Source organism: Lineus longissimus, chromosome 6 (genome assembly GCF_910592395.1).
Source record: "Lineus longissimus chromosome 6, tnLinLong1.2, whole genome shotgun sequence".
Lineage (NCBI taxonomy): Eukaryota > Metazoa > Nemertea > Pilidiophora > Heteronemertea > Lineidae > Lineus > Lineus longissimus.
Window position 1 is genome coordinate 8384446 of NC_088313.1, and position 59919 is coordinate 8444364.

The following is a 59919-nucleotide window of genomic DNA, read 5'->3' on the forward strand; positions in this document are numbered from 1 at the left end:
CAGATTTTGCCTTGACTTCGATCAAAGATGTATTAGAACGTGTCTGTCATTTTGGGAATCTCTGCCCCCTATGTAGAGTCGACTGTCCCTGTTGGAAGACGAGGCAAAGAGCTTTTGCACTTCCTGATCTTTTATTGTTTTCGTTGCAATCATTAGTAAGCAAACAATTGATAAGAAAGAACACATCTCCTGATGAAAGAAAGAAAACACAAGAGAAGAGTTACTCTATCCTTCGTTCGGGTTTACAAATAGATCTTGTCGCCTATCGCGCCATGCAAGATATATTCTGTTTCGTGCCAGAGGAAGGGTCTAACTACGTCAAAATCTAACTGAGACAATAGCTAGACGCCTACCATTTACTAAGAATATTTCAAGGATAGCTTACTTTAATCGTGACCAAATGGACGAGCAGGAACAAGATACGTATATCGTGTGCCCCTCAAATACGCCCGTACAAAGGGGAAGTCGGCCCAACACTAGTTCGAATTTTAGGATTCCTTTGGCGAAGCCGCTCGATTTCACGATGTCGCCTTTTGCATACGAATGTGGCATCGCGGAGGTCTACTACGCACATTCTTGGTCGAGCGAGATCAACGTTAAGAGGTGTACTTACCAGATAGCGCTGGCAGATTTAAACGAACCCGACAAAGCGCCCGTATTGCTTGATGCCTGCGCGCAGAGCGAAAAATGGGTCTCGTCAATTGAAGATTTGATAACGGCGCTAAATAGACAGAAACCAGTTCAGTGGAGCGGTGACTTTCTTCTCACGCGGGGCCAACACGTAGCCATAAAACTGAGACACGGCGAAGCCATTTTGATGGACACTTACTTAGCAGAAATGCTCGGTTTTGCGAAGGCGAAATATTTTCACGTCGATGGAAAAATTATTATACCCAAGAGTAATTCTCAGGCTAAGAAAACGACACCAGTACACACTGTTGGCAAAGACAGTATTGGGGGAACATTTGGCCAAGGAAACCCAGTGACGGCGGGCCCTCTTGTGGGCAAAAAAAGTTCCGAAGGAGGGAACACCGATCGCACTTTTACAAGCGATGATTTTGGCAGGTCAGACGAAAGTATGGATGATGATGATGATGATGATGATGATGATACGTCTAGTTTACAAGGAGATCAGGCAGCCGTGAATTTACCCCCTCTGTCGAGGCGTTTTTATCGCGTTGTAGCGGAACGAAAATGTGATTTGATGTCCTCGAAGTATGCACTATTCTTTTACTCGAATTTAGTAAAGCCAACACAAGTGGGAAACGTTTTTGTCCCCTTGCTACGAACGATACCCACACGCCCGGAAGAACACGGCAAATATCTCTCCAACTCGTTTGAAAGAATACGCTACAGACCCCTGAGTGCAAAGTTTTTTTCAATTCATAGAAATTAACATTTGCGACGATATGGGAAATCTAATCGATTTTAAATTCGGTAAATAAAAGTCATTGTGACATTACACATTCGACGCCAGCGGCGCCACTAGATGAAAGGCAGACGAGAGCTAGATTACCCGTTGGCCTTGTAAATAGCACAAATCATAAAAAAACCAGGACAGAATCATTTTTAAGCGACAGATGGAACGTTAGGGCTCTATCACAGAGGGAGAAGAAATTAACGTTTACACGTATCGGTTGAGTGTTCGCGTCACCCTCCGCATATCAGCACCCATCAACGCACGGTTGCAAAAAATATCGCTTATTAACTTCGACGCGGAAAACCGCATCGATCTGACTTCAGAACAAGCCCAAGAGATGCTGTGCATGAGTGAACAGTTAACAGATGCTTTTTTGCGCCAACACCATTCAGACGAAGAATATTACTATTCGCTCCGTGCAGTAGGACTGCTTGTTAATTTCACCAGAAGGAATAGGCTAGAAATACAAAGCTTGGACAAGTGCCGCCGAATTTCACTCAAATTGCGTGAATTTCGAAACTTTTTAAGAGCCTACGGTGAAGTTCAGAGAAAATTGCATTTCGTAGGTGATCATTTGAACCAACAAGAAGCAATCGAATGTCCTTTTTGCACACCAGACGCCTAAATCCATCGGATTTCATCAAAGCTTTATATTCAAACATCATGCGGCGTGTTATTAATATCTCTTCGCTCAATTTAAGTAATATGGGCTTTCGAAATCTCGAAGAGTGGCTGTTAGCATCTCGTCGACACGTGTACATCGGACGAAATTTGACGCATTATCTGGGAGATTCGGAGATATTGCGCTGTGGCACGAATAATGCGAATATGACTGCAGAAGAACAACGCAAATGTCAGAAACGCTTATTTCAAGCCATCAGGGGTGGCAGAATCCTTACATAATTGACGAAAATACCAGCCGAGAACGCTCTTTGAGGTTTTATAACGAGTAAGCTTACATACGGCGGAGAAGTCTTCTCCGTTACATTCACAAATTGTCGCATGCAGTTCTGGGCTGTTGGTGCAAACCAGAGCGCTGCCACGGAGATCTATTGAAAGCATTGCACGAAAACGAATGCCCTATTTGCAGGTCTGTTGCATACTAAGTCAGAAATAGTTGCCCGAAGTGATCACCAGGCCATCTGCAAACACAAAAAGGAATTAAAGTGATAGAGGTTGACGGAGACGATACCCGTTTGCGGCAGGACGGCTTGAAAATTAGTGATTTTCGAGGTCTATTTTAGGACATCTTTCTCTCTCTGATAATGGCGCTCGAAGCAGAATTTCGTTTAAAAAAATCATTCCGAGGCAATCTGGGAACGCAATGGGAACACACAAATATACACGTTGCAAATGATTTGTTGAAGTTTTTGCACAGGGAGGCAAACGGACTTATTCATAAACACATTTCTCAGGAATTTGATAGTCTAACTGACGCGAAGAACGCTCTTAAGTATCACTTTGAGGTTCAAGTTCTATTCAGCAAAGAAGTCGATGTCGTGGCAGATGATGGATCCATTATCGAGGGACAATATGAGAAACGCACATCGGAACCCTGGTTTTGCACCAATACAAAACAAGTTTTCTATAAGAGCCAATTAAAAGACTTGTTACAGACAGATTTTCAAGAAATCATTTCGAAACGCGAGTCCTATCTACACGAAGGTTCGGGCTGGGTTTTTGAACATGTGAACGCGTTGAGATTAACGGTGGCACAGTTTGAGCCCCTGAGGGGTGGCACTTCGCATCCACACCCTTTCTTACCCTCGGCGGTGAGAAATAAACGCGCTTGTATTCAGACGAACATTGATTACGGAAATGACGAAAAATGTTTTTTGTTCTGTATCGCGGCCCACTCAGAACGCCTGGCAGGAGGTCGCATCAGATCGGACAGGCAATTTGACATGAATTCATGGGAAAGACGTACGAAGCTCGATTTGAGTAATATTTCCTATCCAACTAGCATTGGTCAGATTTCCACTTTCGAACGACGGAACAACCTCTCCATTAACGTTTTTCGTTGGCTTTCGAACGAGAGTCATGAAGTCGCTGGCACAGCAGGACGTGCTGTACCGTTGCAAGTACTGCATCTTTCAGCAAACAGGAGATCGATTCCGGAAGAGAAGCATATTGACTTGTTGTACTGGCAAGACCAGTTTTTCTGATCACAAATCTGAGTAGGTTAATCGCCAACGGAGCTAGTGGTCGCCACGGGAAAAAATTCGTTTGCAGATCGTGTTTGACCTGCTATTCCTCAAAGAGTAAAAAACGTGCTCATGAAAGATGTTGTCTAGATACGGGCCAAGTGTACACCTTTCCGAGGAAAGGCCAAATGAAATTCGACAATTTCAAAGCCATGTGCGCGAGACGGCACCTGATAATATATGATTTTGAAACTTGTCTTACGCCATGCGAATCAACTCTGAGTGATGGTTCAAGCCGCCATATGCCCATCGCGGTAGCGGGAAAACGTCTCTGCGTCAATCCCGATTACAAGTCTTCCCTCTTCACCTACGTGGGCTCCGATTGTGTAAAGAAATTTCTCGAATGGCTCAATGAACAGATCGAGGAAGCGCGCATTATCGATTTACATTGTTCAAAAGACAGTCTTGAACATATGTCTTCGCGTGATTGGAAGAAGTTTGTCTCGCAGCAGCATTGCGAGATGTGTGGCATTGAATTCACTATAGGCGTGAAAAAGTGCATCGACCATTGTCACTTGCAAGCGGATCGGATGCGATACGTGCTCTGTAATCGTTGCAACTTGACTTATGCTTCGGAAAGGGAATTACAGATCAGTTGTTTGGCGCATAATGCCACGAGATATGACAATCACCTTTTTGTAGAGGAATTGGCAAAACAAGATTGAGAATCGAATAAGTTTCGAATATTGCCTAAAAACACAGAGCACTACTTGGCCATATATTGTCAAACGTTAGTCTTCCTGGATAGTTTTCAATTCTTGCCCTCGTCTTTAGCAAATCTAGTGGAATTGATGAAAAACAAAACTAGCACTATTGTAGACCCGGAAAGTGGGATGAAGCAGAACCAGAGCGCATTTCCTCTCCTCTCCGAATACGTGAAAGGATCGAGTGAAATGTACGATCTTTTGTTGCGCAAGGGTGTCTTTTGCTACGAATATCTGGACAGACCATCAAAACTTCAAGAGAGGCAGCTTCCGCCGGTCGAGGCATTTTTCGATTCGCTGAAAAAACAACCCATTTCATCGGAGGATTACGAGCATGCAACAAAGGTATGGCGAACAATGAACTGCAAGACCCTTGGTGATTATCTTGTAGTCTATCTCCAAACAGACGTTTTACTACTAGCCGATTGTTTTGAGAAATTTCGTGCCATGTCCATGAAACATTTTCAATTAGATCCAGTAAAATATATATCGGCCCCTCACATGACATTCGATGCCATGCTCAAAATGACAAGAGTTCATATAGACTTGATAGAAGACCTGGAGCAATATCTGTTTGTCAAAAAAGGCATTCGTGGAGGTGTCGCTTCCATTTTCCAACGACGGGCCCACATATCTGTTGACGATGATGATGATGTTGAAGAGAAGGGGGTATTTTCAGGAGAAGCAGACAAGAAGAGTGGCGCGCAGATATTTGCCCTCGACGCAACGAATCTCTACGGCTACTCCCTCAGTCAAGATTTACCGCACGGAAACTATCGCTGGATCGAGGTTGACGACCCAAACGAATTTAATGTTTTGTCTTTGTCAGATGATAGCACTACAGGATACATACTAGAGGTGGACCTCGAATATCCTACTTGTCTACACGATTCGCACAATGACTTTCCTTTAGCGCCAGAGAAACTGTGCATATGCCCTTCGCAGTGGAGTCCGCTAATGCATGTTTTGGCGCGAAAACTAATGGATCCCTCACAAATACGAAGTGCCGCCACCGGAGAAAAACTGATTCCTCATCTTGGACCGAGAACAAATTACATTGTCTATCTGAAAAACCTGCTATATTATCTTCAGCTGGGCATGACGCTGAGCAAAGTGCATAGGATTCTGGCTTTCGATCAGTCGCCTTGGATGAAAGATTTCGTCAGCTTCTGCACGGAGCAGAGGAAGGCCGCGGCAAACAATCCCTTCGAATCTGACTTTTGGAAAAAAGCGATTAATTCTTGCTACGGGAAATTCCTCCAAGACAAAACAAAGCACATCAATATGAGTCTAGTGTCGGACAAGAGAAAATTCCTAACAAAAACGAGCAAACCGAATTTCAAGTCAGTTACCATTTACAATAGGAAACTGGTAGGCATACAAATGAAACCCCGCAGCATACTTCTGGATCGTCCCATCACAGCGGGAATGGTCTGTCTCGAAACAAGCAAAATGAAATTGTACAAAATGCACTATGACTTCATTAAGCCATTGTACGGGGACCGGTGCCACCTGTTGATGACGGACACGGATAGCCTGCTGTATTTCTTGGAAGAATATGAGGGGAACGTGGACGAGGACTTCTTCGCGAACCGACGCTATTTCGATCTGTCTAATTATCCGAAAGACTCGCCCTACTTCTGCGAAACGAACAAAAAAGTTCGAGGTACTTTCAAGCGAGAGGATGCGTGCGATCCCATTGTGGACTTTGTTGGTTTGCGTGCCAAAATGTACAGCACAAGACATCGGTCGGAGGCAGTCACCAGCAAGGCCAAGGGTTTGCCCAGATGCGTTATGCAAAGCATTGGCTTTGAGCAGTACGAAGATGCGCTATACATGAACACATCTTCACAAGCGGCACCCAGTACGTGTAATTTTAAATCGATTAGGTCGAAAAATCTAAAGCTTTATACATTAACGCAAGAGAAAAAAGCTTTGTCACCATTGGACACGAAACGCTGGCTGTGCAAAGATAACATTCACACATTCGCCTTTGGACACTACCGCATCAAAAACGAGTAAAGAAGTCAGGGAATCACATTGTGACAAGGACAAATATCCATAAGTGTATTAGACGCATCTCGCCGCAACATGAGTTCGACAGAAGTACAAAAAACATACGCTGCACCATAGCGGTCGGCAAACGGTGCAACGTTGATGTGACGAGATTTAAAGGTGACACCTGGTTTCACCTCTATTTGAAGAATAATCGTCAAAAGTGCATCAGTTTACTTGGGGAAGACATCGCAGATTTTTTGATGAACGTGGAGAAATTTAAGAAGGCCAGTTACATGGTTTTCAAAGCAGAACAGCAAAACGGAGAAGGCGATGGAAGAGGAAAGGGGCAACAGCAGAGAGCAGAGCTTCGTTGTAGACAAAACGAAGAACAAAATGTTGAGGATGAGTTTTTTCAGGCCGGCGATGCTAAAAAGGCTCCCCAAACGAGAGGAAGAAAAAGAAAATACGAGGAAAGCAGTGAAAGCGAACAGAGCGAAGAGCAGGAATCTCCCCATAGCGAGGGGACTCTCGTTTCGAGTTGGTACTAGTCGGCGCGACACAACGCAAACGATTAGCCCGTTTGTGAAAAGTGACATGGAAGACGTTCACTGCACTCTTATTTGCTGCGCTCGTGTGGAAAGAAAACACGAGCAAGACTTTTTCGACGGGGAAGATAGTGTATCTACGGAGCCACAGGATTTTGTAAAGGAGTTTGAAGCTACACCATCCCCTTGTGAGCCTATTGAAGATTGTGATAAGTAGCATATGACAAGAGAATTTACTAGAAAAACTTTACATTGTACAGCAAAGACTGTCTCTATAGTCCAGCACACGCATTGTAACATATAGTTCATAAAAACATATATTAAGCATATTATTCATATAAGGATGAGTCGTCCTGCCGAAAATGTCTTTATGTTCGCGGTCGAAGGTATAATCGCAGCCGGCAAAACAACCATCATAGATCAAATACAAGAAATGGCGACGATCAACCCTTCAATATTGTTAGCATAAGGGAATGCCTGGACGAGTTCACCTCGTTTCAGGGACACAACCCGCTCAAAATGTGTTACGAGAATCCCTTGATGGAGGCTCCCCTAGCCCACATCCATTTTGTACAGTCGCTCAACAGAGTCGTCCGAGAGACAGTTCCTCAGCTTTTGAACAAGTTAGCGATGGAGAAGAGGGAAAAGAACACTACAATAATCGTAACGGATCGAAGCCTTTTTTCGTCCCTCCCCTTTGTCGAAACCTTATTCGAGCTTGGGAGAATAAGCTGTTTCTCAAGAGATTTCCTCATCGATTTTGCGATGACAGAGGCGGAGAAGACAATGCAAATGCTAGCACTTCAGATGCACGGTATCTACTTGGTGAACACGCCAACAGACATCTGTATGGCACGTCTCGCAATACGTGGTCGAGATTTCGAGTGCAGCGGACCAAATCCGGTAACGTATTCGTATCAAGAAGCCCTGAAAGCCGCTTACCAAAGGCACCTGGCCAAATGGAAAAACCACGAAATTTGCACAGGAGCATGGGGTGAGTGCAACATTGCCCTAAAGGAGAGTGCCAAGGCAAGCCCGAAAGAGCTGCTAGATTTCATACAGGACACTATTGAAAACAGTGAAAAGTAGCATGTGAGAAGAGAAATGATGTCTATAACTGTACAGGATATAACCTCCCTCAGGACCACCTTAGTTTTAAATACTATTACAAGACAAGATGTCCAAAGAACTGCCGAGCAGCGCAAAAACAACGCCACAGGTTGGGAAGCGTAAAGCGAAAGTAAAACACACGGAGACTGATGAGGAACATTTCATTTCCGACACCGATTATGAACACGTAAAAAAGAGGTGTAATTGGTGCTCTTCTTACTCCTTTCTAATGGAGGGCAAACCGTTTTGTTATAAATGTCAGCAGAGATCGTTTCGCGAATGCAAACGCTGTCACCGGCCATACCCGCAAGAAAGTTACTTCGAGTTGGACTCCGAACGTTGCAATTCTTGTCATAAGAAATTGGAAAAAGAACGAGAAACACGCCGCGTTAAGAAACAACAAGATCAGGCGGGCTCCTGCGTTTCAAAGAGCTCCTGCATAACGCCTTTCCCTGCGGAAAAACTGATGACCTGGGAGACAAAAGATAACAAGATGACAAAAATCAACAAAAAACCAACGATTAAGACCAATGGGACCGAAGACAGCCCCGAAGTGATTCCCTCTACTTCCAAAGGAACTAAGAATCAAACTAAGGGAAAGCAAGTACTAGCCAGAAACACACCAACAAGAAAACGGAAGATGTCCATGGTCAAATTGAACCAAGGCGGCGATAAACTATTAATGCAACTCTACATGATGTACGAAGCTGGCGAGGATACGTTAACAAAACCGAAAATGCGGCGGCGTTACTTGGCCTTTCCCGTATTCCCGATCGAGGAAACACCGAGGAAGAAGCTAGGAGCAAAAAAAGGAGCGCAAAAAACATATCCTTTTAAGTCGGAACCTGATTCGGACAGCGTGGCAGACACAAGTGCTTCTAGCGGTAGTGAACACGAGAACAATGAAGATGAGGCGGTCATTATCGTAAGCAGTGACTAGAGATCCATCGATAAGTTTTTTACACTATTTAAAAGAGTGATAATGGGTGAAACGAACAAAGACGAAAAATATCGTATTAATCTTTTCTTGACGGAAATTTACACGGAGCCCGCAAATTCGCCGGCGGCCTTTTCCTCGCTAGAGAGACTTTATAGGGAAGCGAAAAAACGTCGACCCTGGATTACAAGAAATCATGTTAAAGATTGGTCGAGGGGACAAGACACTTATACCTTACATTGAAAGGTGAGATGGCGTTTCCCGCGCAGAAAGACTATTGCAAGGGGAATCGATGATCAGTGGCAATTAGACTTAGTTTCGCTCGATAAAATAGCCGCTCGCAATTCGAATTATAAATATCTGTTGACCGGAATCGATGTATTTTCACGGTTTGCTTTTGCGGCACCCTTGAAAACAAAAACTGGCCGCGAGGTAGCTTCGACCCTGGAGGATATTTTCAGAAGACTAAAACGCCAACCGCGACTTATTCAAGTGGATCAAGGCGGTGAGTTTTACAATGGTGTTGTACAAAGCCTTTTAAAAAAGCGTGGGATTAAACTATTTTCCGTCTACAGTCATCCCAAAGCGGCCCTAGTGGAGAGATTCAATCGAACGTTGAAAGACAGAATGTTTCGTTTGTTCACGCAACGCAAGACACACCGATGGTTGGAGGCACTGCCCGATTTGCTGGCTGCTTACAATGCAAGCGTTCACAGAGTAATCGGTATGAAACCCAAGGATGTGAAGATTGAACACGAAGAGTATTTATGGGACAAACTGTACGGAAAGGAATTTCCGAAAAAAGCCATTTTTCGTTTCCAAATCGGGGACGTAGTTCGTATCGCTCGAATTCCCACCAGCCTGTTTGAGAAAGGATCGACTGTCAAATGGACAGAAGAGAATTTTGTAGTCGCACATCGCAGAGCGACAGAGCCACCCACCTATAAGCTGCATGACTTACAGCAAGAACTGATCAAAGGCTCGTTTTATGAACATCAGATGCAGAAAATTGAGATGCCAACGGATGAGCAAACCTATCACGTCGATATTTTAAAACGCCGGAAACGCAAGGGAAAGCTCCAATTCTTCGTACACTACAGAGGCTGGCCGTCGAGTTTTGACGAATGGGTGGACAAAGGACAAGTGACTTCCCTTACATAACAGAGTAGGGGTCACTCATCGACACGAAGGAAGGAGGCCTGAAGGCGGTGAGAGATTGCCAAGCCATCTTCGATCATCATCAGAGCTTGCTCGCGTTTCATATTAATTTGACTGTGAAAGAAACTTATTGAGACGGATGTCCACATCATCTCATCGTATACTGTTAAAAAAACCAGTTACACGAGATGCCCTCTTTATCATGATGGAAGAAAGGCTAAGTTTCGACGGCAGAATTGCTTTGCCCTTTGGGGCCATAATTCAAGGGGCGCCCTTGAGCGGGAAAACAGAATTTACTATGCGCTTGATCGAAAATGCCAGTCGTATCTTCGATAGACCATTCGACTACATATATCTCTTCTATGGGCAGCGAAGTAAAACCGTGGCTGAAATTGAAAGTGACACGACGAGAAAGCGAATAATGCTAGTTCAAGGACTACCCGAAAATATGGACGATTACATTCACCCGCAACAGCACAACGGAGAGCAGAAGTTCGGATTTGCTTATCTTCGACGATTTAATGGAGGATGTCTCGAAGAGCAAAGCTATTTCCGATATGGCGACAAGAAAATGTCATCATAATTCACTTTCCTGGATAATTCTGATGCAAAATATGTTCTACCAAGGCTCGGAACGCATTACTCTACAACGCTGCGCCCATATTTACGTGCTATTCCATAGTCCATTAGATAAATCTACAGCCCGTCATCTCGGCTCCAGGATTATGCCGGCCAACCAACGGCTTTTCATGGAAATCTATGAAAAGGCAACTTCAAAACCGAACGGATATCTTTTCGTCGACGGCACTCAAAATAGTCCGGAGGAGATTCGCTTCAGGACAGACCTTTTCGGAGACTATCAAAGAATATTTGTACCACGAAAATTGTACAACAATAGTAAGCGAATTTGGCAAAAAAACCGCTAAGAACAATGTGATAGGCTTCGTTTGGATGCGGTGTGTGAGAAGACAACAGAATATATGTATTGTGGTGGTAGGAATCTAGGTATTTTGAAGCTATTTTAACAAAAGCCCTTACAGGCCTTTTTGTCTCAAATTAGCTTAGAAACCCCTAAGAACCAGACACCACAATACATATATTCTATCATTCATGAAATGGTCAGTGAAGCGTTGCAGTGAAATGGTAAGGGAATACTAGAGTTCAATGGGTTAATGTAATCATGACTTACTGTATTCCAACAGAAAGTACACGTCAATAGCTTTCCAAGGATACATCATTGCAAATATCCATTGAGAAATGGCAGAGAAATGAACCCTTGAAGTTCGCACATCTTGACAGTCCCAGCGTATTCCAATAAATGCTGTAGGCCTACAAGACAGCTGTTACAGTGATTAATCATTGTTGCTTGAATCTATTGAAAATAATGTTGACAGTGTCTGCATGTACATGGTAACATATGTTACCAAACAATACTCACGTCCCAAAGTATTACAATGGTCTATTGTTCGTTAATGCGTTTATCCGACAGAATTTCGAGACATTATTTTAACGACGCAAAAATAATTTTCAGCGCTGAAAATATTTTTCGAAAATTCTGTCGGATAAACGCATTAAGACACAATAGGCCTTTTCATGTCTTTTACAAGCAAAAATAATTAATGATTGCAACATCTGATATGGCCATTGTACAACTGAATATCACTATGGTTTAAAGGCAAATGTTATTCTGATGAAATATCTCTCACCAGATTTAAGCGCTGTGTGACACATCATAAGTCTCTAATAATGGAAGGATCCAATTTTTCAAATCCTGGCACATCCCAGCAACAACAGTTTCAGCCGCAAATGCAGCAACAACAGTTTCAACAACATGTCCAGCCGCAAATGCAGCAACAACAGTTTCAACAACATGTTCAGCCGCAAATGCAGCAACAATCACCAATGGAAACGTCCAATTCGCAAGTTCTGCCCGTGACCGATAGATCACAAACATTGGCACACTTTTATGAAAGTTTACTTTCGATTCGAAAGCGTCCAGGCAACTCAAACGACATTTTGAGGGATCTCAGGAAGGACAGAAATCGATTGCTAGACAAGATTAAAAAGAAAAAAGAACGTATGGAAAAACTCTCCTTTGAAATTCTCAAAGACCATCAGGAACTTCAATCGATTGAGAAAGAGATCGATTTGAGGAAATCAGAAATCATGAAGGAAGACTTTTAACACAGGTTAGTGCTTTTTCCAATCTTTTATTTGTAGATTCATGTATGCTCCGCAATTGTACAACCGTAACCACAGATGTAAGCCTCCTGGTATTATTCTTGCACAATGCTGTTATTGATTCCATGGAGACATGATGTTAACGTCACACTTCCTCCATCTGGTGAGATTGTGCGTAACTGAAATCTTCATTCATCTTGCAGACAACCACTGGTAGGCCCCAGTTGACGACGACTGTGTCCATTCACATGTACCCTGGTGTGCCCTGGTGACACTGATTTTGACAGACCACAGCCGTGATGGGAATGCCAATTACATTCAGGAGTGGACCCTACTGATTATCTTTGCAGATAACTCTCTTTAAACCAACATTTGAAAATAGATTTCATGTAAATTGATAGGATGACATGAGGATATCTTTCAAAATCTTTTAGTCTAGAATAAAACAGTCCTCTAGTAAAGAAGTGTGTTGTGTGTTGTTCAGTTCTTCATGAGCTAGGTGATGACGTCATGGGCGGGAATTTTTGAACTACCGGTAGTCAAAGATATATGTAATTCTGCTTAAAGGGATTAGATGCGGTGGTTTATCTGTGTAGTAAGGGGAATGATGTACCAGTTTGACACCATGTGGCGCCACCTGTAGTATTTCTATTTACTGTGGAACCAAGTGGTTTTTAGAGGTCTTAATTTTGCCTGGAAAATGTAACATAATTTTACTAGTAAATAAATAGAAAATGGCAACAGGATATTTATTAAATACCGAAAGGGCACATAAGATTCCACTTGGTTTGAAAGCTGAGAGGCAGCATCATATCATTACTCATAACCCATCATCTGCTAACCCCAAAGAAACACTGTATGTTAGAATACCGGCATTGCGAGAGAATACATTCTTTGTACCTAAATCTCTTTATCTGTCTGCTGATGTAACCATTTCTGGTGATTCTAAAAATAGTGTTGTAAATAATCTTGGTAGAAACCTGATTTCAAAGATGGTGGTTAAGTGGGGAACAGAGCAGATATTTGACCTTGACGAATACAGTCATTATTCTACATTTAAAGATCTGTGGTTTACAGAAGAAGAAAGAAATGATAGAGTTTTTCAGGGTATTCAGTCAAAAAATCTTAGAGAATTAAGATCAGGAGTCGCTGAAGCTGATGTCACTGGAGAAACAGCTAATGAAAAGACTTTAAAGAAAGTGTTTGACAAGAAGTACAAAATACCATTAGATTTTGAACTATTCCATCATCATGCTCCATTTTACAAGTTTCCAATTCAAGAAGATGTTATCATTGAAATAACTTTAGCACCAAAGGAGGAAATCATAGTCACCACAACCACAGCTAGCATGGGCTACAAACTAGAGAATATTTGTTTTGAATATGATACCGTAGCCAACAAAATGATTGCTAGTCAATTGAGTAACAAGTACAATTCTGGATTCTCAATATTTTATGATTGGGTAGACCATTTTAAGACAGTCAATGTTACTGCTAATGAAACACTAATTAATGAGAACATCAACTTTCCAAGAATGTCTATTAAAGGATTATTATTACTATTTGTGTCTGACTATGTAGATGGAGCTAGAGATTCGGAGAAGTTTGAAAACCCTAACATAAGTAAAGTGCAGATCACAATAGAGGGTGTTGCCAATCAGGTGTTCCCAGAAGGAATGAGAATGATGGATCAATGGGAGGAGATCAAGAAACATTTTATGTCTGAAGATTTGAAGAAAACTCATGACTGTAACATGACCATGGAAAAATACTATGGTGATTCTAATCACTATGGTTTATGGTTGGACCTGAGAACTTCTGAGGATAATCGCCTTCACGGATCAGGAAAGAAGCTCCAGAACACAAAAGATGGTATTCAATTATCTATTACAAAGAAATCTGGAAAGGGACCATACAAAATGCACATATTCGTGGTTTCTGATGCCCAGGTAAACATCCAGAATTCTCAGATTGCTTCACTCCAGCACTGAGGTGCTGCAAGAACAAAAGTTCGCTCCAACACTGAATACTAGATAAATGAGTTTTACTAGTGATTTTCTAAGTAATTAAATGGATACACCAGGAAAGAAAGATATCATAAATACACTATATCAAAGTTTACTGTTGGCATCAACAACAATTGGTTACTCTATGTTACTGAAAAGGTTCTTGAGAATCAATATTGGTCCCCCAAGTCAGGCCAACCTAGAGGAAATTCTTAAACTGGGAGGAAATGTAGCTATTAGTAATGGAACATTAGAGTACCTTTACGATCAAGGAATCCTACCCAGAAATATTATGAAGTAAGAATAATTTACTCATTTGATAAAAGGTAAATTTGAAAACGAAAATTTGCTTAAGTAAATGGTTACTGTAATGAACATAGATTCAAGTGACTATCCAGATCAGAGTTCAAATGATTTAACAGTCAATCTCAAGACTGAAATTCAGGATGCATGTAGCATCACTTTAACTTTTGCAGTAATACCTTGTACATTCTACAACATAAGTGCAGCCAGGGAGAATAACCGAATCAAAGTTAAGGGGTTTGATGTGGCAGAGATTACGCTACCAGATGGTCTCTATGACCTACAGAGCTTTTCAAAAGTATTTGCGGATAAGTTGAAAGAAAATAGTATGAGTAGAGGTGCTGTCAGATTTGACCTTGAAGAACCAACAGGTAAGGCCATCTTACACTTCCTAAAGAGAAAAAATGAGGCGCATTATCAGATCTATTTTCTTGGTAAAAGTAATGAATTATTTGGCATGAAATCAGAATGGCCTTACCCTTTAGACAATAAAAGTAAGGATGATGTTGTAAGCGAGAAACCCATCAATTTTAGACCAATTAACCATTTTGTTTTTCACTGTGACATAATCGAATCTAATAGTGTATTAAGTAATGGTGAAGCATCTGATGTGCTAACCACAAGACCAATAAAGGAAGCTAATTTTGGGGATTTAATAGCATACACATTTGAGAAACCAATAGCAATTCCCTGTAAACCAAGATTCAATAAGCTGAATATTCGCTTAACTGATGAAAAAGGTGAAATCATCGATCTTAATGGTCATAATGTACAGTACCAATTGGTATTAACTCGAGCTATGCTCTCAGGGACACAACATTGAAATTAAAATTCGTTGAAATTAAATGGCTGGCATTGGCATGTTATTTGGATCTGCAATAATCAATGGATTAGCATTCACTGGATCCGGTTACCTTTTTAAAAAACTAGACAAGAATGGCTATGAGACTGAAGTGAAAAGACATGATTTGGCTCAGGAGCAATTACAGAAGGCCTCCACAGAATGGGATGAGCATAGGAAAAGTACTATTGACTTTGTTAATCTTGAATTAAAGAGAGAAAGAGACGCTTCTATTGATTTTAACAATACTGATTCAGCACTTACTGCTTACAATCATTTACATCCAGAAAGAACTATTGTACTACCTCAGCGACCACAATTAAGTGATTACTACCAACCTAGTGATGAAATGAAGAAATACGAGTACCTATGGATTATCCTAGGACTTAGTGGTTTAGGGTTAATAATTTATTATTTTACTAGGGTTAGAAAGACTAAGACAACTGATCGGACACAGTCCTGATGATCGGACACAGTCCTGAGAGCATAGCTCGATCAGAAGCGGGACTAAGATTTTTGATGGGAAAGAGTAAATCCAAATGGATGTTGTAGTCTAATGATCAGTTTTGATCCTTTTTTCATCTTAAGTTCTTCTATGTAGTACTGTCTTTTCTGATCAGTTTTGATCCTTTTTTCATCTTAAGTTCTTCTATGTAGTACTGTCTTTTCTCCTTAGGAATAACACTGTTTTCTTCTAAGGCATCTTTCATGGCTGATTCATCCTTATTAAAAAATAATACTAAAATTCTTATGTTCTCTCTGTAGTCCTTAACAACTGAATTGTACTTCTGAACTAGTAACCAAACAGTGAGATTGTAGTGCCTGCCGGAAAAGGCAAGATTACATAACTCGGACACCTTCTTTTTTGTGTCTCTCAAATTAGCACAGTCATCAATGAGGAATAATGTGTTAGAACCAGCAAAGGTCAGAGTAGCAAACTGAAGCACAAGGTCCAAATTACTGGCCACAGCTTCGGGATTAACTATGTAGACGTTCTTGTCTTGGTAAATCCATTTCCTTTCATATGTCTTATTGTTGAAATATGTTGGACAGAAAATTACTATGTTCTGGAACTTGTGCCGATACTCCTTTTCTAAGAGGTCAAGGGCAAAATATGTCTTACCACAATTGGTAACACCAGAAATTAACATATTGTGTGGCTCGTAAATAAATACTTCACTCATTTAAATGAATGTAAAGGATGACACACAGCAGTATCTAAGGGATTTGTACTACAACCCTGAGAGTCCCGTGGCTTACAGTTCTTTGAGTAAAATCTGGAAACAGGTCAAGGAAGATATGACTTCGTCACGAGAGCAGAGCACAACTTCGTTGTTAGGGACAAAGTCCCGCTCAGGAAAACTTATTAAAAAAAAAGAAGTGAAAGAATTTCTAGAAACACTACCAACTCACCAACTACACAAACCGGCCATTAAGAAATTCACCTTCAGGAAGACAATGGTATCGTACATCGATCAACAATGGCAAGCAGATCTGGTTGACATGCAAAAATTTGAGAAACAGAATAAGGGTTTCAGATTCATTTTAACAGTCATAGATCTATTTAGTCGTTTTTCTTGGGCTCTAGCAGTTAAGAGTAAGAGGGGAGAAGAAATCAGAGATGCATTTAAAGTGATATTTGAGGAAGCAAAACCAACGAAAATCCAGTTTGATGACGGTAAAGAATTTTACAACAAACACTTCAAGGAACTCTTAACAGAAAATGACATAGAATGGTTCTCCACAAAATCTGATAAGAAGGCAGCAGTAGTAGAGAGATTCAATAGAACCCTTAAAGAAAAAATGTGGCGTTATTTCACCGCTAAGGAGACTGACAAGTGGATTGACGTTCTGGATGACCTGGTCAGCGGCTACAATAACACATTTCACTCATCAATAGGTATGAAACCTGTAGACGCCAGAAAGATGGAAAACGAAGGAACAGTGTGGTACAATCTTTACGGTCTTCACCTCAAAGAGACATTTGGTGATCCAAAGTACAAAGTAGGTGACAGTGTAAGAATTTCAAAGTACAAGTCCATTTTCGGTAAAGGTTACATGCCCAACTACACTGAGGAGGTGTTCCAAATCAAACAGATCATCTTTACTCACCCTATCGTCTACCAGCTTGAGGATTACCACAAAGAAGAAATTCAAGGATATTTCTATGAAGAGGAATTGAGCTATGTTCCTAATCCTGACCAGCTAGAGTACAAGATCGAGAAAATCCTAAGGTACAAGACCAGTAAAGGCAAGAAATACGGATTAGTGAAGTGGAAGGGTTACAGTGATAAGTTCAATGAATGGTTACCAGTTTCTGATATCAAATCATTGAAATGAAATAAAGTCTCTAAAGTGACTTAAGTCACAAGAACAAGTTCGAAAAACGTAATTAAAAAAAAAAATGTCCTACTAAATAAAGAAAGAAATGGATGGAGCAATATTTAATGCTACTGTCAATGTGTATCAGCAACAACCTATGTATCAGCAGCAACCTATGTTTCAGCAGCAACCTATGTATCAGCAACAACCAGTAATTTCAGGACCTACAATTTATTGTGTTAAGTGCTGTGAAAAGAAACCTGAAATTAATTTTGAAAAGAACAGGCGTAATAAACTACTTGATTACTGTAAAGAATGTGGTTCAAGTAAAATCAAGGGATGTAATAAATGTTATGAAAATAAATTACTAAGTGATGGTGAATTTGGTAAAGACGGAAATAGAGGTAACTGCAGATCATGTTTTAATTCATATTACAAAAAGGATTACCTTGACCAAAATGGTAATAGAGACAGACACAAAATTAGAGTTGGTCTAAACCGCATTTCTAAGGGAGAGTGTACCGGTAATTCATCATTCAATCTAGGATGTACAGACAGTTTCTTCTCACAGTGGTTAGAGTACCAGAGGAGTCTATCTCCAATAGGACAAAGTCCCGAGAACAGAGTTCGAATAGTAGAAGAAGAGTTGGATCATGTCTTACCAATCAAGGAATTCAAAGATAAACCTGAACTGTGCTTTGCTTGGTTTAACATTAGACCAATGTCTAAAACACAAAACAGACAGAAGAGTGCTAAAGTAGACTACACACTATTTAAGGATCAATTGGATAGGTCAATGGATTTCATGGTAAAAATGAGAAGTGAAAACTGGTTTGTCTTTCGAGACCAGGATGTAATACCAAATTGGAAAATAGTGATATCACAGCATTTCGGGGATTATCTTCGTGATGAAAATATGATTCTGCTTGATAGATTATCGAATTTAAATAATAACATGAGAATGAACCAGAACATTAACATATGTAGTCAGACAGAAATCATAAACGAGATGATTAAGTTGAATAATAGACTTGAAAGAAATTTACTCTTTGCAGTGAATTGATTTTATTTTACTTAATTAAATGAATAGAACTTGGGGTTACACAAAACGACCACGTAATTGGAAAGAAAGATTAGAACGATTTCATAGAGAATTAGAGGCAGAAGTAGAGTCAAAGTTGGAGCCTGGTCCCGAAAAACCTTTAAAACCTGCTGTGCCTGCTGGGTCAGAAAAACCTGTTGGGTCAGAAAAACCTTTAAAATTTAATGTACAACAAAAACCTGTAGTGTCTGTAGGATCAACACTAAACACTAGAAATGACAGAACAACTGATTCTAGTTATTCCCACTAATTAAATGGATGGAGACAATAAGGTTTATCCAGATTTAAGTAATTTAAACTCTGAAAGTCATTTGAACTATGAAAGGTCTGAAAAGCATACAGAAAGTAACCCTCAGGCTTTCAGACTACAACAAATATGTGAGGTTAAGAGTTTCTTAGAAAGCGAGATTGAATTTAGAAGAAAGATATTTTCAAAGTACAAAAAAGCATTTAGCGTAATTACTGGCATTAGCCATTTCCTTAATTTAACTAGCGTAGCAGCCGGATCTGTTGGTGTTTCCGCTCTAGCTGGTGTAATCACGGCACCGATAGGCTTAGCTTTGGGTGGCGTAACAATAGGTAGTGCCATTATTTCATCAGCCTTAGGCTGGGAGAAAAAGAATATTCTTAAGAAAATTGAAAAGCATGAGAATATCAGAATGTTGGCAATTTCAAAACTGAACACAATCAATGATTTGGTTAGTAAAGCCTTAACCGATTCTCACATATCTACAGATGAGTTTACTTTGATTCTCAAGGAGAAGGAGAAATACATTTCGATGAAAAATGCCATTAGGAAAAAACAAAGGGAGGCAAGTTCAGCTGTTGATGTAGAGTCTTTAAAGAAGACTTTTTTAGAAGAAGGAAAAAAACTAGCACAGACAGAGATGCTAGAAAAACTAAAAGTTCAGTAAATCAAACAGGACTCGAGCTATGCTCTCAAGACGAAGTCGGACCCGGACTACGTCCTAATCCTAATGTGGTGTATCACTATCACTATTATCATGACTTCGGTGTTAGGGATGAATTTCACCAAGTAACACTACCATCAGCACCACCCTATTCATTAGTTTAATCGAACTTTGTTCTCTGGACGTAGTCGTACTCAAGCGAAGTTTGAATCGCTGTAATCTATGTAGCCTTCATAATACATTCCAAATGGTAAGGTGCTTATTCCATCTTCAAGTATGAACCTCTTGTCATCAAAAGGACTGAGGCTTTTTTTGTCAACTTCTTCCAAATAGATTTGGTGTTTATCTGATCTTAAGTGTCTCATCTTGTGGTAAAATGACCTACTCTTTTCAAGACAATCAACATAGTCATCCAATGAGATATTTCTCCTTACTACATTCTTGGCAATACCCTTCAATTTCTTAGAATCGTAATCTTTTGTCGAGCCTTGCTCTCCAGACATAGTCTTGGTCCTGTAAGCGTACATCTTACTTCTCAGGGCAATGAATTCAGTCATCTCTACTCCTCCTAGCTCATCCTTAAAGTAGCCTGGTACCTTCTTCTTACTGGTATCATAGAGTGGATGATCTTTTGGATAATTACTGAAGTCAAAATAGTGTTTCAACTCCTTTAAGTCTTTAGTTAAGTCATCAGTATTAATGTTAAGTACAAAGGAATCTGTATCTAGATACAGCAGTTCAATATTTTTCTCACCAAAGTACGGTTGAAGAACTTCATAATAGAATTCATACATTAATAATTTAGACAATTCAAGTACTGAAGCTCCTATGTAGATTGGTTTGTTGAATTTCATTGATGTTTTCCTCATGCTAATAGCAGCATTATGTTCGTCAAATACGCATATCGATGAAAACCTGGGATTGGCCATTACATTCCTGGCTCTCTCCCCGTCCGATACAAATTCAATTTCAACCCTGTTCCTTACATTCTCACAAGTTTTTCCATAGAACGCATTGTTCATCAGTTTAAAATAGTCTTTCTCAAAATCAGTCTTAGAATCCATACGTCTTTTAGTGTTAAAATCAATGTATGGTGCTAACCACTTTGATTGTTTAAAGCTTATCACTGAATGAACCCTCTTAAGTACCATTCCGTGCTTTAGGTAAAATTGTAGCATTCTGTAATGCACTATGTAATTAGTTTTATCCTTTTGTGTTAGTATTAGTTTCTCTACATTTGATCTTTTATCATCGCCCAGTAACTCTCTCTGGTAAGGACTTAATTCATCATCTTCAATAAAGAGAGATTCGGGACAGAATGGAAAGTTCCTTGACTTAAATTTAATATTTCCTGGATACTCCAAATCAACCTCTAAGAAGTAGCCTACTTCACTATCACTTGGAATTGCCATAATCTGCTCTTTACTGATAACATTCATGTTAAGTCGAGCTTTGTCCTGAGAGCATAGCTCGAGTGGATCAATATCTATCATTTCAAAACTACCATAGGGTTGAGGTTCCATCATGGACCAGCCGTAGAGATTATTTGCGTCTATGTAGAGTAGTTTGTGGTGTTCATCTGCCTTTACATGTCTTGTTCCCATAACACCCGAAATTCCACCTCGTATTGCTTTCTCAAAAGTAAGTAAGATGTTGGTATCAGTCAGTAGTTCTAGGTTTATTCCTGTGTACTTCAAACCAGCTTGCCAGGTTAGGCCTGGTGCCGAGTAACAGTGACAGGGATCTATCTGAAAGTAGTTCAAATTGACATCCCTGAATTTCTCAAATAAATCAGCTAAAAGGATCACATCAGTTTTGAGGTAGAGGTCAATGAACTCACCGTGATTCCTGATCTTGAAATGATCCCATATTACCTTAGCCTCATCATAGGCAGAATCAGGTGCCATTTCATTTTTCAATTCGTCAAAAAACATAGACTTTTCTAGGTAAGTAACATTGTAGCTTTCATGTGATGTGTAAAAAAGAGTAAGGTACTGAACCCTTCTTCCTCAATAGCTTAAAGTCAGTGGTATTTGGGAACAGCTGTCTGGTAATTTTAAAATCATCATCCAACATTGATTTGGTTATGTTGTCTAAACTGGACTGCAGGAATCTGTACGAGTCCAAAAACCTGAAACAACCGAACTGAAATGAGATGTATTCCTCTGATGTTTTGGCAAGTATTTTCAGTTTCTTGTACTTCGGTAGCTTATTCATTAATTCTTTAATAAATAAGTGAGAATCGTAATTACTGAGATTGTGAAAAAACACTGGAACAAACATAGCTTTCTTTTCATTCAAATTACACGAGTTGTGAGCAGCACCTCGATATCTACCACAGTAGTGATCATGATCCTTGACCTTGTCATATCCCAAAGGTTGATTACAATAGTAACAATGTGTTTCTAATTGATATTTATGCCAGTCTTCATCTGTCATTGTTAGAGGAAAGTTACAGTTCAATAAATTAGAGAATTGTTCTTCCATCCTGATTAACCAATTACAGAACACATCTACAACATCAGCACCCCTGTGAGACACATACTGGCTACTGTAAAGGTGTGTGTAGTCTGAGTGAACATAAACACCAACAGCTGATGCATTTTGTTTAAAAAGTTTCTTTGAACTCGGTTCTTTCATCATAGGTGGCTCTACTGATACTACTGGTATGTTGCCTTCGGCAGAAGAACAAGGTTCGCTTATCGCTTCGAAATCAGCATAGATCACAAACGGAACTCTATTTTTGAATGAGTGTTTTTCAAATTTAATTTGTGACCATTTACTGTTAGGTGGAGGCAAAGTAATCTTACAGTAATCGTGTTCTCCACATTTCTTTATATGTTTATCTAGTGTTGACTTCCTGTAAAAGTAATTCATGCATCTCCTGCAAAGATACACTCTATGAGCTAGTGTCCTGAAGAAAAGATTGATGTCTCTTATGTACATGAAATGGTCCTTGAAATACAACAGATCGATGACATCATCATCATCCTAATTCTTGGACAGGTAGAGAGGTTCTAGTTTTGCCTCACATGTGCTCTTAGCCGATTCGTTCTCTAACTTGAACACATTAATCTTGAGATTATTATCACTCTCTATCTTAGGGATATCCTTTTGAATACATACAGGAAATGATTTGATTTTGATATCAGTAGTTTTCGAACTCTGTTCTCGTGACGAAGTCATTTGTAGCATATCGGTAGTGATATTGAATGTACTCTCGAGCTCTGCTCTCAGGACAAAGTCCGTCTCTGGATTTTCTTTCAGATATTTAGCGGCCAATAAAGACCAGAGAAAACATTTATTGTCATTTGATTCCACATTTATTACTGCTTTTGTTTTAAATGGTAATTTAGTGTAATGACCACCTTTACACCTCTTGTAAGAACAGATGGTCATGTTACAAGACTCTATTTTATTTAAAGTAAGTCCAGAACCTTGAAAGTACCTTTCCTCAATCTGTGTCTTAATGTAGTTTAACTGGTTGGTTATGGCATAAATTGCCTGGTTCCTTGAAATTATGCTTTCCATTGGAGACTGTATGGGGTGTGTTACACTTTCACCCTGACGATCAAACTGAGGAAATACTGATATGCTAATTTTGTGATGGTAATCATTGAGTTGAAATAATACCTCCTCTAATTTATCTCTGTATTCATACACTTGTTTAGCTTCTCTGTCAATCTTCAAACTAATGGTGACTACAGGCTTGCCAAATTGTTTTACTATTTCTATTCCACTCACTTTCTTTATGCCATCTAGCTCATTTTCCTCAAATGCAAGTTTCTTATCCATAGTTTTAGGGATCAGTGATTGGGCTCGGGGTTGAGCAATAGGGACATAATCCGGATTTAATTTACTTAAGTGACCTTTGGTTCTCCTGTGAATAGCCATATTATTGTAGGATATGTACTTGTCACATGTAGTGCAAAGTATTTTCTGATTCTTATCAGTCATTCTATTTATTAGATAAAAATTTATTAAATTCAATAAATATCTTGAATTAAATAGAAATGGACTTCATAATCAATGAACAAGAATGTAATGAAGCCAATTTTGAGTACTACTTAACAGACCAATTAGACATAAAATCCATTACTTTGAAATCGATAACCTTTTACAATTCATGGTGGACAGGTGATTTTCTACCAGAGGGAGTAAGGATTTTCTCATTTCTAGTCGAAATAACCAGAATTACAACACATGAGCCCTTAGATAAACAATTATGGTGTAGGACATTATTTGCTCCTGGACTTGAAACAGATACACTTGAAAAGGAAGTCATGAAAATTTGCGAACGGCATTTGGAAAATGATTCTGCCACAACTAAAGACACCATTACTCAATACACATTTCCATACTCTCGACATTTTAGTTTAAGTGAGTTTTGTGAGGTATGGCAAAAATACATAAAAGAAATTGGAATAAGCCATGTGAAAATTTACTGTGATAACAATAATTACATAACCCTTGAACTTACAGAGGATAAAGAGTACCCTCTGAAAGTAGACAAGTTAGATAAAAATGAAAAAATCAAGATTGAGAGAAACACAGAAGGTTTTCAAATAAGCAAAACCATAAGAGAGATGATAGAAAAACAGCTCACAGTGGTGAATGAGTGGTTTGGCTTTAAGCAAACTAAATTCACCAAGAAAGGAAAATACTACTCCACAAGACCACTCAACTTTTACAGGAAATATCTATTCCTGCAAGCTAATTTGGTTGACAAAGCTAAGACCCTCTACAACAATAAACCATCTAACATTTTCTGCATCATACCTGTAGAAGATGGTGACCAAATAAAAATGCAGCGATACGAACCGAATTGTAAGAAAACGATAAATAAGTGTACTAATCACATAAAATTCGAAATCACTGATGAGAATGGTAAGCTAGTTAATTTCAGAGGAACAGAGGTTTCTTTAGAGTTAAGAATCGAGCAGAGCTCTCAAGACGAAGTCGGACTAGGACAAAGTCCAGAGAACAAAGTTCGACTCGAGCAGAGCTCTCAAGACGAAGTCGGACTAGGACAAAGTCCAGAGAGCAAAGCTTGACCACCTGATGAGATCATTCCATTAAAGGAATAGTACATTTCTTCTCTTTAACTACAGGTTTAACAAGAGGGTTAATTGATCCCTTCATGACTGCTTCATTCGGACTTTGTCCTGAGAGCATAGCTCGATTAGGACTACGTCCAGAGAACAAAGTTCGATTCAAGCCTGATCGCTGCTCTTTACTTACTTTTTTAGGAAGTTTCTTAAACATAATGAATGATGCTAAAATAATTGCACCTAAACCTAGTACATAGACATAAGTATTACTACTAGATTCACGCAGTGATACATCAGTATTTTGAGATTGTGGTTCTTCTTCCTCTAATTCTTCTTCCTCCTTTTCCACAACTCTGTTTTTTGGTGAGGAGTCCTGTACTTTAAATGTCGTCTTATCCTTTTTTATCCTCTTAAATTCCTTAGATCTTCTACCCAGTTCTCTAGACCATGCTAATTGTTTCTCTGATCGAGGTTTCTTAGACACTGAAACTTTAGTCGGACTTTGTCCTGAGAGCATAGCTCGAGTAGTATCAGTTACAGTTTCAAGTTCCATTTATCTTGGCCGAATTTAATTCGAACTATGTTCTCATAACCAGGTTAATTTAGTCTTCTTTATCATCACTACCTGTGATATCTAGACTTTCATCTATTGATTTGTCACATTCAGAGACAGTCATATTTGGTGTATTCATATTTGATGCAGTCATACTCGATGTATTCATAGATGATTCCTCATGACAATGACCTAAAGTAATAAGTGTTGTTGAGGCAAGTGCAGTTATAGGTCCCATTCTCAAACTCAACCATCCAAGCCATTTATCCAACTCGTTAGTTATCAAATAATCATTTCTAAGATCATGGTAAAGATTATCTTCATCATCTATTGGTAATAACCACCTTGATAATTTAGTGTAAGCTTTAATTACTGTCTTACCCAAAGAATCATTAAGTCTGGCAGCCATCTTTGTTTCATACATTCTATGGTGTTTTAAGATTTCTTTTTCAGTCATATTATCTAAGTCATTAAAAGTTATTTGTTTATTAAGGAAATCCTTGCTTTTACCAGTTGCAACTAGAATCTCTAAGTCTTGTTTGGCTTTAAGGCCACTATCAGTCAAATAGTTCAAATTTTGTTGATTGCTAGTCGGACTTTGTCCTGAGAGCGTAGCTCGAGTTGAGCCTAGTTGGCAACTAGAATTGACTATTCCTTGACTGGGATTAACTATTCCTTGACTAGGATTAACAAAATTTGAACTATTCAACTGCTTATTTGAAACTTGTTGATTTGTAGAGCAGTTCTGTTGAAAGTTAGTTCTGTTTTGTTGGTAACTACCAGTGTTCTGTTGGTTAGAAGCCCCAACTCGAGCTAAGCTCTCAGGACTCATAACACCAATCTGTTTCATCTGTTGTTCAATCACTGCAGATGTCTGACTATTCATTTGCTGATTATTCATTTAAAATTATGGAAAAATGACTGTTACTGATGCAGTTAATGTCTCGATCTGCACTGGCACTCAGTAAAACGTCAAACTGCTTGTCAATATCCTGGTCATATTCCTTCTCAACCTTGTAATTCTGGAAGAAAATACTTTGAGTGAAATCATACCATAATCTCTCCAAATCATTTACTCGCTCCTTGTTGGTTAAAAAAGGTGTAAATATTACATAATCAATTTTCAGCGTTTTAAAGGCTTGGTGTAAAAATACCTTGTAGTTAATGGTGACCTTCACACCACAGTAATGCAGAAATCTAAGGAAAGCATAGTACACTAGTCTAAGGTCAGTGATATTCTCATCGGTTAATTGCGGTTTACCAATTGCCCTGTTAATAAATTCAATGGCAAGAAACCAATCATATTCCCCACAGTGAAATTTAAAAAGCATGGCTTCACCATGTAACCCTTGGTTACAAAACTTCGTCCTGAGAGCTCTGCTCGAGTCAAGCTTTGCTCTCTGGACTTTGTCCTAGTCCGACTTCGTCCTGAGAGCTCTGCTCGATCCATAACCCTAGGACGAATGTATCCTTTAAGATTCTCATTGTTCCACTGGAGCTCTGCTCTCAGGACGAAGTCCGACTCACTAGAATAATAGTCTTTTAATGAGATGTATTTATTCATATTTACATGATAATTATTTTTTTAAACATTGTTTTTTGATAGAAGGTCACCTAAGACCTTTTACGTGATTTTACTGTTTTACGTGATTTTAAGGCTTTAACACCCCCAATTAAACCATAAATTATGGAGCTCACAATAGCAATAACTGCTATGATCAGATGTTCAGCTAGAAAGCCAACAACTGCACCAATTGTTTTCAGGAGAAATGATACGATAGAACCGATGATTCCCGGTAAAGCCGCAGCTGATTTCTTGGCTAGTTCTTTTAGCCATTCAGCAAACTTCTTGAGACCTTCTTTTACTTTATCTGGTATTGATGGTTTTGGTCCTGGTTCTGGTGTAGGTCCTGGAGTTGGGTCTGGTCCTGGAGATGGTCCTGGTCCTGGAGTTGGTTTTACAGATTTAGTGGCACCACTTAAAGCACTACTGATACTAAGACCTAGAGTTGTAAATGTCATTACAACAGCTGTTATTATGGCGCTAATAGTTACACCATACGTCTTAAAAAGTAACTTTATTCTGTCCTTCAGAGGAATAGTTGAATCTGGTTTCTTTAGAACATCAACAATTAAACGTTTAATTCTTCTAGTTTGTGACTCCCTGTCATTGTCTAACCTCCATACCTTTGACTGTTCCTCATGCAATTTGTCATTTAGTTCATCTATTTGCTTTTTCAACTCTCCTTTATCTTTAGCATCTTCTTCTACAGACTTTACATAGTCTCTTGTTAAATTATGAAGTTGATTTTCTAGTTCTTGTATTTGCATGTCCTTATCCCTCTTTACTGCAGCTAGTTTATCACCAGCCTGTTTTAACCCTCTAAGTTCTCTCAAGGCATATTCAGTAAAACCCAGTGATTTAAGTTCATCATCATTAGAATCTATCAGTTTATCTATTGGTTTGTTTGAACTGTTTACCTCATTAATTACTGCCTGTGTTTCAGGGGTTACTAATATAGGTTCCCTTACTGGTGGGTCAGGTGCAATCATACCTCTAATCATGTCAACAAATCTAGTACCAAACTTAGTCTTTAATGTGCCTTCAGCATAGAAGCTTCCATTATCCTTAGTTAAAGGAATAAACTTTATCTTTTCTCCATTTTTATCAGGATATTCAAATAAATTTTTGTTTTCTAGTTTATCTTTTATCAAATCAAATTCAGAATTTCTCGGATTGTAATAAAGTTTGTTTCCATTGTAACTAATGTGTGGTGAAAGATTACTCAATTTTTTCTTGTCATAATTCCAGTTTGATCCTCCCAATGCTGTATCAAGTTTATCCTCTATTGTATCGTAACTTAACTCCTTTTCCATCAATTCAGGGACAATACCTCTTACTCTTTCTGGTGTACTGAATGAAGTTTCAGTAGTAAGATTTCCACCTCCTGTGTTGTATGTTGTGCCGTCATCTTGAAAAGTTCTATTGGTTTCACCTGTATTAGGATCTATCTCATCCATTTGGATATATTCACCTCCTTCAGCCATAATGTCGTATCTTGCGCGATAATCTGGATAAAGGTTATACTTTCTCCAATCAAGAATCATTTCATCAGATCCTGATGATAATGATGATAATTGTGAATCGTAATCATCCATTTCATAATTTTCACCTCCTTCAGCCATAATTACTTATTTATCTAACCATAAAAACAATCAATGTACCAACAACTGAGTAAAGCATGAATTTAATTGTTTTATGAGTATCATCCACCTTCTCAACTTTGGTGTCAAGTTTAGTAGTAGTAGGAATATTCTTTGAGGTTTCAGTTGTTTTTGGTGAATCAACATTACTCTTTGGTTTATGACTGGTCTCGAGCTTTGCTCTCAGGACGAAGTCCGTCTTGACAGTACCAACACTACTCTTAACTCTTATTTTCTTAGAACTATTTCCTTCCATCAGTGGTGGTGGTAAGGTCTTTTTGTGGTTAATGTCATTCTTACCGGGTTTAGCATTTTTTGGTGCTATTAAAATGTTATTATTGTAGTTATCCAGCTTACCAATAACGAGTACCATATTTGAACCTATGACATACAATCCTGGTGCTATTACATAATCTAGTCTTGTATGAGTGTCACTCACTGCTTTTTGGTATCTTTGAATTGAAGTGGGAATATCAGGATGTTGATTAATCGAGTCCTTTAATAGTTTGTTAAATTCCTTCTGTGCATCCAATTCTGTACCCGGTACTCCAATTATTGGTGTTCTGGTCAACGCCTGAGCACCCAGAATACAGTAAACATATGTTCTTATTGTATCATTTAACCTCTCTATTCCAGGATTAGAGAAACCATTTGATTTAAATATCATGAATTGTTGATAGGTTTGACATTCATTTTGTGTAATTACATCAAATACATTCTTGTGTCTCCTGACATGATCCTTGATGAAAATATCTGGATATTTGAAATTAGCCATTCCAGCATCCCAGTCTTTACTGAACATCGGTGGCATTCTATTTTCATGAACTTGCATGAGGAAGAAATTGATTTTAGAATCATTGATGTAATATCCGGGATCAGTTATGTTCGGGTTGTAATCCGGTACACTCCATGACCTCCAACCACCGTTATTTTCAAACACCGAGAAATCGTACTCGTCTTTTAAACCAAATTCACTCAATAACCCTCCTAGTTTCCTACGGTTAATGTTATTGTTTGTCTCATTAAAATCACTTTCACCTGGAATTGGTATCTCTAGATTCTTCATGATCTTCAATATTTGATAGTAAACATGAAACCTGTAAATTGACCTTAACAATGGGTCACTGTGATTCAAGTGATCGTCTATTGAAATACCACAACCTGTTGTAGCAAACCAAACAGCCATGTTAAATTGGTTCTGGTAAAACGATAATGGATTCTTTTCCAGTCGCAGACAGTCTTTCTTATTTTTCAGGCTCAAAAACCCAGGTGTTATCTTAGTTTCTTGTAGTCTGAATAAGTTATTAGTATTAACAGTTACTTCTAAATTAAAGAAGTCATAGGTGAATTTACTTTTATGTTGATTTGCTATTGGATAATACTTTATTACTCCAGAAGCTGATGAATAATTATGTTTGGTTTTAACTTCAGTTTTGGATAATGAAGACAGTAAAAAGGCCATTTATTTTAATGGAATAACCCATTGAACTCTAGTATTCCTTTACCATTTCACTGCAACGCTTCACTGACCATTTCATGAATGATAGAATATATGTATTGTGGTGTCTGGTTCTTAGGGGTTTCTAAGCTAATTTGAGACAAAAAGGCCTGTAAGGGCTTTTGTCAAAATAGCTTCAAAATACCTAGATTCCTACCACCACAATACATATATTCTGACAACAATAAACATTGAGTCAAAAGAGATCGTTTCGTGCAATTATATATTACCAGTGCCAGTATAGTTTAAGATGCTACCAAATAATAGACACCTCATGGAGCAATTAATTCGGAATAAACAGAAGGGGAGACGCAAAGGAACGGGGAGGAGACAGTCTTATAATAGGCAGAGGAATCTCCCTCGCGATTCCACTGCCGCCGATCATATCGATTTTTTATCGCTCTTGAGCAAAACTAGCAAAAAGAATCAAGCAAAACTCTTGGAAATCGCCAACGCGGGGCAAATGGACGCTTTGCTCGAATGCATCCACAACGTGGGTAATAGAAATGTGAGCGGCATTTCAGCGGATAAGATCAGGAAATTGCAGAAACACAGCTCTATGGTACAGAAGCTCTTTCGCCCACGAACAAGCCTGCAGCGACGCAAAGACATACTGGCGACCGAAGGCATCAAAGGAGGATTCTTGAGCGCCTTGATTCCACTGGCCGTTTCGGCGATTGGCAGTTTGATCGGTGGAATCGGCAAATAAGTCTTTCCTCCGTTTTCGAAGAAGAACTTTAGCCAGCAAAATGGCCAGATATTCAGGACAACAGGACAAAGGGGGATTCGAGGAATGTATCTTAATTCCGTTGGAAGTCTACAAGCGTCGTTGTGCGATGGTCGGTGCAGACATACCGACTAACAGTTACGATTCATCAACGACGAAAGCCTTTAACTCTATCAGCAACGAGGCAGCATATGACAAGGAGCAGGAGGAGGAGGAGCCTTCATCGGATCGACTGTTAGTGGCGAAAAAATATGCCAATCTACCGGTCGATTTAAAAATGAAACTTTTCAGTCAGGCTCGAAGAAGAGAGACAAGAGCTTTATTCGATCGCGTAGCGGATTACGGGGAAAAGAATGTACTCGATCTGATCGCGCCCACTTTGAAATTACACCACCCCTTTATTAAGGACATTATGAAAAATTACGTAAGACGTCACCGTTCAACGATAGACTGGGATCCGTTCAGCTACGAATTAATAATCGAGGGAACAAAGTTACCCAATACAAATATCGTACGAAACATTGAATTCCTAATGAAGCCGGAGAGCATGAACTACGTTGTCCCGCCGGGGGCCACCGAATTGAGAGATGCCTTCTTGAAGATCGGAGTGCCGCCGGGATGGATAGCCTATACACCGGAAATGAAGAGACCGTCTACCAACACACCCCCACTACTATCAGAGAGAATAAAAACGAAACTTGTCGCTGATGAGGACGGTTCCAAATTGACAACAATTCAGAGCGCTATTAGGATGTCAAAATTGTTATCTCCACTCGCGGGGCGCACCTTGGAGGAGAGCATCAGCACAGAAGAGGGTGTCTTTTCGCCGTTGATGAAGGCGAAAAAAGCAGCCCAAAGGAAGGAAACATCGGTTATGGGCTTGCCAATACCTCTATCTTTTGCCATGAGTCCACAAGAAAAAGCTACAAGTGCACCAAAATTGTTTAAGGATTCAGAAATACCGAAGCAACGACGCTCGTCACGTCTGAGTAAAACCAGGGAAAAAGCACTTATACTCGGGAGTAAAAAAACAACGCCTGTACAAACTGTGCCCAATTGGTCCCAAAACAAATCATGGAGTCCTCTATTGGAATCAACAGCTAGTCCGGACAAAAGTCATAAAGAAAACGAAGAAGAAGAACAATCGGACCGCATAACCAAGTGGGAAAAACGCACCTAGCTCTTAAAGGGTTTGTGAGGGGAAAATATCGTGTTTTTAAAAACAAGAAACAAACATTCACCCTGTAAAATCTTTCGAGGACAAATTCATCATGGTGCTGGTTCCTTACCGTCCGGACTTAAACGCATATCGAAGACACTATCAGACGGGTTCTGGGCTTCCCGTTTTTCGAAGAGATAGCTTATACCAGCATAGGCATGGACTCGGAGGCATATTCAGCTCAATATTCAAAACAGTGGTTCCGATGCTGAAAAAAGTCGTGGTTCCTTCCATAAGAAAGGTAGCCGTAAGCGCTGGAAAGAGCCTCTTAAAATCGGGCGCTCAAGCGCTTTCGGACGTGGTGTCCGGTGAAAAAGATATTAAAACCGCCCTGAAGGAAAGGGGAAAAGAAAGCTTACACGAAATCGGACATAACGTTAAAAAACAAGTTGTTGGCGGGATCAAGCGTCATATCTTAGCGCCGGATAATACAGATGAAGAAATTGGGCAGAGTTTAACGGCCAAAAGACACAAAAAACAAGGAAAAACCCATGTGGGGGCCCAGGAGTCCCAAGGAGGAAAAAGGAAGAGAAAATCGCGTAAAAACCGACGACAACAACAGGGAGGCAACATTTTCTTCAGCTAAAATATAAGAGCTATCATGTCGCTATTGGATACGGACTCTTGTGATTGCGGACGTAGCGAATTGGAACTCTTTGAAGTTAAGCCCACACAGACGAGTATAGAGGACAGTTCATTCAAAGAGTTCCATCCTATCACTTCCCTGGACAAGGGTGGTCCAATTGAATTTAGGGTCAACGCCGCCGAAGACGAATATTTGAATTTGGGAGACAGCTTTTTGTATCTGAAATTCAGGATACTGGACAAAGATGGTGCAGTACTCACGACAGCGGACCCATTTCCCGATAAATCGCTGGTGTTTCCCATCAATTATTTTATCGGAAGCTATTTCAAACAAGTTGAGGTTTACGCCAATGGAAGACAGGTAGGGGGGCACGATCAGATGTACGGCTATCGATCGTATCTCGAGTCACCCTCTCGAAGGCAGCAAAAAGTGACCAGCTCCAAATTGGTGGATATTACAAGGACACAGCGAACCCCGATCTACAGGGTAATACCGTGAAAACAGGAACAAGTGCAAACAAAGGCGCCAATGCTCGCTTTAAGTGGACAAAAGGCAGTAAAACGGTAGAATGCCTGGGGCAGATTCACAACGAACTCTTTGCGCATAAAAAAAAATTCTGAGTCAAGTAAAACTGACGGTAAGATTGGTGAGACAAGACCCCAGTTTTGTCTTAATGGCCAAGGATAACAACCAGGAGTACACGATTAGTTGGGAGGAAGCGATTTTGAAAATCAATATCAAAACTATTGCCGAACATGTTCGCCTTAGCCATGAGGAACGTCTTTTGCAAGGACCCGCCAAATATCCCGGTTCAACATCGGTTCAAATGAAGTTTTATACACGTGGCGCCAACCGTTCGGATTTGTCAGAAAATAACTTGTTACAGGGTCGTTTACCGGGAAGAATCGTCGTAGGATTGGTGGAGTCCGACGCTTTCAACGGAACGCTGGACAAGAACCCGTTCAACTTTCAACACTTCAATGTGTCGAGTATTACGTTGCGACAAAACCGAACGCCAGTACCGTTTGAAACGATCAAACTCGATTACGGCAACGATCAGTTCCTACCCGGTTACTTCACGGTATTACACGGAACTAACGTTTGGGGAACTGACCAGGGAATAGGTATAAACGCGAACGAGGATTATCCGAAAGGATACGCTCTCTACGTCTTCAACCTGTTAGCAGATGATTCAAACGGTTCCAATTTCAACTTGGTACGTGAAGGAAACATAAGTCTTGACATTCGTTTGAAAGAACCAGCCGATAAGAGTATAACTATTGTAGTTTATATGGAATTCGACGCTATTGTGGAAATTGACAACAATCGCACAGTCACCTTCAATGAATAATAAGGAAATCGATCGTCTTCTCAAACGACATTTGGAAACACGAACAACCTTCGTTGAAGTTTGCGCGGCTGATACACTGCCGTTAGAGCCAAGAGACAGAAAACCATGTGCATACGTTGTGAATACGGACATCGCTTCCGGTCCAGGCAAACATTGGATTGGTTTTTACTTTTCTCCAAATCAAATACCCGAATATTATGATCCGTACGGCTTTTTGCCAGCTGTATCAACATTTTACGATTTTCTAGGCACAAGAAAACATTACAGGCGAAATACACGCATGATCCAAAACTCACTCAGTACAGTTTGTGGACAAAACGTTATTTACTATATTTTCCAAAAATGTAGAAGCCACACCATGCGAGATATAGTGAACAGTTTTGATAAGAATCGTTCGAACGAAAACGATGAAATGGTGAACAATTTTGTGACAAAAACATTTGCCGCTGATCATAAAGCAGTGTTCGATTCCAGTTTCCTCCATTTCCACATCGCAAAAAGCTTAAAAGAGATATTGTATGGGGCAGACTGACAGCATATACTGTACCTACTCAGTTATACCGACAGTCCATTAAATATTCGTAGATCAGCGGACCGCCTTTTTCACCATATGACTGTGGTAATGCTACTCACGTGGTACATATAAGCCACGGCAACATTTTAATATTCATTTATCGGGGTCAGTTCAAATGCAATGGAAATGTGATCTGACAAAAGTCTGTTCAATAGCCGTGTCGGCGGGTTTCATGCCTCACGGATTGGCTTAACAAGGCGATATTCAGGTTGTTTGAAATACAGGGTGTCCCAACATTAAAGTTGCAATGCTCCTATTCATATGAATCTAGTTTCTAAGTCTCGTATGGGGAGTCCAAGACCTTCTCTGAATGTTTTGATCTTGGCCGATCGCTGGTGCAACCAGTAGGTCTAGAGTGACCTACGCCTATGACTTAATGTGTGCAATCATTACAAAATGGCCAAAAACAAATTAACATCAAGAGCAGAAGAGGGAACCATAAGCTGGGGTGTACAGTCGCACTTTGCTGTACCATAGAAGGAGAAAAAGCGCCAGCTTTTGTCATCCTCAAAGCTGCACAGGAAGGCCCATTGGTACGGCGACTGCGGCAGAATTGTCCTGATAATGTACGGGTAGGTAAAAAATTGATTTCTTTTCAATCCCGACAAACACCGCTTTGCTATAAAAATTATAAATAAAAGTATGAAATGTTGGTTCGATGACTATCAATTGTAAATTTATCTTAGTGTTAGACAACTGAAGACATGTACCAGTTTTTCTGGCTGCACTGTAAATCTGGATGTTTTTAAAGAAAACACCTTTACATGTTATTTCTGTTACAGTTTCAAAACACTTATGACACGTTTTTTACTCAAGATGTGTTTAATTTCAAAACACAAATTATGAAAAAAACATGTGTTCTGTTTATAGTTAAACACTCAACTAAACGGCAGGCGTCTAAGTTTGTCTTGCACGTTGCCTCAGTCATCATTTTTTGCCCCGGTATACCTACTAGGTGTATTAGACATGTATTAAAACAGTAAAAATTGATGTCTTTCAATTTCTGAAGCACATTCACTGTGTTGTAAAATAAAACACTAGGCGTTCACCAGGTTTCCTGTATTTTCAGGTGATTGGAACGCCAACTGGATGGATTAGACAGGAAGCTTTGAAGTTCTGGCTCACTGAGGTTTTCTGTCCTTTTGTTGATGGAATCGAAAGAGAGGAGGTAGAGGACAATTCGCTATTGATAATGGATCGCTGTCGTGTTCATCTGCAGGAAGAATTTCAACTTCAAGCCGCTGATGTTAATGTCGTTAGTCAGTACATTCCCCCTGGGTGTACCTCGATTGTGCAACCATTGGATTGTACAGTTATGCGGGCCTTCAAATCAAGAACGCGCAACGAATGGAAACGGTGGGGAAAAAAACGGATGCAAATGGAAGTTGTCCAAAAATTCAATGGGAAACCGTTTTGAACATTGTTTCAAGGTCATGGGATGCAATAGTGCGTGAGGCCTCGTGAGGTCGTGGGACGTGGCCGGGCTTATGCATGATGGAGCAGCAGCTGACCATGATTTGCTATTAGACAATCAGGAGATGGACGATTTTGAAGAAGATGGACTTGGATTTGATGACGAGATTGACATTGATTAGTTGATTTGTTGACTTAAGATGTCAATGTGTTGGAATTGTTATGTAAGAATGTTGTTTTTGTTTGAGAACCTGTTTGTTCAGGATTTATCAACTGTTGAATAAAAAATGAATCTTTACATTTTAATTTTAGTCTTTCATGTCTGACAAAATGAATCAAGAAAAATGAAATTGCCACCAATCTTTTTCTATTACCCTTGGCATACCGGTAACAATGCACCCTCTGTTCATAGCTAAATGCCCATAAAGCTTATTGATTTTTTTGATAAAAGCAATAATCATCAGCAAGTTGTTGCTTGACCGCCAGCAGGGTTCATTGGAACGTTCATTTTAGAACACCCTGTATTACAAACAGCCTGAATATCGCCTTTTGAAGCCAATCCGTGAGGCATAAAACCCGCCGACACGCGCTATTGAACATACTTTAGTCAGACCACACTTGCAATACAGTGAACTGACCCCGATAAATGAATATTAAAATGTTGCCGGGGCTTATATGTACCACGTGAGTAGCATTACCACAGTCACATGGTGAAAAAGGCGGTCCGCTGATCTACGAATATCTAATGGACTGTCGGTATAACTGAGTAGGTACAGTATAACAAGCGCATCATGTATCCATTAATAATGTGTATCTCTTCTTGTAAAATGAATATTATTTGTAGAACTTGTTGGCTGAATGCATGTAAAGACCATACGCGACAAGTATAGATTTTTAGATTGAGTAATTTTTTATTTTTTTTTGACGAACTGATTAGCAATTTCCTAAAAAAATAAATTATTAACGAATTAGATAGTTGCACGCGTGTGGTTTTTAACGGTTTATTTAGAGCTCATCTGAAACCCCGATATAGGTTTCATTGCTTACTATGCAACTTATGTAAATGTCAAAAGAGTAAGACCGATGAAGAAAATGAAATGTTTCTTACCTTTGCTGTTGTGAAGGATGCAGTCGATCAGACGCTAAAATTGTCACGCTAAAGATCGGGAGATTGTTCCCGCACAACATCGGAGCGTATTAGGAAAAAGCAACGCCGCTTCAGACATCCTTCATTGCTGCATTCTAGACTCAGAATAACAGTAGCTTCATCATCAGTTTCATTATGATGGTGCTTATTTAACACAAAAATATTGAATGCAAATATATACAGGCAATTGTATACTCTTATAGACCTTCATAAGAAAGGTATACTCTTGTATAACAAAGATCAATGGAAAATGCCGACCAACTTTATATTATAAGCATAGCCAACTTGAGACAACTATTTTCATGACGGGTGAGCTTCTCCCGAAAAACATAGCAAAATGCGCCATGTACGGCAGGCATCTTCCATTGAGTGTTGATTTTAGAATCGGAATACATTAAACATTCTATAGGGCGTTTATAAAAATAAAACGCGTATACTCGAGCGGTGAACATGTACGTAGACCAAGAGCATTAAGAATAAGATGTATTCCTCTATATAGTGAGTTAAGCAAACTCTCAGCCCGGGCACACATACAATGTACATGTGATGTCGTCATCAAAAACCCAATCAGGGAAACAGAATAAAAATGCATAAGCATGTCTAAAACTGCATTTTTGTCACGAGGTCGGACGCGCCTGGGTCTTTTAAGCATATAAAAATGTTATGCATGAAGAAAAAATCTAACAAAACGATGTGAAAAGACAACAGAAATAAAAGTGTTTTTTCATATTACAAATACGTCGTATATGAGTTATTCTTTCTTCATGTGCATGTCAAAATATCCACCCTTCCATCAGGAAAAGGGTGGCGCAAGAGAGTTGTCCTGTCCTCCTCTTCCCGCGCTATACGAACCCGACTACCATGCGAGACGAAGAGGACATGTACAGACCTCGTTGCTTTGGAGCTAAACGGACATTGAGGAGACGGCACCCCTAAAATGTGGCGACGAGTCGAGGCAATTCGCGTCATAATTTTAGCTAGGATGAGCAGTCTCTATGCAGAGTCAATGACAAGAATTGCCTAGACACTGATAACATCCCAGTTATAGCAACAGAATGCTTCAGTAGGCTATTTGCCCCGAACAGACTTTCCCGATGGTGGATCGGAGAGTTGTCCTGTCCTGCTCTTCCCGCGCTATACGAACCCGGCCACCATGCGAGACGAAGCTAGAGGACATGTACAGACCTCGTTGCTTTGGAGCTAAACGGACATTGAGGAGACGGGACCCCTAAAATGTGGCGACGAGTCGAGGCAATTCGCGTCATAATTTTAGCTAGGATGAGCAGTCTCTATGCATAGTCAATGACAAGAATTGCCTAGACACTAATAACATCCCAGTTATAGCAACAGAATGCTTCAGTAGGCTATTTGCCCCGAACAGACTTTCCCGATGGTGGATCGGAGAGTTGTCCTGTCCTGCTCTTCCCGCGCTATACGAACCCGGCCACCATGCGAGACGAAGCTAGAGGACATGTACAGACCTCGTTGCTTTGGAGCTAAACGGACATTGAGGAGACGGGACCCCTAAAATGTGGCGACGAGTCGAGGCAATTCGCGTCATAATTTTAGCTAGGATGAGCAGTCTCTATGCATAGTCAATGACAATGATTTCCTAGACACTGATAACATCCCAGTTATAGCAACAGAATGCTTCAGTAGGCTACTTGCCCCGAACAGATTTCCCCGATGGTGCAGACCCTAATTGATCCACGTTCTTCGCTCCGCTCGGCTTTTGACAGCAGCCCGTAAAACCTCAGGAGCAGCGCGAATAAGAGTGCACATTAATCTGTGCTCGTTGCGGCATCGGGCTGCTTGTACTCTGCTACGCGACGAATGCACTCCCGTGGACAGCGCAGACGGATAGCGCCGAATTTTTGAGCGCTTACACGAAGCGCGGAAAAAATTCTTCAAGCACAATATCACGGGAGGGCATTTGTCGCGGGCGTCAATGATGCACCTTTTAACGCCCCGGTGTAAAAGAAATGCAAGTCCGCCCGGAACCAAGGTCCTACGGACCTTGGTTCCCAAGAAATGGGGGCCCTACGGGCCCCCATTCCTTGGGAACGGTTGTCCTAACCGGACTTCCCTTCCTGGGCTACGATTCCTATATATATAAAAGGAAGGTAGGACTTTGATTACTGGGGGACTTAGATTTCTTTTACAACAGTGACAGAAATTGAGGTCCCCGTAACCAATGTCCGTACCCACTTAAATTACATACGCATGTACTACGGTATATAATAGAACATGCGTTCAAATATTTAAAGTTTTGGGATGTTTGCTAGCCAATCCCCCATAGTGTAGTGGTCATGGTCCCTGCCTAGTAAGCAGAAACCGCTGGTTCGAGTCCCGCTCGGTCTATTCTTTTTTTGTTTATTTCTCTTCATTACATCTTGCATTATCGATTACAATCATTCGAGTGACTCAACATTCAATCATGATCATCAGTGTAGCCTAGGCCTATAAAACGCAAGTGGAAACTTGTATTGGCCTTCATTCCTGCCGAGATGTCACCCGAAAGAACACCTCATGACCCGCACATTATTTTTCGCTATTTACGGGACCATGCCTATCCAGCTCGTTGCAGTCTTTCGAGGAAGCGGTCCATCCGCCGAGCAGCAAAGAACAATTTTAAGGTAAGTTTGGACTTGGATTCCTAGGAAAGCAGATCTGAGGACTTAGATTTCAAGGAAAGCTGGTCTGGGGGACTTGGATTCCGAGGAAAGCAGGTCTTGGGGACTTGGATTCCGAGGAAAGCTGGTCTGGGGGACTTGGATTCCTAGGAAAGCAGGTCTTGGGACTTGGATTCCTAGAAAAGAAGGTCCGGGGGAGTTAGATTCCTAGGAAAGGAGGTCTTGGGGACTTTTTTTCCTAGGAAAATAGGTCCGGATGACTGGAGGAAGCTTATTTTTGAGAAGGCTATTGATTCACTGCGTAGGATTTTGGTTATGATGTTTCAAATTCAATCAATATATATACCCCATGCCATAGCATAGGCCTTTTCCTCTCCAGCGCGAAATCTAATGGTACACTTTTCGACAAATATGTGCAACAAATTCGGTGTTGCTGATCTAGATTTCAATACATTTAATGCGTGTACGCACGACTACAGTGTTCATCCCAAACAGGCAATTTTGTTGCAAGCAAAAAAATTTCAAATTTCTAAAAAAAACTAGACTGGGAAGCAACAACCATGAATGCTTTCACTGTTAACACCAGCATACGTCTTTTTACAGCTTGAACGCGGTGAACTCATGTATCGGCGACTGAAAAAGACGATAAACGACGTCCCAGGCACTTACGATGATGCTGACCAAGATGGGGAATTACACGAAAGTCCTTGGCGCAAGGTCCTTATGACGCCAAAACAGATCGATGACGCGCTTGCGAATCTCCATTCGTCGGCCTTAGGTAAGCGATGGATGGCTAATTTATGCGTAGTGTTTACTGATGTGCTTACTGTTCTAAGGATACACTTGAACACTTATATCAAATAAGCGAATTTTAATTTGAAGGCAACTTTGGTGAAATGATCGTGGTACCGAAAATCTTTCCTCTTTTCAACTACCATTCCAACATTTCAGGTGGGCATTTAGGAAGGGATAAAACCTTGGACAAAGTTGAAAAGCGCTATTGGTGGCAAAACCTTGTAGCCGACGTTAATGCCTTTCTGAAGAAATGCCCAAGATGCCAGCTGGTAAACCGCAATATGAATATGGTCGCCCCGCCTCTTCACCCGATCCCTGTCGCTAAAGCGCAATGCTATAGAACGGTGAGTTTACACTCTTCATTGTTTATAACTAACTGCAGTATGCTCATATAAATAGCGATAGCATCTTGCATTTGAATACAATGTAATATTTCGTAATGCAGTGGTGTCCTACTGGGCAAGACGCTACAATTGATTATCTGCGTTCTAACTCTACTTTCGTTTTGTCCCCTTTTTGTGATTTCAGATTGGTATCGATCTTATCGGGCCTCTAGAAGAGTCAAGGATTGGCAATAAATACATATGCACGACGACCTGTTACTTCTCCAAGTGGGCCCAGGCGAACCCACTACCGTCAAAACATGCAGAAGGTGTTGCGAAGGTGCTTTTCAAGTCATTCTTGTGGTAAGTTTTATAGACTAAATTTGAACAATGAATAGAGAATGAAATCAGACAAATAAATAATTTTCCTTTCTCCTTGATCATGTTGATAGGACATAGGCATAAGACATTACTATAACTTAAGACATAGGCGATAGTCAAATTAGCGCTACTTTGGCAGCTACATGTAAGTATAACCCATCATGCCTTACTCAGGGACAGGACTGTTCATCAATAGACATACGCACAAAAAAACATAATTCCGTATTCGTATTCTTTATTTCAGTTTTGGTTTCGCAAGGGTTTTGATCTCCGATCAAGGGCGGGAATTCAACAACGAGATTGTGAAGGGCATAGTGACTGCTTTAGAAATGTCGCACCACCGAACCACGGCTTACCACCCTCAGTCGAATGGATTAACTGGTAAGTAAAGGACTTGAGCAGGTTAACTTGTTAGCGCTATATAAATGCAGACAATACATTACAAGGCCACATATTCTAATTCTGTTTTATACGTAAATTAATTTCGCTTCATTTGTTGTATTTTTTTCTCCAGAACGTTTAAATCAGACATTGGAAGCAATGCTACTAAAGATGGAGCCAGGTGATGACTGGGAGAACCAATTGCCTCAAGTCGTGTTCGCGTACAACACCTCAAAGCACGCCTCAATGGGATTTTCTCCCTTTTTCCTCATGTATGGCAGGTAATTATTGGTCTTCTGTTGTCTAAAAGGAAAGGAAAATTGACCCAAACTTTTGACACCAAAAAAGTCTTAAATTCAGCTTAGATTGATAATAAGTAAGTGATTCGTTCTGACATGTACTTACCAGTTTCCAAGTACTAACTGGTTATCAATATTGTTTTAAGCGCTGCGTGTGTAGCGAAAAGTGGTTACAATATCCTTGAATAACTCTTATTATGTGTCGCGCAAGTTCAATCATTATTCATTTTAGGGAACCCATTCTTCCTGAAGATGTGGATGAACCTGAGGGAAACGCCGAAGCAGACGAACCCCGCCCAAGTGGGAGTGAACAACATGCAGAGGTCAATAAGAGAGTTACTAGAATGCGAGAGTCTATAGGGCAGAAAGTGCTTAAAAACATCAAGAAGGCCCAGGGGCGACAAGAAACGCATTACAACAAGAGGAGGATCTCTCAAAACGTGAGTGTTAGACAAAACGTATTCATGTATTATTCATGAAAATGTTGCTTCATTTGACCATGCGAAGATGACGTCACTGATCTGAAGAAGGGAAATGTTGCAAAGAAGCTATTGTCTAAGGCAAGTGGCACCTTACATGTATTGCAAACTTCTGTTCTCAAACTTCATATTTCTTTTTGTTGCAGGATATCCCCGTTGGAACTAAGGTCCTGAAGAAAAATTTGGTACGATCGGATCGAAAAGGGGGAAAATCTGCGTTACCTTGGCTGGGCCCGTATGTCATAAGGAGCAAGACCAAGAGCGGGGGATACTTGTTAACGAACGAGGATGGTATCCACTTGAAATCCTCAATAAACGGGGCGAACTTAAAGATAAGGCATGAGGGGCCGTCTGAGAATGAAAAGAAATAAACTACGTTCCAGTATTTGCTAAAATGAAACAAGCAGATAGTCAATGCTTTTGCTGATAGCAATTGCTTTTAGTAAAAGCATTTACTTAGGTTGTTATGCACACAGACCGAAGTAATTGCTTCAATTTTTGAAGTAAAAAGCATTTACTTTTTTTATGCATACGGCCCATTATCTTGCATACCACTGATGTTAAGCTAATTGGTATGTAGTTCCCGCTCCTGAACTTGTCTCCTTTTTTGTGTATGGCTGTTATTTCAGCTAGTTTCCAGTCGGCCGGCAGTATACCTTATCTTAGCGACTTGTTGAATATGATACACAGAGGGCTTGCTAATTCATTGCTTAGCTCCTTAAGACCCTAAGGATGTTATTCTGGGGAGGGTTCTATGTGACCTGGATCCTTCGATCCCTGTGGATGATGTACACTGTACATCAATTCAATATACATAGTGTATCGGGGGAAAAGTAGCCCTTCGAATAGAGTCCCTGTCTTTTACAAGGTCCATTCACAAATGCCTGTGAAACAAACCTATTAAAGGCAACTGTCACATAGAAATGAACGATTCATTTTTCACGTCTCACGCGTGAGGCCATACGTGTCACACATGAGGCCTCACGCGTCACGATTCATCCATCATTTTTTAGGGGATGTCACATACGGTTCACTTTGAACTCGTTCATTTGTCACTTGGCGTTTCCCGCGGACGGAAATGGACTCCTCCAAGGACGAATTGTTGGCCATGTTACTGTTAATGCAGAACGGCCGCAAAAGAAAGCGAAGGCAACACCGTACCGTATGGTGTGGGGAACATTTCCTGGTCCGAAACACCAGGGGGGAGTTCCACAGAACCTACAAACATCTCGTCACCCATCCGGATGAGGAACTCTTCTTTAATTACATGCGAATGTCTTATCAAACCTTCGATGAGTTGAAGAGACTCGTACTGCCGCATCTCGAACCTATCGGTTGTAACTGGAGAACACCAATTACGGGGGAGGAGAAGCTAGTTGTTACACTCAGGTAAGTAAAAACACATTTGAATTTTAAAATGGCAGGGAGTTGTTTATTTACAGCAATTACATATTGTGGTAACTGCGAGACGGAGATGAGCCACGAGCATGGCCAGAGAAATTGCTGTCAACATTATCTATTCCAAAAGACGACATTCGATGAAATGCCCCTGGTGGACATGATGATGCGCTACTGTAATTGGACGACTAAGATGATGGTGTAGTGGGTCGATTCATATTATCAAGTTGACATTTTGCTGTCTGGGTTTGCTTCTTTAATGCTTGTAGGACGTCAATTTGAAAGTCCAAGAATTGATCAGCTTGAAGGTAATCGACCTTCGGCATGAGCGACTTGAAGAACTTCAGCCTAGGGGATTCCTTGCTTTCATCCATTCGTTGTTGCATTGCCCTCATCAATCCCACGTGGCCGTCATCATCTGCTGCGCTTCAAGTAGTTTTTCTCTTTTTGTAACTTGTCGTTTTAGGGTGTTTAGGTTCCTTGCCGCTAGTGCGCGTTTCCTGTGGCTGTTCAGTTAGCTGGGTACCGGCATCATCGGTGTCGTCATGATCATTGACGTTGTCAATGCCAGCCGCATGCATAGCTTCCGTTATAATGGAGTGTTCCTCGATGTCGGATGCTTCTTGTTCATTGTCCGAATCTTGGCTCAGATTGGTTGTCGTCGGTCTTTTGCTTTTCGTAGATATGACAAAACTCATAACCTTTTCGAATTTCCACGGCTTATCATCAGCTGAGATACCGCTACCAGACTTCTTAGTTCTCTTCCGATTCAGTGCGTTGCACAGCCCCCTTGAAAGTTGAGCCCATGTTTCTTTGGCCGTGACACCTGAAAAAGTATTCATTTAATCAAATAATTTAGTTAATCAATATCTTGTATTTCTTTGCAGGCATCTTGCTAGTGGTGGGTCATTTGCTTCCATGGCTGTCCCGTTCCATCGTCGACATAGGGCAGTACGGACGGATCAGTGATGCAGGCGTCTACAATGCATCAGCGATGTCCCGCCTATTGCAGGACAATGGTTTGAATATACCCGAGGACAGGTTGCCTATCAGTACATCTGAGAAAGAAATTCCATATTTGATACTTGGGGATGAAGCATTTCCTTTGAAAACCTATATGATGCGTCCATATGCAGCAGGCACACTTGACCGAAAAAGACGCATTTACAACTACAGACATTCTAGATGCCGCCGAGCAATTGAATGTACCTTTGGCATCTTAGCAAAGAAATTCGAAATCTTTCAACTTCCCATCCGATTGCAGCCAGACAAAGCTGTAACTCTGACCAAAGCTGCCATTGCTCTCCACAATTTCATTAGAAGGAGAGATGGTCATATGATTGATCGGAAATCCGATGTCAAGTATGAGAAATCTCGACAAAATGAAGATGCCGGGCAAGCAATGTTTCGGCTTGCACGCCAGCCTCGTGGTAGGACAGATGATGACGCCACCGCCCTCCGGAACACAATCTGCGACTTCTTCAGTCACCCAGATGGAAGCGTTGAATGGCAAGATCAGCATGTCTTCCGGAATGTGGTTACGGGTGATGAAAATTATGACTAAATTGCTACCCCTACCTTTTTTTATAAGGTGGAAGCTTCTTGTCTATGTCTTCCCATGCTTGAGCACGCTGGTCCCGATTTTTATAGTCCGCCTCAGTTGGGTCACACAAAAATGGTCTTTGCTGGACCAGCTCGCATAAAGAGTGCTTGTAGTCATCCATTCTGAAAAAAGACAGAAAATAGAGGTGACCATTTGCTAGTCTTTTTTTTTAGTCATTTCCATGTTCCCACAAGTGGAATGGAATTGTTGTGTCTGCAGGTGTTTGGGCAAAAAAGGATTTCTCTGAATCCTTGCCAAAAATGGCAGCTTCTATTTTCGAGACTACAACACTTCAAACAATTCCCTGTTCCAAGTGAATCCTCAATAAATTTCTTTCAACATCAGCCCATATCAATTAATGAAAGAACAGAAACATTTGCAGATGTGTTACATTGCTATAATAAACCAGGGCCGTATTTAGCTCGGAGAGGGCACAAGGTCATCTGGGGGGGGGGGGGGGGGGGGTGGCGGGCAAATACTAAATTTCTCCATATTTTTCCCAATTCTACACGAAAATCACCATTGTTTGAAATTCAGTACACCTGCTGACATGCAGTAAAATCGTGGAAAGGTGTGAGGTTTGCTTTCAACTGTGGGCTATCGTAAACAGTAAAAAAAGGTCTGAAACCATCGGATAAAAACGTATCCTAAGTCGATGTTATTTTAAGGGCGCATCCTTCATGCTTGGTTTAAGGGTTGAGAAAGGAAGAATATTCCTCGCTTCCACAACCCCCTCCATGCAACACTGGCATGGAGATCTAAATTTCCACCAAACCTCAACACTCTCCAATTCCTCAATGGTAAGCCCAGTATTGCCCCGCTTGCTCTTGACCATATATCCGTCCGTTCCTGCCAGCCCTACCAGATATCACTATCCTCGCAAGGCCTATTTCAACCCCATAACTGATCCGGACCCTGCAGGAAGGACTAGATATATCCAAAACTGCGGGTCAAAACTGGGCTTACCAACCCAATCCTTTCAAGTCAAATGAATGCAAGACGTCATGCTCAATCTAACTACAGATAACCAAGAAACTCAAAATTAAAGAATACACATAGAAATTTATTTTCCAATACTTTTACAGAAATACCGGCTCAGAACACCTAGTCCACTGACCTGACAGTGACCCGGCCACATGTCACCGTTGCTGCAGCCCCATTACCCCGAGGTTTCACCCATTAAAACGCTTTTTTCAAAGTGGAGAGCTCCACATATCCATCACCCGCCATTCTAGCCTCGCCCCTCGCCATATTGTGGACCAAAGCCGTGGCTTGGTCTAGCTGACTACTCCTAGTGTAATGTTTAACAGAGTGATCTGAGAACCAGCCCACGTGTGTGCCTACGACTGCTTTTCCACCCTGCTCTGCGGGCATAGACCTATAAAGCGAAATAGCGCAACCCGCCCGAATACTATGTGGTGTCTCTCCTTCATATATTTCTAAAACACTCAGGTAATGCTTCAACCGATCGTATGTTGCAGAGTAAGAAAACGGAATGTTATCAACCGACCCGTCCGTGGCAATAGGGCGAAAAAGGTAACCACAGGACAAATCCAGACCCATGGACCTGGCCACCTTCATGTACCTTTCTACACATCTAACCGGGCAAATCATTTCATCGTGAAATTTGAAAAGAGAGAAGACATTCGGCCGATCTACACGAAAAGCTTTCCCCCAAGTGTGCTTTATCATCAGCCCCTCTCCGTCTGGCAGCTGCCTAATCTCCTGTGTCAGCATGATCCCAGCGTCATGCGCCCTGTCCCCACCAAAAAACATAAACTTTAGCAAGGCCTGATCGCGTGCCAGAATAAGCAAAGAAATAGCCCGACTTGTTATGGACAACTGCCTATCGATGTACATCGCGATCAATCTCAACTTATTTGCAAATAACGGGATCGCTTGCTTGGGAGCTGTTCTAGCTTTACTCTGTTCTTTTCGAATCTGCTCCAAGTAAATGGTCACTTCCTCAGAGTCCACCGGATTACCCACACCCCTACATTTGTCCCACGCTTCCTTAACGCCCCTCTTACGAAATAAAAGCTTCAGGTGGGAAACCTTTCCCGCCACCGTCCCAAACGCTAGCCGCCTTGGGCAAGAACAAACTGGGTTTCTATCTGCAATGCATGGCCACAGAGAGACGTGTACTGGGGTTTTCCCCTGATTATCCTTCGAGGCTAGATATAAACAAATGTCACCTGGCAGACACGAGGTCAGCGACCTTCCCAGGCACGATAAGAACTTCTCCAGATCGACCTCAATTGCTGACTTCCTTTTCTGATATTATGAGGCCAAATGGTCTGCTTGCAATGACTGCACTCTAGATTGTAGGCCGACTAAGTCAATTGAGGCTGCCGTCTGGAAGACATAAATACGATGCCCAATATTAACTCTCTGTGAGCACTATTCTGGCTACCCACAACGGGTGACTAACCGGCCTGGGTTGATAGCCAAATTTGGTCTGATCCATGACCGCACACACACCTTTTCCCGCCAGAGGCTGCATTTGTGCTTGAGACTGCAATATCGGCCACCAGCTCGGGAGTGGCGAAGCACGTGGCACCACTAGGGAGACAGACAACGGTCTGCATTTCGCCGCAAACAAGAATCCGATTAGAGGTTGAACCAAACAGAACGGCGGGAAACAGTAATAATTCTCCCCGGACTTCAAACTCTGTGCCAAGCAATTCACTCCTGCCGAAGAGGGCAGGGGGCATGGGGTGTAATGAGGACGAGGAACACCCTCCCTATCCTTCTGAGCATTAGAATCCAGGGCCATGAGATCGAACGTGTGTGGACCATACCTTGACTGCACAACATCCCAAAATCTTGGAGCCAACATACCGTCGCTGGGGGACAACAATCGAGAGGGCGCATCCGCTGGGTTGTCTGCTGAACGCACATAATGCAATCTTAACTCACGGTTATACGCGATCGTTAAGGCAAAAATCCTCTTCAGAATTCTATTCAATCTAGCATCCTTCGCCCCTTCATGCTGCCAGGCCCTCAATAGCGCCATGTTGTCCACATATGCGTCAACGCGCACGTGCCGGACTAAGTGTGGGACTGCCAACATGGTCTTTTCCAAGGCCTCTGCCTCCTTTAAATGGATTGGTCTCTCATCCCCACTACCAAACATGTCCCTCACCACGATCTCCCCTACGATGCCCCCCCACGCGAACTTGCTGGCATCCGTTGACAGGGGGATGGAGACATGCCTGTCTTCCCGCCACGGCATTCATTGCACCTCTGGCTTTTCAATAAATTCCCAAGTAGCAATTTCATCTGCCAGCGAGGTATCTACTAGCACCATTCGTGATGACCTACTGACCTTAGAAATTGCCCTTGCCATTTCCCGTATGTAAAGTTTAGCCGCCGGCACGCAGAGGCAAAACGAAATGCACTTCCCCATAAGCCTCTGCAGCACTTTGATGTGAACCTGGCCTGCTGCCAAGATCTCAAGTCTGAGTCGGGCAAATGACTCAATTTTCTCTTTCGGAATGGAGAAATGCCTGCTATCAGCGTGCACATTGAAACCCAGATGTTTCATCACCTTATGTGGCCTCCACGTGATCTTGTTGTACGCAAAGGTGAACCCCAGTCTAGTGAGACAATAACATGAGTAATACAGAGACAGGCCCGTAGACTGCACTGGTGTAGCAGACGCACAGAAATGGGCAGGGCCCAAAAACCTGTCGTCCAAGTACTGCGTAGTCACGACCGATCGGGACCGTAAGAATTCCGTCACTTGCATACCCACTGTCTGGTATATAAACGGAGACAATTTCCAACCAAATGGCAATGTCGCATAAGTCATAAACCAACCCGCCCACTCGCCGTGAGCTTTATCCCATCGTACGCTGATTTTTCATCTGTACTCGCTATGACGTCACCCTTAGCTAACAGCCCCGGGACTACCGCCAATGTCTCCAGACTAAAGGATTCCCCCTTCATGAACAGATTTAAAAACCGCTCATCGTGACACAACCTATTCTTTTTTGTACCCGGGACCATAACTAGGGGCATGACTACCTTAGGTGGTTCTACTTCCCCAACACGGCCCAACAAATTCAGGGAACCATTTCGCAATCTATCCTCCAACTGCCTGGAGATCTCCCTACTATACTGTGCACATGTATTGTGGTTTCTAAACATGCTTGGCGGGGGTGCATCATGATCAAACGACCGGCCTTGGAAATTCCCTTTAAATGACTGAAAGAATTCCGATACCTCCACCCCATTCTGAATCCAACTTAGCACCCTCTTTGAACTCCCGTTATTAACCAACGTAGTAATTTGTTGCCAATCTTGTAAATTCTCGTGAAGTTGTCTCGCCACAAACTGATCAGGGTCCCTCAGCGGCAAACCCGACAAAAGGTCCTCCCATCCCGCTCCGTCTTGCACCCACGGCTCCTTAAATGGACTAGCCTGTGACTTTGGAGTAGGGAGGGGTTGTCCCTTGCAATCAATCCAAGCCAGCTTGTGTCTGCTATTGACCGCGTCCGCAGGATTGAAACCAGAATCTCGTTCCCACGAAGGAATCTCGCCATACTGTACAGCCTGAAAGAGACAATCAGCCTTGAACTAATTGTCATTACCCCTGATTGCAAGGGAACCCCCTCCCTACCCCCGCGTGGCGAGCCACTGGGACTTAGCTGTCCCTAGGGATACAGAGGAGAACCCATAGACCGCGAGCCAAAGAGATGACTTATGCATTTGCATACCCACTCATTAAGCAGACACCAGGCAGACCAGGTGCACTTTCGACCTATTATGAAGCTGTCGTGCATCCCAGTCAAATCAAAAACCTTATGGTACACATTATAGAAGATGCTAAACCTAGCCCTAAATACTAATTCGGGAGCAACACTACCCGAAATTGATAGCTAATTTGCCTTAATTATTCTAAGCCTAGACTACCGCCAGACACGTGCCTATTCTGCTGCCGGCGGTGCATTATTCTTGGGACACGCTGCTGCCAAATGGTCCGGGGACCTACAGATATAACACAGGCGAGGTTTCAATGGGCCTCCCTGCTGACCGCCGCGCGGCCTACCCCAATACCCTCTGCCTCGCCCCCTCCATGCTCCCCCGTATTGACCCCCCGCTTGCATCCCCCACGGTGCCATAGATGCAGCGAATGGGGCACCAACGTTGGTCGCGGACCTAGGATTCTTTTTCTGCACCTTCAGCCAACTGTCCACGCTACCATTCACTTTCTTCGCCGTGTCCGACCCCACCAATTTAATCACTAGACCATGAAGTGGAACGTCCAATCCTTCCTTGGATTTCACTGCCTTTAAGGCCATCTTGTAATGATCTTTTTCCGCTACGTCATGGATAGCCGCTGTGTCAGCCAGCACTTCCATGCCAGCTATCAAGGCGGCATTTGAAGACGTTGCCCTCTCCGCTAACGCCCTTACCTGCGCCAACGCCGTTTCCGCCGAAGACGCCCCTTTTGCTTGTTTCAACTTCTTCAACTCCGCCTCCAGGGAGTCCAGCCGCCCGGCCTGTTTGTCCTCATCAGGCGCCGCCTGAAAATATAAAAGAGCCCAAGCCATCACCAACTCTGTAACGGTGTGTTCACTTTCTAACAACACTTAATTCGTAACTCGAGCATTTTAGGCAACGTATCCCGCTCTGGCCTTACAGGTTGAGGTTCGCGTTGTAACGCCGTCGTAACCGCTTGTTTCGAATGTCGCCAACCCCCAAGACAAGACCTGTCCTGACTCCCGCGCAAGAACATTGGCTTACCCTCTTAGTGGCCGTTTTTTGCTGCGTAGGCTGGTCCGGCGTCGGGTCAGGCCTGTCTGTACCGGACATAGCTGTTGCTGGCGCCGGCACGCTCACCATCTGCCTCCCGCTATTGGCGTATCTTATCGCCGTGTGACACACTAACTGTCTTGACCATATAGTGTCATCTAAGTGCGCCATGCCCATCACCACCTGCGATAGAAATATGTCATGATATTACCAACTGCACCCGACCGAAAGAAGACCCGACTGCCATTGGGCGTCACCGCACCGTAATCTGATAAAACTGAGAGCAACACCCACATCATCGGGCATGATCAACATTATGGCCCACCATTGGCACCCAAGGTCTGTGCTTTTACACGTAAAGGCAAAGCGCCATTTTTATGTTGACATCAAGACCTGCCTGCACCCGTGCGAGGTAGGCATAGACAGTAAGGGACGTAACGTCTACTGTGACTCTGTGCCAAGGGTAGCATACCGCGGACCCAGGTAGGGAGAGCACTTACCCCGATCTCGTATCCTGTTAATCCTTTAAAAGCTGTCCCCAGCTCCTTTCTAGAGTAACTCTGAAGCAGATGCTTCTCCCCAAACGAAGCCATCGTGCCCGGCCGCGCCTTTAACTCGTCGCCGTCACCCAATGCCTGGACCTGCATTAGAAGCTGTAGCATGTCCCGTCCTATTAGAGACGAACCTGGCTTCAGCCACACCTCTGGTTTCGCCACTGTCCCTGAAGGGCCCGGCTGAGGCTCTTGATCCCCGGATGGGGGAGTATTCCGAGGTGACGCCATTTAGAATATGAACAGAAAAGGGGGCACAAAATATTTAGACTCACTGTCAACGAAAGAGGCAAAGCTCAACTGCCTAGGAAAAGACAAAGGAAGCACCAGGAAGCAACACCCTACTGGCCTACACCCAATCACGTGTCAGCCAAAACCCCCTCTTATTGGCTACCTAGTTAGTCTTCATCGTCATTAGCCTAGGCCTGGGAAGAAAAAATGAAGTCAAGGCTGCTGACCCCAGCTAACCTGCCTTTACCCATCGCTGGGAACTGTTAGGCACTTCGTCTCGCACCACCAAATGTGTCATCTTAGGAGTCAATAACTCAACTCTTCTAATTTGTCCTTGGCCTAGTCAGACTACACTCCAGAGGCAGTGGAGTCAGCATCACCCAAGCCCGAGTGAATGGTTGCGCGCCATTTGACTGTATACGGGAGACTCAGAGTCAGGTATTCAATACCTCTAAGGAGATGTTACCTCCCTGGGTACACTTCAAAAAGAAAAGGACTGGGTTGTAAGGCCCTACCGTCCTTTCAGCCATCCAGCTTGTTGTCAATCGATACGCCAGTCGAAGAGGGCCTGCGACCCTACGTGACCTCGCTAGCCCGTTGCCCGGCTATTTCATATTTGCTGGCAGCACCTCAGTCTTAGTTCGCGACCTTTGCCTACCCAACACGGATATCCCGGGACATGTCCCAGAAAAGACAATGAGGGATCAGATAACATGTCCACGACCCCAAAGTCATGGCATGGGATTGCTAAGAAAAGAGACAGACTCTGTAGGCCCATACTGCATGTGCTAATGGCTGTATCCGGGCACACCAAAATTGCAAAAGCCACAGCCCTCACGAAGACACATTCGCCATCTTCCCGGCAGATGAGCCCGAAAACATTGGATTTTGAGGGTGACAAACACGCGTGCAACTCTAGCGCGCCACCCTTTCTGTTTACAGGCGGTTCCGTCCTTAGAGAGGGCTACAAGCCATTCCTTCTAAGCAAGGGGTCTTGGACACCCAGTCCCGCCAAATCGTTTCGCTCTGCCGCGCCCTCCAGGCCAGCAATACTTTTAGAGCTTCACACAGACCCCAAGCTCTTTTACACATAGGAAGTCACACAGATCAGTCTCCAATCCCATCACATAGGGAGTCACACAGACTCCAAGCTCTTCACAAAGGAAAAAAGGCCACACAGGCCCTTAGGTTAGCACAAAGAACGACCCTTCCCTCATGTAATGGGTCTAGGACACCATATCCCCTCACACAGTTTCACCTTATTTCGATCGCCACCCAGGCTATCACTTCTAAATTTGCCCAGCATTCCGGAGACTGCTGAAGCGGCGACCGGCTTCGCCGCTTCCTTGCAAAAGACTGAAATGATTGCATTCAGTTCGCGCCATCTAGGTCATCCACTTAGGATCCTCACATATTCAAGTGATTTTGACAGCAGGCACCTCCTCTCTGCACCTAGTTCACGTCACAAAGAATTGGCCGTCCAATTCTTTGAGTCATTTATGACATTCATGAGTCCACGCACGAAATGACATGAATCGGCCGAAAATAAAAACGACTACAAAATTAGGCCCTATGTAACATGGTATATTGAAAATACCTGGGGAATTATTCAGGTCATTAATGACCCGTGAAGCGTCACGCATGAGGCGTGAAAACGTGAAGTCTATGTGACAGTTGCCTAGGCACGTATAGCGAACAAAAGAACACATGGTATGCGATGACACATTGGGTGAGGTCAGAACTCCGTGTATGTTATGTGTTACGTGTTAGTGTTACAGATCTGTCACAGATCTGTAACACTAACCACCAATTCTGACCTCGAGATAAACACCGGTGTGACACTGCTGTTAGTGTTACAGATCTGTTAAAAATCATACATTCTAACAGCTCCTGTAACATGCGGTGTTACACCTAACAGATCTGTAACAGGACATGTTAACTTAATCATAGCAAACTGAAATCTGTTAAGCTTGTTTTTTGAATAACTTTTTTGTTTCCAGACGAATCAGCTTTGTTCGAAATAACTATTCTTACTGTCAAACATCTTGTCAGTAATGTATTCTGATTGTGGTAGATTTTAGAAACTTTAACCACTAGGTGGTTAAGGATCTGTTAAACGTTCTGGAGGTCAGAATACTGCCTGTTAGTGTTAGTGTTAGCAGCCATCTTTGATTGGTTTGTTGAATCCTGAAAGATGATTTTCGAGCCAGATTTGCAAGTTGCTGCTGTTCAGAGAGCTGAAAACTTTGTTCGCACACCTGCTAGTAGCACAGAACCTACAGAGAGGCACATACGACTCACAGAAGAGCAGCTTAATGGGTTAGTGGACGAATTCCATGCCTGGAGAAATCAAGGCAGAGCCCTTCTTACCACCTCAAAGGAAATGATGGAAACTTTTCTCATGTATATCGCATCTGGTGGATATTACAGACAGGTTGGGTATGCTGTGGCCAAGGCAAAGCCAACAGTTATCGCAAATCTTCATCTTGTAGCCAGATTTTTCATGGACATAGCGCCTCAGCATGTGTTTTTTCCCCAGCCTGCTGAATTCGATGAACTCTGTCGTGATTTAATTGATATCAATGGGGATATTCGCCGAAATCTGCTAAACATCAATGTTGTGATTATTAGGATTCAGAGGCCAGATCAGGTAACCGGAAAAACGCCGACCGACCGACCGACCGACCGACCGACCGACCGACTGACCTGCCAACCTACCGTCATATGCAGTATCCCTTTCGCTTCTCTATAGCACATGTATCTGTGTAGTGCCCAGCGCAATGGACGTGATGGAGTCCGACGTGTCTGACAGCAGCATCTCCAGTCAATTATACCGGGAAAACGAGCCCGCGCGGTAAGGAACTGATAACGATACTCTAAAGATATGCTTTGTCTACATGGTCGGTGGATATAAAAACATGATTTGGGCCTAATCTATGCACTGTAGTTTTTCTACTCGAGTGTCTCGACCGATGCAATGCATGAACTGCAACGTGCAACATGCATTTGTTGTCATTTGACCAGCGCACGTGCGCTTGTTTACAATTTCATTTCACATGACCTGCTATCGTGGAATGGATATATCACATTGACTTATGAGACCTGTGACTCAACTACTACGAAACTCCTTGGGTTGGTAGGTCGGAAGGTCGGTCGGTCAGCGTTTTTCGGCAGGTCAGTCGGTCGGTCGGTCGGTCGGTCGGTCGGCGTTTTTCCGGTTACCGCCAGATCACGCTGGAAATGCGTACTTCTGTGGTAGAAATGGAAAAAGCTGCGATTCCTAGAATTTGCAGTATTTAGTTGATAAGCATGCTCGTATTCGCCATGTGATTAGCGGAATAAGTGGTGCCACTCATGATAAAACTGCTGCCGAGTGGTCAGTAGAACTAATGGACTATCTACAGGGCCTTCCACGGGATGTCGTAGTGCTTGGAGACCCAGCTTATCGTAACCTTCACGGGTCAGTTTTACATACTTTCACTGAAAATGGACTGAACGCTGAACAGTTAGCATTTAATGGGCGTGCAACACGGCTGCGCCAAATAGTTGAAAGAAGTATTGGAGCCACCGAACTTAAATGGCGAATAGACCAGCTGAAGGAGAACAGATTTGCTGCAAAAACCGGTCCTCTCTTTGCGGCACAGTGCACTGTTGCAATTTGTGTGTTACACAATCGCTTTAATACTAATTTCTTGGCGTAGAGACTGGCCATTTACTATTATAGACAGAAGAAGTGAATAGCGCTGCGCACAGATGACGTCAATACGGGTCCCGACTTCAGACATTTATGACGAAAACAATGCCATCCATGTGCGTCCTGGGCCCAGTTCCTGAAATAGCGCTAGACTTAGCGTGGCGCTACCCCTAGCACCACGCTAGCCAGTGATAGCTGGCGTGGCGCTAGATAATGGTTCCAGCATCAGTGTTAGGCCCAGCGTTAGGTAGCGCTGAGCTTAGCAGGACTTGGCGCTGGTTGCTAGGGATTTTGATCATGTGACAGGAGGTAGGGTCCCCATCTTTGTAAATTCAAGATGGCAGCCATGGAGGCAAAAAATGATACCAAAAAAGTTAGATTGCCAAATTTTAGTCAAGCCGAGATGGTCACACTGACCCAATACGCAGTGGAAGAACTTTCAAGCCTCAGGGCCAAGTTTGGGCCACTCATCACCCATGAGATTAAGGTTTCACGATGGGAAGCCATAGCAAATGTCATCAGCTCTCTTGGAGTGGCCCAGAGAAGCTGGGAGAAAGTAAGAGAGAAGTGGAACAAGATGTTTTCTCAGGCGAAGACCTATAATTATGAGAGAAAGAAGCATGCAGGAGGTGCTGGAGGGGGCCCTGCATTAAAGATCGACCCAATTAAAGAGCGAATAGCAGAGGCTTTTAAAGATGATCCTAGTTTTCAAGGAATAACCGGAGGCACTGAAAGTGCCATGCCAGCACCCCCAGCAAAAAACCAGGGTAAGTTCATGAGTTTGTCATATCTTCTCAGATTCCATTTCTAAGCAGCCACAACAATCAATTGGCTAGGCCTACAGACAATTTCTACTTTTAATTTTGTTTGCATGTTGAATTAAGGCTAGCATATCATAGTTATAGTAGGCCTAGGCCTAGGGAAACATCATGTCAAATGATCGTCTGCATTATATTCAGAACTGGCACAGCGAGCAAGATTCCATGTTTTATATGTGCGCCTGGCTCGCACACATTTTGCAAATAATCATAAGAAGCAACTAGTTTTAAAACAGTGCTGCATGCTCACAACATCAAAGAAACCCCAAGCGTGCTACTTTATTCGAATCTTGGTTATTTCAAAAACCTAAATGTATCCTTGATTATGGGTGTCTTCTTCAGATTATTCTGAAATAAGCACTTTAATCACAGCAATATCACAGAAATAGTATTTTTTTGCGTTTTTGCGTTGTTACTGTCGTTGAAGAATAAACTTTACTTGAACAGACTCAAGTAACCGATCCATTGCGAGGGGCCATCTCAATGTTAATCTCCCAATGCTAATTACATTATTATTTTTCCAGACAGAGGAGAGGTGGCCCATTCCCCTAAAACAAGTACTAGTACTGGTATAACATCTAAATTGGCCCTTGAAAAACCAGAATACAACCTTGAACTGTTTCCAAGTTCATGTGGCAAAGCCAAAGGTAAGGCTGCATGCTGTGCCTGTGAGAAACTAATGACTTTTAGCCAAGGGGATAATAAATAGTAATAACTACATGTATTTCGAGTTAAAACATAAATACTTTAATGTAATCCATCACAGATCTATCACAGTTATTTGCTTTCAAAATACATGTGTATGTTTATAAGTCAGTCGGCCTACCTTCTACCATCTGGCTGCCATCATCATGACTATTTTATGTAAACTTTTCTTTCCAGTTGACACCATTGACAGTGACTATGGGCAAGGGTCTCTGTCCCTCTTTCACGCTAATATTAGACCACTGGATGAAATCATAGGTAAGCTATCGGTTTTTATCTTACTACAAGTTATAAATGTCATAAGGGACCATCTCAAAAGTAATTTGAACCAAGAAGCCTAAAGTGGCCTAGATTTTTAGAGCCATTTCATTTACCCAGTACATGAGTGGCCAATTCATCAATACTAGACATCAAGTATATATGTGCATAAACATTGTTTTTTAGGTCAAGCAAGAAGTGCATCAAAGAAAGAAAAGGAGACTGTCACAAAAGAAAGTAAGTTACACGTACCCCCCCCCCCCCCCCTCCACGGACTCATTTGCAATGCAATGAAGTCTGCGGGCTAATAGGGCCTAAGACATTTATTAATTAATTCAAGAATCTTAGTTTTTGCTCTATATAGGAACTAGGTTTTTGGATCCATAGTAACTTAGTTTTTGAAGTAAAAACCATAAGGGCCCACCTTGCAGCCTTTAGTGTAAACTAAACTATGTTGAGATAGTCCCCTCACTTATTTTGATCAGGTATTTGCAGGATTGAAACCCTTCTTTCAGACAATCAGACCGCCACTCCAAAGAAGAGGAGCTATGCTGATGTTCTTTCTTTACAATTTGATGTCCTGCAGACGACCCTGGAGAATGAAAGGATGAAAGGGCAGAGACTGGATGAGATGGCAGCGGCCAAAGTGAGAAAACTCGCCAGTGAGGAGTTGGAGGCCCTCCAGAAGAAGAAGCTGTTACTTGAAATTCAAATATTGCAGCAGTCTATTGAGACAGGTGTGACATGCCGGCCACAAAGTGAAATTGACAAGCTTCTCGAGTCAATTTGTACGCGGACCAATGAGCAATGAGGACAATGTACTATGTGTTTTATTAGCAAGTTAGCAGGAATTAAACAGGTTATGATTGTAAACACTGTCTACATGTTTCCTTATTGTCTCTTGCAGTCTAGAAGAAGGTATTGGCCAAGTGGTCTCTTGCCAGGTGCCCATCCTCTAGTCCATCATAGGGTTCATCATCCATTTCAATGCGAGGGAATCGATCTGCTGGTGGCAACCTTTCATTCCTGTCAATGGCAATGTTGTTTAGGATGGCGCAGGCAGTGATAATCCTGCACACTCTATCTGGCTGCATTCGCACTTCTGCATGAAGAACATGAAACCTTCGCTTTAAAACTCCGAATGAATGCTCAATCTTCACTCTTGTCCGTTTGTGGGCCCGGTTGTATCTTGTCTGATGTTGATTTGCAGGATGCAAGTAAGGAGTCATCAAGAATGGTCGGCATGCATACCCACTGTCGCCCAGAAGTACTCCATTCTGTCCCAGTGCATTGCAGGTTTCCATGTATCTGCAGATCTGTGATGTCCTGAATATGAATGCGTCATGGGTGCTGCCAGGCCATCTAGCCACAACATTGGTAAACTTACCTGAAAAGAAAAAAATATTCATTTTTATTTTCCTCAGCTTCAATTGTGATCTTTGAGATGCCCCCTAGCCCTATATGCTTGATGTTGTTATTATGAGACACACTGTACAGGAGATAGTCTCGCACAACCAGACTCGAGAAATTGATTGGCCTTGCTGCAGAATGTACTTTTTACTATGTAAACACACAACATGGCCGGTCATGTCAAAATTTGAGCATTTGCATCCAATGTTTTTGTTAATTTAGGCAAACCTACATCATATGGATTGGTAAGAATGAGTTTTAGTAATAGCTTTATATAAAATCTACATGGTAAAACATTTAGGCCTATGCTAGGCCTATGAACTTACCCAAGTGGTCACAGATGAATTGACAATTAATGGAGTGGTAGTGGTTCCTGTTCACATAGGCTGCTTCATAGTCATGGCCATCACCTGGATGCATGTCTGGCGATTGTATTTCAACGTGGGTGCCATCGATTGCACCAATGACTCTTGGAAATCTAGCCTTTTGGTAGAATGCATGTGCAATCACTGCTGCTTCTGCGTCTGTGGGCCAACGAATAAACTGTTCCTTAAGATTGTTTAGAGCATTTGTAACACCAAACACAGTCCTTGAAGCTGTCGACTTTGACACCCCAAAAGAATCGCCTACTAGCTGCAGGAAGTTGCCACTGGTAAAATAGCGAATGGCCATTAAGACTTGAGTCTCAGGGGAGAGGCTAGAATTTCTCTGAGTGTCCCTTTCAAGTTGTTCCCGGATTAAATATGTTATATATAAAATGCTATCAGACCTGAATCTGAACCTTTCAAATAGTTGAATATCATTGTAATAATCCAGAGGGGACTCAAACCTCCTAAATCTGCGAATTGGATGAATTTGTTGGAATAAATTTCCAAAAAGGACCTGGTTGGCAGCCATTTTGGAAATCTCTGAAGAAGTTAGCGCTCACTAGCAGAACTTAGAGGAGGGTCCTTGGGCTGATAACTTTAGCGCTGATTTGTCACAAGATAGCACCAGCGCTAGGCTTTGGAACCCATCTGGCGCCACGCTAGTCGTAGCGTGGCGCCAGATAGGACAAGGGCGCCACGCTAAGGCTTAGCGCTGGCCTAGCGCCATTTCAGGAACTGGGTCCTGGCCGTCATTTGACGCGACGTCA

At 41.9% G+C, this 59919-nt stretch overlaps 3 protein-coding genes and 1 long non-coding RNA gene across 4 annotated transcripts; 3 read left to right on the forward strand and 1 right to left on the reverse strand.

Moving 5' to 3' along the window:
- The first annotated feature begins 3866 nt into the window (after positions 1-3866).
- On the forward strand, positions 3867-6350 carry LOC135489925 (uncharacterized). Its single transcript, XM_064775556.1, has 2 exons — positions 3867-4170; positions 4399-6350. Exons 1-2 carry the CDS (start codon positions 3867-3869, stop codon positions 6348-6350), a joined length of 2256 nt encoding a protein of 751 aa, XP_064631626.1.
- Positions 6351-9545: 3195 nt separating this feature from the next.
- LOC135489926 (uncharacterized) lies at positions 9546-10079 on the forward strand. The gene has a single exon (XM_064775557.1). It carries the CDS (start codon positions 9546-9548, stop codon positions 10077-10079), a length of 534 nt encoding a protein of 177 aa, XP_064631627.1.
- A 23174-nt stretch (positions 10080-33253) lies between these two features.
- LOC135489927 (uncharacterized protein F54H12.2-like) lies at positions 33254-33931 on the forward strand. The gene has a single exon (XM_064775558.1). The coding sequence runs from the start codon at positions 33254-33256 to the stop codon at positions 33929-33931; it is 678 nt and encodes a 225-aa protein (XP_064631628.1).
- A 9892-nt stretch (positions 33932-43823) lies between these two features.
- LOC135489873 (uncharacterized) lies at positions 43824-53433 on the reverse strand. The gene is made up of 3 exons (XR_010447249.1): positions 53311-53433; positions 45333-45479; positions 43824-44580 (listed from the first exon to the last, which is right to left on the reverse strand). It is a non-coding gene; the product is annotated as an uncharacterized LOC135489873 (long non-coding RNA).
- Between the last annotated feature and the right edge of the window lie 6486 nt (positions 53434-59919).

Excerpts from the sequence above, each read along its gene's own strand:
- LOC135489925 (XM_064775556.1), top strand. The coding sequence starts at position 3,867 with ATGCCCATCGCGGTAGCGGGAAAACGTCTCTGCGTCAATCCCGATTAC. Across the intron at positions 4,171-4,398 it reads TCGGATGCGATACGTGCTCT|CAAATCTAGTGGAATTGATG; the intron begins GTAATCGTTGCA and ends CCTCGTCTTTAG.
- LOC135489926 (XM_064775557.1), top strand. The coding sequence starts at position 9,546 with ATGTTTCGTTTGTTCACGCAACGCAAGACACACCGATGGTTGGAGGCA.
- LOC135489927 (XM_064775558.1), top strand. The coding sequence starts at position 33,254 with ATGGCCAAGGATAACAACCAGGAGTACACGATTAGTTGGGAGGAAGCG.